Raw genomic sequence first — 72,089 nt, 5'->3', positions numbered from 1 at the left:
CCCTTTCTTTGAACCCAAACCTCTTTTCTCCAACCTTTTTCCTTCTCTTCGAAAATGGCAAGTAACCCATCAAGAGCTCATAAAAAGGAGAAGTCCTCCAAAAGGAAGCAAGGTGAATGCTCCCAAGCAATTATCAATCGCTTGGACACATGGTTCACGGACGAAGGAAAAAAGAGTGACTACAAAGTGATTTATGCTATAAGAAACGTGAGGGTTTCAAAGTATTTGGACTTGGAATTGTTTTCTCAGCAAGGGTTCAACTTTCCTAATCTGCTGGAAGTTCAAAGGCTGACAAAGTTAGTTAAGATGAAATGGACGTTTTATCCAAAATTGGTCAAGGTGTTTGTACACATGTGCTCGTGTTGACCTTGAAGGTAAGCTTTTCTCTACTGTTAATGGAGTAGATATGGTCATATATGTTGTTGTGTGGAAGGAAGTTGATGGTTTGGACATGGGTGGAGTTTGCAAGTTTGATGAAACTGCAGATGGCTACAACAAGATGCAGGCCTATAAGGGAATGCTTCTTGATCCTAGAAGGAGATTGAGACGTTGCCTTAGAGATGACGGATTAACTGTTGAGGACAATATGTTGATCTACCTTATCACCTACATTCTTACACCAAGGTTAAGCAATGATGCTTAGGTAACAAATGATGATCTGCAAATTGATTATGGCCTGAAATTAGGAATTCATATGAATTGGGTTCTACTGATTGAAGATATTATGTTGAAATGTCGTCGCCTTGTGGATTATGAGTTTACATATGTTGTGCTTGCCTCTAGATTCATTGACTATTTTAAGGTCGATGTCTCTAATGAGATTGTGGATTACACCAAAGCCTCTAGTGAGATAACTGAAAGCCATCTCAGGAAGTTTGGTATGAGGTATGTTGATCATGAATGGATAATGATTGCAGAGCCTGTTGCGGGAAACATTGAAAAGATGGAAAAAGATGATTAAGCACAAGGTCAACATGAGCCTGCAGCTCAATGGAGTCCTTTTGAGTCTCTCATGATTCAGAAGATGGATGTTATCCTTCACTTCTATCAAGAGCACTCAACCAAAGTTCATAGCTCTTTAGAGAATATCACTTCTAGGCTGGAAAATATATAAGCTAGGCTCAACCTCAGTGACCTCCCTAACCCAAATGAGGATGGGGCTTAGCTGTGTTTTAGTGCTTGTTTTCATTGTTTGGTTGTCATTTCTGTTTTAATTTTGTTTCTATTCCTCTAGTCAGTTGTTATGTTTTATTGTGATAGTTTTTTTTTAAATGATGATTGTAATGATTAAGGATATGAATGATATGTCAACTACTCTTTCCCTTGTCACTCCTTACATTTGTTTGTTCTTACTCTGTGTGTTTGTGACTTTTTGGCCTTGTTGTGCCAAAAGGGGGAGAAGTATTGCATTTATACATACAGTTTGACTCATTTATTTGACCACTCTATTATGATGATGATATGATTTAACACTTCTCTTCACCATAGTGTTTAGTCATTTTCAGGTCTATCATAAGATAAGTCTCTACTCTCAAGCCTCTCCAAATGCACTCAATGGAAATTAGAGTTTGGCATCTTCAAAGTTGAAAATGAGGAGATTGTTAGAGATAAGGGGAGCAACATGAAGATCAAGCTATGAAGAGTTTTGTCTTTTTACATGCCCAACTCCTTACTGAGTGACATTTGTATTGATTGTTGCCTTTTAGTCTTAATCTATCTATGTGTACATCATGCATCACCATATAGAAGTAGGAAGATAGTTTCTAAGTTAAGAAACATCTTCAGTGCATAACTCTTTGTTTTAATTGATTACCATCTATTCTTAATCGATTACACAAGTCTTTTGAGAAGCTTGCAATTCATTACCACATATCTATAATCGATTACATAGTTCTTTTGAGACCATGTCTGTTTTCTTGGATCTCTACTTTAATCGATTATAAGGTTATAGTAATTGATTACATCGTTCGTGAAAGTTTCCCCGGAAGTGGTCAAGAACATTTTAATCAATTAAATGAAGGATATAATCGATTACATTGTTCTTGAAAGCTTTACAGGTTTCGGGAAGAACACTTTAATAGATTAAAAAGAGAATCTAATCGATTACTTTGTCGAGATAATCGATTACATTGCCATTTTAATTGATTGCAAGTGGTTATAACTATTTTCTTTCTATATAGCCACCTTGTGTGCTTACTTTCAAGCATCCGAAGAATGATTTAGAATGAGCTTTTACGACTCAAACTCTAGTTTTTGTTTCTTAAAGATTTCAAAGGTTAAAGTGAGTTGTAAAAATCATTTGAGATCAAGAGAGATCCATTCAATCAAGCCTTTGGTGCTTGCATTTGAATGTAAAGGTTGTATCTCTCCTTGACTCTGTTTTCATATGTTTTTTTACATATTGTTGCTTCACGCGCATGAGTCTTTACAACATGCTAGAATAGGCATTTCTAGTTTGAAGCTAAGGGTAGGTTTCTCTTAGGCTTAGATTAACAAATTACCCTAGGGTTAGGTGCCTTAGTTTCATTTTCTAGGTAGAATTTGAAATTGATAGTGATTGTTTGTAAAACTCACATTGCATAGTAGAAATCTAATTTAGGTTGAATTAGATAACTGGGGTAGCTTCTCTAGAAATAGAGAGTGAACCAATATAAATCTTGTTGTCTATCTTCTCTTGAATTTTATCTCTCTTTATTGCATTCTTTATCAATTTACCAAGGTTTAAAGGTTTTTAAAATTGATGCTTTTTAACAAAAGGATATTGTGTACGGGTAATTGATTCAATATTTGTTTTAAACAAAAAGTGTATACAATCCTTGTGGAGAAAAAGTGTTTCAAAAAGTCTATTTTTATTTTCATTTGATTTTAAAACTAATTCACCCCCTCTTGGTTTGGTGAGTCCCATCATCTTTTTCGTGGAGGCGGACACTGGCCCATTTCACATTCAAGTTAACTATATGGAACCCATGCAAGTCATGATGATTGAGGCCTTAATTAGGACATCGAAAGTGAGCACACCTTTGTGTGAAGAGGAGGTGAACCATGCCTTAAGAGAATTTGAGAAAGAAGAAGAGCCTGTCTTTCCACAAGCAGGTAAATCATTGGTAGATTTTCTATCGATGAAATAGAAAACATAGAAGGAGGTTATGTTATGTCCGTATTGTAGCGTCGTGTTTGATAGATTAGTTGTAATGCCCTGAAATTTCAATAAGTGAAAAATTGATATTTGATGTATTTCTTGTGCTATTTGATTACTTGATTAATTTGGATAAATTGAGGTATTATGTTGAATCGATTGATTATTGAGAATAATTGTGGTCATTGTTATTGTTTTCTTGCTAATCATTGTAATTTGGTGTTTGTTGATTTTTTTTAATAATAAACTCACCCTTTTAATTTTTGTACCGTGTGGTTGGTGCATGTGATGATCTCGAACTTTCATTCATGAGAGCAGATGAGTAGCAGTAGGTGACTTGGACGGAAGTCCTTTTGTTGGAGCCGACAAGTCGACGTGGTAACGTTGGAATTTATTTTGGAAGAGAGTTGTGTTTTGTTATCAACTCTTTCTTAGTTGGTTCCTTGACTTTTTTTATTGGGCATGTAAGTCCCAGGTTTAGATATATGTAAAAACTAAATTATGTTCTGACAAGTTAATGATGTATAGTGCTTATATATATATATATATATATATATATATATATATATATATATATATATATATATATATATATATATATATATTTGTGTGTGTGTGTATGTATGTATGTGTCATACCCTAATTTCGCCCGACGACTATCGTTTGTTGATCTTTTGATCCTTGCTAGTTGACTTATGGTGTTGAACGCTAGTTATAGTGCGAAACAGATGATCATTCGATGTTTTGATCAAGAATGCAAAAAATACCCAAAGGGGAGGGTAAAATGGCCATTCTAAGCTTTTTTCTGAACCCTAGCTCGCCCAGGCTAGCCTCTGGCTCGCCTGGGCCCCCAAATAGCTTAGGGGTGAAGTAACCAGCTCGCCTGGGCAAGCAAGGTTACTTCAGGATGAAGCAACAGCTTGTCTGGGCAAGCTGCCATGACCCCTAATGCCATCTTTTGCTATAAATAGGCGCGAGGGAGGCTGAGTGATGTGTTCCAAGGTCCAACATTGAGAGAAATCAAAGAGGAAAAGAAGAAAGAAGAGAAAAACGAGGTCAAAGCGTTATCGAATTGTGACCATAATCGACTTCTACATCGTTCTTCGTTCATTATCCAGTTAGTTTTTGTTTTAAGGATTTGAATGTGATCTATGCACCCTTAGGGGTCCTCTTTCTTGTTTTGTCCATCTTCATCTCCTTCTTCTATCATCAGTAATCACTTTTCTTCTTGTAAAGTAAGTTTCAATCGATCGTTAATTCCGTAAATCATCTTTTTAAAGAGATTGAAAGTTAATGAATAAAACCAAGATGAAATCAACGTATAACTGATTTTCTCTTCATTGAAATCACTTGACATCGTTTCAAGGTCCAACGCATTAACGACTTTTGTTCACAATTAAAATCAATCTTCTAAAAAATTAAAAATCAATGCAACATACAAACTTTCAGACTTAAAGAACTACATAGGACTGAATTTCTCATCGCACCTGAGGATACGTAGGAGCAAGGGTAACACCCTTGTCGACCCCAAAAAATAAAAAATATAAAAAGGGAAAATACACAATTTTGAAGTTATGTTTTGCACACTCGATTAAAGGCTACCATCCCTTGTGATGGGTGCGTAGGGTGCTAATACCTTCCCTATGCGTAAACGACTCCTAAACCCTTATTTTCAAAATCTGCAGACCCTCTTTTTGGTTTTTCTAATGTTTTCCTCGAATAAACATTGGTGGCAACTCCACGCGTTTTCTTCATGAGAAGAGGCTCTGTTTTATCTTGCCTCGCCCTCCCGTCGAAGGGTAGGTTGCGACAGTTGGCGAATCCACTGGGGACTTGTTAGAGAGTTAGGCCATTCAGTCAGTGTGCAATTTTTTTCTTATCATGACTTCTTCTTTATTTATGTTCCCTTTTCCCTTTTATCTTTTGTTTGTCCATATTTGTATATAACCTTTGCTATGTAGTTGTGTTTGGTGTGTGTTTGTCTATCGATTACATTCATATTTAGAAATATTTTTTCAACGCACACATTGATGCAATCTACCCCCAAAGGCATTGGATAGAAGATTCCAAGAAGATTGGACCAGAGATGCAAGAGAAGGCCCTAGGGTTCTCATGAGCCTTAGGGTAGATTTTCGGCTCATGGGCTAAGTATGAGCCCACTTATCTTTGTATATATTAGATTAGGATTTCATTATTTTTGGGCCTTGTATTTAAGTCTCCATAATGTATGGGCTCCACAAAAGATAAGTGAAGAATCTAATCTAAAAGATTATATTTTAGGCCTATGGTTCATCCCACTAATCCAAGATCCATAGCTATGATTAGTGAAGAATCTTGGACTTGATCTTGGATTAGTGGGATGAACCATAGCTAGAATTCACTAATCATAATCAGTGAAATTTGGGCTCCACAAATTCAATTTCTAATTCAAGTGAAATTTGAATAGAAATTCAAATTTCCCTCCAATTTTGTGTGACACTTAGGCTATAAATAGAGGCCATGTGTGTGCATTTTTTCAACTTTGATCATTTGAGAATTATACTTCAAAGTTCAAACCTCTTTTGAATGACAAAATTCCGTGCTTCTTCTCTCCCTCGCTCTCCACTCATCTTCTCCTACCTTCAAGCTCTTATCTATGGCTTCCTATGGTGGTGAGCTTCTTCTCGACTCATCTTCTCCTTGAAGTCGTGCCTCCAATCATCTTTCTTACTTCTTCATTCCACTTCCATTAAAATTTAAGTAGCAAATGACTCCATTAATAAAGAAGATCCAAGGCCTACAAGCTCCACATGGAGCTACATCACACATGGCACCTACACCTTGCACACACATTGAGATATGAGGCCCTATACCCGGGTCTATGTGAGCCATAAGGAGTAGAGGTCGATCCGTGGTCATGCTGGGTCCTTAACTCACTTGATAATAGTGAAGCCTCATCCAGAGTTTTCCTCTTTTGGTGATGCGTTGTAGCTTATAGTCCTTATCGCCACAATATATTACCGAAGAGGATGATATCGGTAGAAGCTAGTAAAGTTACATGAAACCGCCCTTGGGAATTATCACTGAAGTGAACTTTTGGATCCTTTCCATTAGGTTCTAGAATTAGGGGGTGTCATACCCTAATTTCGTCCGGGGATTATTACTTGATGACATGCAACCTTTGGTTAGCTGCTTTGAGATACTTGGCGTCCTTTGTTGCGCAATGAATGAAGTCCCGAGACGTCTCGGAAATCAAAAGGAAGCAGGCTTGCGCGATCCGTGAAATTCCGTAATGTGGCGGAAGTCGAAAAGAGGTGTTTTTGCGCAATCCGTGAGTTTCCGTAACATCTTCGAAAGCTAAAAAAGAGTAAATACATAATCCGTAAGGATTCGTAACCTTGCGGAAGGAAAATAAGTATCATTACGAAATTCGTAAAGTTTCGTAATATTACGGAAAAAGAATTACCAAAAAAATAGAAGGGGGTGCACTTAGTAAAAAGGGAGGTGCAAATAGCAATCTAGAGGAAGCAACCTTGCTCGCCTGGGCGAGCTGGGTGGCAAGCTTCTCCCCCATTTTGCTATAAATAGGGGGAGAAGTGAAGAAGAAAAGGGTTCAGCCTCTTAGGCACTTCTCTCTCTCTCTCTCAATTGCTGAGGAAAATTATTTCCGTGAAGAAAATCCAAGCCGAGGCGCTTTCGTAACATTTCCGTGAGGAATTACGCGAAGATTCTCGACCGTACTTCAAGATTCATCGTTCGTTCTTCGTTTTCTTCAGTCTTCAACGGGTAAGTACCTCAAACCAAGCTTTTCAATTCATTCTATGTACCTGTGGTTGTCCACATTTTGTTTCATGTATTTTTATTCTCGTTTTCATTTGCTTTTTATACCCCCTTTTGACGTGCTTAAGCTATTTATTTAAGTCATTTCTCGCTTAATCTAAAAATAAAATAAATTTCCACCGATCGTTTAAATTGTATCATCCGTTAATTTTGGTTAAAATGAATTCCGACCGTTCGGTCGTGCCGTAACCACGTTGGAAATCAAAAAAGAGGTAAAATAATAATATAATAATCAAAAAATATCTTTTAGTAAAATAAAAGCGAAAGATCAATCGAACGTTTTCTCTTTGGAATTTCTCATTCTTAATTGAATTGATTAATAACTAACGTGAAACTAAGGCTAAAATCAACTCGCCTAGTCAAGCTCGTCCACAAAAATAGGATTTTGAAAGTTTATCATTTCTGTTTCTTACCAAGTAAAATGGATCATTTTTAAGGTCCAACGCCTTAAAATGATCACCTTTCAAGTAAAAAAGAACCACTTGATTCACGCATAAGAAAGAACTACGTAGGTCTGATTTCCTCTCCAAAGGAGGGTACGTAGGAGCAAAAGCCCCGCTTTTGTCGACCTCAAAAAATAAAAAGAAATAAAAGTTAAGATAACACAATTCCACAATTCTAAAAAATAGACTGTTGTCCTTCGAGACAAATGTGAGAGGTGTTAATACCTTCCTCAAGCGTAAATATAACTCCCGAACTTAGAATTTTCATTTTGACTGGTTTCCTTCGGTTTTTCCGACGTTTTCCACAAATAAACATTGGTGGCGACTCCACGCATCTTTCCTCCTTTGGAAAGCGCACCCGTGAGCCTCGCTCTCGCTCGCCCGCGAAGGGCACGTTGCGACAGTTGGCGACTCCACTGGGGAGTGATTTTGTGAGTTAGGCCTATTTTAGGAGTTGTGGAATTGTGAAACTTTGTGTGTGCTTTTATTGAACTGTGTAAAATGTAAATAACTGTTGTCTATTTCGCATTCTTTACACTGCATTCTAAGCACCCACGGGTTTGAGTAAAAAAAAGGGGCCCTACACCCGGGTTCATGGGAATTTAAGGAGTGGAGGTGAATCTATCATCATGCTAGGTCTCCGACTTGCTTGATAATAGTGAAACCCCGTCTAGAGCTTTCTCTCTTTATAATGTGTTGTCGCTGGTATTCCATACCGCCACAATATTATTATCTTGAGTGATGATACCTCTAGAGAACGGCCGTGTGAGTTGTAAATTGTTGGGAAGTTAGTTATGAGCAACCCCTAGATATTATCCCATAGGTTCCCAAATAGGGGCAAAGAGCAAACACGCTCCGTGCCATTTGTTCTCATGCATTTTTGGTAAATAGCACTAGTTTATAGTTTTGCTAGTGATGTTTGGTGTCTTTAGAGTAACACGTAACCTTTTTAATACTACGTTAAGGCGCCATCATGCCCAAAACGTAGCATTAAAATTGGATCTCTATGGTCCCGTATGTATAAATTACTCCTTTGTGTTGTTTTCCTCCTGTTTCATGCATACGCATTGCATCATTCATGTCGGAGTCTTGATCCACCCCCTTTTTTAGGTAAATGATGGGGACAAATCAAAACGGCAAAAGGTTTTATCAAGTCAAGGTTAAAAGTCTAGATGTCACTAGCCTCAAGGAATTAGGACGATTGATGGGACCTCTCCAAAGGCAAGCCTTCCACAAAGTGTACGGGAAGATTCTAGATTTGGCCGCAGCGGAGGTATTTACGGAAGCTGTCGTATCCCTCGCCCAATACTATGACCAGCCGTTGAGGTGTTTCACGTTTGGGGACTTCCAAATGGTACCAACTATTGAAGAGTTTGAGGAAATATTAGGATGCCCTCTTGGGGGGAGAAAACCGTATCTTTTCTCCGGCTTTCTTCCTTCCTTGAGCAAGATTGCAGTTGTGGTTGGTGATTCAGCAAAAGAGTTGGATCGCACGAAGCAAACTCGGAACGACGTAGTGGGCCTACCTCGGAAATACTTGGAAGGTAAGGCAAGGGATATGGCGAGCCAAGAGAAGTGGGGTCCGTTTGCAGATATTTTAGCTTTGCTGATTTTTGGGGTTGTTCTCTTCCCGAACTTCGACGGTTTGGTAGACTTAGCCGCCATTGATGCTTTCCTCGCATATCACCATAGCAAGGAAAGTCCAGGGGTGGCTATCTTGGCAGATTTGTTTGACACCTTTGACCGGAGGTGTGAGAAAAACAGTGCGTGGATTGTCTGTTATTTACCCGCTCTGTGTGTGTGGTTGATTTCACACCTATTCCATCAAGACACGAGACACCCGTGTCCGCTTCGAAGCTATCGCTCATGCGCCGAAAAAGGAAGAGTCGATTGGGACCAACATTTGGCTAGGATAGGGGGCAGCGCGATCAATTGGTTTCCTCATTGGAAGGAAGGCAAGGAAGGAGTTCTTTGCTCGTGTGGGGACTACCCTAATATTCCATTGATAGGGACTAGGGGGTGTATTAATTATAATCCCGCACTCGCCATAAGACAACTAGGGTACCCCATGAGGGGAGCGCCAACCGAAGAAAGTCTCTCGCCTTTCCTTGTGAGGAATCTAGGCGCACAAAGTCTCAAGGCGATACAAAGAGTCCACAAGGCGTGGAGAAGCCCATTGAGGAAAGACAAGGAGCTTAGGGGCATCCGTAATGGCGTCATCGGAGGTTATCATGGATGGCTAAGAATTCACACGCGGGGGTTAGATTGGCTCTCCAAGTTGAAAGTTATCGATGAGGAGGACTTTGAAGCTCCGGAGGAAGATGAAGAAGTCCGAGCTCTAAAATTAGAGTTAGGGAAGGCAAGACTCGCCAAGCAGAAGTTCAAGTCAGCTGCTACACACATCCGGAAAGAGTGCACCGAGTTACAAGAGGAAAACGCGGCCACTGCAAAAGCCCTTGAACAAGAAACCAAAAGGGCCCGAAAGGAGGAATATGGTCGAGAGAAATTCCGAGGAGCATTGTGGGGTAGTAACAATGAGCTCAAGCTCTGAAGAGAGGAGAGAGATCGGTCACGGGTGCATGGCATGATCTTAAAAGAAGAATTAGTTTCTTGCGCAAGGTCCAAAAGGAGTTTGGTTCAACACTTGGAAGCCACGGAGCAAAGCATGCTAGCTATCATAGGGCAATACAAGGAAGAATTGAACCAGTCTGTGGCCCATGAACAAAAGCTAGTGGAGGATTTTGCACGAGTGTATGCCAAAAAAGAAGCAAGAGGGAGGGTGATTGATGCGTTGCATCAAGAAGCGACTTTGTGGATGGATAGGTTCGCCTTGACCTTGAATGGAAGTCAAGACCTCCCGCGTCTGTTAGCCAAAGCAAAAGCCATGGCCGAAGTGTGTACTGCCCCTGAGGAGATTCATGGGCTAATCAATTACTGTCAGCACATGATAGATTTGATGGCCCATATAATTAGGAATCGTTAGGTTCTCTTGTAACACCTTTGTATAATCTTGGCTAGATGAAAGCTTTGTTCTTTTTATAAAATGAGAAGTTCTGGACTCATTACGTTATCTAAAAACCTTGGGGTGGATCCAAGTGCTCCGATCATCCATTTGCATACTCATGTTTTGGTGGCATACTCACCGTTGTTTATTTCTTTAGGAATTTCATCATAACTAAGAAAACACCAAGGCACCCCTATAACACTCGATCCAGAAAAATGGATAATGAAGAGGGCGTGCAGGAACAGATGAAGGCCGATCTATCGGCCTTAAAAGATCAAATGGCTTCCATCTCGGAGGTCATGTTAAAACTCCAGAAAACCATAGAGGATAAAGCCACGGCAACCGCCTCCAGTACAGTTAGGGAAGCGGAGCCGGGGCTGCAGCCCGCCTTGAATCCGGGCCTAGACAGAAACACGGCCGTGTTCGGTCGAAGGTATAGTCTACAAGCTTATCCTTATGGCCTGCCTCCGGACTTCACCCCCCGTGCCACCCCGGAAGATTTAAGCCAAGCCCCTACTTTCGAGGGGCAACTCCCACCTTATGAAGACTATCCCGGGCAAGACGAGGGGGAAGGAGATACCCATCTTAGCCCCCTGCTCCACGGCGTATTCTGCAGACGAAAAATTGTTGGTCCATTTCTTTCAAGACAGCTTGGCCGGGGCAGCTGTAGCATGGTATACCAATCTGGAAGCTTCCCAGATCCGATCATGGAAGGACTTGGCAACTGCCTTCATTCGGCAGTACCAGTACAATACGGACATGGCTCCCGATCGGAACCAGCTTCAGGGTATGACTAAACGAGAGCATGAGTCCATTAAGGAATATGCCCAAAGATGGAGAGATCTCGCAGCCCAAGTCGTACCGCCCATGACGGAGAGGGAGATGATCACAATTATGGTAGATACGTTACCCACATTCTACTATGAAAAGCTGATAGGCTACATGCCAGCTAACTTTGCGGATCTCATCTTCGCCGGAGAAAGGATTGAATCCGGGCTACGAAAAGGCAAGTTCGAATATGCTGCCAATATGGCCCCCAAAAGAGCCCCAGTAGTGGGCGCGAGGAAAGAGGAAGGAGATTCCCACGCGGTCACCACCGCCCCAACATGGATGAAAGCACCCCAAAATGTCCAAAGCTCATACCAGCCCAATCCCCCAAATTTTTTAATCCGAGCCGGGAACTCCCTCCCAACTCAAGTAAAAGGACCACCCGCAGCAGAAAGAGCATCGGCCCAACGCACAGCTCCAACCGCACCCCGGCTAGTTAATAATACAGCCCCCGGCGCGACCTATAAATATGCACAGCACCCGAAAGACAACTTCCCTCCTATTCCCATGGCATACTCTGAGCTATGGCCTTCATTATTGGAGAATCATTTGGTGGTGGCCATACCCGGGAAGGTTCTCCAGCCACCCTACCCCAAGTGGTATGACCCGGGTGCCAAGTGTGTGTACCATAGTGGAGTTCCCGGACACAATATTGACTCCTGCATCCCGTTCAAGTATAAGGTGCAGCACCTGATTAGTGCCGGCTGGCTATCGTTTCAGGAGGAAGGCCCAAATGTTAAAACCAACCCGCTAGCTAGTCATGGAGGGGCTAGCGTGAACGCCGTCGAAGAGGATGGCCCATCGCGGGCAAAGAGATTAGGAGAGGTGGCTACTTCTAGACGCTTTATCTATCAATCACTGCAAGCAGCGTGCATGGTCTCCCGTGGTGGAGACGAAAGGGATGAATGTTTGTTTCACCTCGGGGAGTCGCACGACATGGAAACCTGTCCCGCGGTAGAAGAATTGCTTCAGCGGCTCATGGACTGGGGGCAGCTTGAAGTGTCCATAGGAGAGAGGGAAGAACCACAAGTTTGCATGCAGTCGGAAGAGAAGAGGGTTCCTCTAACCCCCAAGGCCCTAGTGATATGTTTTACTAGGAAAGGGACCGGCTCTACACCCATATACCCCCGGGCGGCGCCCAAGCCAACGCCATTTGCATATCAAAGTAATAAGGCCGTTCCGTGGAAGTATACCCCTCCCGCGTCCAGTGAAAGAGTTGCAACCGAAGTTGAATCCCTATCAGCTAAGGTAACCAACATCACCGGCCTCAGTGGCGTAACCCGCAGTGGTCGGGTGTTCGCTTCCCCTCACCCGGCGGAATTGCCCTCCAAAGGGAAAGCGCCCATGGTCCAAGAGCCCACAGACATAGCCACCCCCTCGAAAGAAGTAGATCCTCCAGTGGTAAGAGGGGCCAAAAAGAAAGAAGGACTTCAAGGAAAAACAGTGACTTTGGAAGAGGCCCATGAGTTTCTCCGCCTCATCCAACAAAGCGAGTTTAAGGTAGTCGAGCAACTGAATAAAACTCCAGCAAGGATCTCTTTGCTTGAACTACTTATAAACTCCGAGCCTCATCGTGCGCTGTTGATGAAGGTTCTTAACGATGCCCATGTAGCACATGATATCTCGGTGGAGGGTTTCGAAGGCATCGTTAATCATATAACCACCAACAACTACATCGCGTTTGCGGAAGAAGAGATTCCCGTTGAGGGGAGAGGACACAACAAGGCTCTACATGTGTCGGTGAGATGTATGGACAACGTTGTCGCAAAAGTACTTATCGACAATGGATCGAGTTTAAATGTAATGCCGAAGACCACTTTGGAAAAGCTTCCTTTTAGTGCGTCACGTTTAAAACCGAGTTCGATGGTGGTGCGAGCCTTTGATGGTACTCGGCGGGAAGTAATGGGGGAAATCGACATTCCCATTCAGATAGGCCCCCACACTTGCAATGTGGTGTTTCAAGTAATGGATATAAATCCCGCCTATAGCTGCCTCTTGGGAAGACCATGGATTCATGCCCTGGGAGTGGTCCCTTCAACGCTTCACCAGAAATTGAAGTTCGCAGTGGGTGGACTTTTAGTGATAGTGTCGGGTGAAGAGGACATGTTAGTGAGCTGCCCCTTCTCCGCACCATACGTAGAAGCGGCGAAAGAATCATTGGAAACAGCTTTCCAATCCTTTGAAGTGGTGAGCTGCGCCTTCGTGGAACCAAGTTCGTCGCTACCTTCTCTCTCCAAAGCGGCCATAATGGTGGCGCCCATTATGCTCAGGAATGGATTTGAGCCCAGAATGGGTCTGGGCAAGGACTGCCTCGGGAATGCCAACGTGGTCGATATCAAGGGAAATCCATACAAGTATGGTTTAGGGTATGAACCCGGGATGCCGGGGAGGAGGAACGTGCCGTCAAGATTTCGGGCGGATAGGGTGTGGCCCGGCCGTATTAGCCAGTGTTTCACCAGCGCTGGAATGGTGTCCGGGGAGGAGGTGGCCACAATAAAAGAGGAGTTCCCTCAAGATCCACCAAGTTTTGTGCAACCATGCCACCCCGATTCCCAAGTGGGGAACTGGCGCGTGATAAGCCAGTCAGAAGTCTATACCGCTGATTCAATGTAATTAGAGCCTATAGATTTCTTTTCTCTTTTGTTTTGTGAAACCTACCTTATTAAATAAACAAAGAGATCTTGTTTCATCTGTTCTTGTTTGGTATAGATGTGAGGGTCGATTCTTTGAGGAACCTAACAACGAGGGTTTGACAATCGATTTCGATCGAGATATAAGCCAAGCGGTAAACGAGGAAGAGGAAGAGGACGTCCTGTCACTAGAGTTGGAGAGGTTGGTCGCTCAGGAAGAACGTGAAATGAAGCCTCACCAAGAAGAAACCGAATTGGTAAACTTGGGGACCCCGAAGGAAAAGAAAGAAGTGAAGGTAGGAACCGGTATGACCGCGCTTATCCGTCAAGGCTTGATAACCCTTCTTCAAGAGTATCAAGATGTCTTTGCATGGTCATATCAAGACATGTCCGGTCTGGATTCCGACATTGTGCAGCATAAGTTGCCTTTGAATCCTGGGTCTTCCCCGGTTAAGCAAAAGTTATGAAGAATGAAACCCGAGATGTCCTTAAAAATTAAAGAAGAAGTAACGAAGCAGTTTGATGCAGGATTCTTAGCTGTGGCACGGTACCCGGAGTGGGTGGCCAACATTGTCCCAGTCCCGAAAAAGGATGGCAAGGTTCGAATATGTGTAGACTACCGGGACTTGAACCGAGCCAGTCCTAAAGATAATTTTCCCCTGCCACACATTGATATATTGGTAGATAATACAGCCAAATTCGCCCTTTTCTCATTTATGGATGGTTTCTCGGGGTATAATCAAATAAAGATGGCACCCGAGGATGTAGAGAAGACCACTTTCGTCACCCTATGGGGGACATTCTGCTATAAAGTGATGGCCTTCGGCTGAAAAATGCTGGGGCAACCTATCAGCGTGCATGTATAAATACCATCGTGCTATAACTACGATACAATCAATTACAACAAAAGGAGAGAGAGAGAGAAATAATTTTTATATATTTTATGAGTGTAACAACCCGAAAAGGTAGACATAATTAATTGAACTCTATTATCAATTTTGTGTGTGATTATTCTGCATTTATTTTGTTTCTCACAAATCTAAATATAAGAAATTTATATAATTTCCCAACATCAACATGTTACCACTTTCAACATAGTATCACTCTGCAGAATTTTTAAATAGGATATACTATAATTTCAATCACAAAATAAGAATATTAGAGAGAATATCTTTCTACTAATATGAAATCGGTGTATCGGATTATAAAATTAATGGATTTAGAAAGGGCTAGGGCCACCCTTTGACTCAAATATCAAAGCTTACTCTACCACCATTGTTGAAAGTCCAATACCGTACCTCAAAATGCTTCTTTCTTCTCTTTGACAAAAGCTCCTTCTTTACTGTTCCTACCAGCTACATATTAAAGTCCCATCAAAAGAAGTAAAATAAGTGATCTATATCTATAAAACCAGAATTTCAGAATAAGGAAAGAGTGAACTTTACCGAATAACTTCTCAAAGAAGAACTATTGCTGGAGTTATAAAAGAGGAAGAAAGTTGTTTGTGAGTGAAAAGGGAGGATACAGTGATATTTATAGGCAAGTAACTGCTGGAGAGTTATAAAAAAAGAAAGAAAGTTGTTTGTGAGTGAAAAGGGAGTATCCAGTGATATTTATAGGAAAGTAAAAAATTTCTTTAAAAAAATTAACTAATAAGGCTAAAATTATAGTACTGAAGAAGCCTGATGTATGATGTGAAGGGGTTATCGCCGGAGAAGAGAAGTCATCAAACATGGCTATATACACTCTCTAGATTCTTATTTTGTCCTACATGAGTCTATATCTATATATTATTATTATTACTATTTTTATTAATCTCATTTCTATTCTGATAATAAAAATTTAAGGTGTTCCTATTATATATGCATTTTTTTGTTTTTAATCTTATATTCTAAAATTCTATATACACTTTAATTTTGTTATAATTCTCTACATTCCCAAACGTTAAATCATTTACGTAAAAAAAATTCTACTAATAAACTAATTTAATATGAGTTTTCTTTTATTAATTTAAATGTCTAATTATCTTATATAAATTAAATTACTATTTACTAACTTTATATATATATACATATATTTAAAGTAAAAAAAAAGTTACGGGAACGATGCGATGCGGTTTCCAAGGCCGATTTTGATGAAACCCCTGACAAAGACGAAGGTTGAAGCCGGAGAATGCGACGGCAAAGGTTAGGATTTTGATAAGAATAGAAACACCCAACCCTAATATGGCTAACACGACGAGCAGTAATGGTTTGGTTATAATACCGCAAGCTAGGGAGCACGAAGGCACATAGCAGCAGAACAATGGTTGGCACGACAAAGACTACAAGGGAGACTGAGTTAGAGAACAAAGCGATGAGGGCAGCGTTTGTTGTTGTGTGTTTTGGGGTTTTATTGAGGACAAAACTTGTTAAAATGATTTAACTTATAACTGTTCTTAAAAAGGAAGCTTTTTAGAATAGTTTTACCTCTAACTGTTCTAAAAGTTACTTTTTAAATCTATTCTCCTATAATAAAAAAATGTCATTGCGTTTTGTTTTTAAAATAGTACTTTTATTATTGTTCTAAAAAGCTTTTCGGAAATCTCTTTTTTCCACTAGTGTTAGAATGGACGAAATGTGCAAAATTATGTAAGATTATGGTCAAAATATTCAAGAAAAGAATATTGAACATAGTTTGCAAACTTTTGAAAGTGGGGCAAAATATGCAATCAAGTCCTTCTAAATTTAGGGACCAATTTGATCGATCATCATAATCCCAAAAACTAAATTGATTAGTAGTTTACCATTTTAGGAACTATTTTTTTCTTTTTATTTATTTCAAGGACCAATCCATTATAATTTCAGCAACTAAATTGATTAATTTCAAAGACTATTTTACCAACTTGCTAATTTTAGGAACAAAATTGACTGACAATTACAAATTTAGGTACTAAATTGATAATTTCCATTGCTGAATGATCACCCAAAGGACCTTTTTTTCAATGGAATCCGGTTATAAAAGTATCAAATAAATAATAAACTCTTTGCACAACAAGTGAATGATGTAATCAGTTAAAATTTTAGCATACATAGGATAATTTATTTAATCCAATTTTTAATATGCATGCGTGACATGTGATCGAGATTAACTCTTCGCATGCTTTTACAGTCTCACCCATCATACTCCTGATGGAAAATCAAACTCTTATCAATCTGTTGCAGCATGTCTTTTAAGCTTTAACTACGGTTTAACTTCCATTTAGCTTCGTTTGCCGTCCATTTAAAGCACAAAACTCCAAACCAATGAGGGTATGAAGGAACAAAAAACGGCATACAATCCATGTACAATTGGAAACCGCAAGTAAAATGTGTTTTTTCCTTTGATATTTATTTATTTGACTATATTCAATTCAAATAATGGAAAAAGCAGTGTAAGAACAAGTATGACAGTAACAATGACATAAGTGTTACACATGCTCTTAATCCCTTCCCAAAAAGAATGAAATAAAATACAATGTATAAAAGCAGCAAAACAAAAGATCTTGCCAACAAACTTGATTTTGGCTGCTTTGCAAAGCGGACTGAAGCATCCAGATCTGAGAAATCACCAGAAATGATTACCAGTGCTCCAATCCTTAATTAGTCTATGTTACATCAACCATGAAATAAAACAGATTGCCTGCACTATACACTTCTTGCTTTGACAGTAAAACCATATGTGGAGGCCCTCTTTCTTTCATGACAAATCCAAGTTAGATCACCTCATTCCTTGTATCCTCTATAAAATAGTGGATTTGGAAGACAACTGGAGTACCAACTATGGGACATCTCTTCAAGGAAATATGCCTGTTTAAAACAGGCGTAGAAAAGAAGTACAAGATTCCTGAAGGTACTAATTTGGCAACCCAGTTCTTGCTTCACACACTTCTTTCTTCTCCATGGTTGGGGCTTTCACAATCCCATGCATGTAGATATACATGTATATATACAAATTCCATGCTATTGGACTTTATCTCCACAGGACCACAGGAGAAGATAGAACAAGATTAAGTAACCTGAGTTTCTGAGAATCTAGTTAAAAAAATAGGCAGACCCCAAAACCTCCTGAAGATCAAAGTCTCCTCGTTCAGGTAAGGGAGGAAAGTTCAATGCGGGAAAAGTCTTTTGGAAGCTCTCCAACAACTGCATTCACAAGTAAACAAGGAACTATTAAATAACCAAGTAAAAAAAAAAAGTTAAACAATCAAATCATTTGGTATCCAATGACAAGTTTACTTGTACACAATATATGGAAAATAATAAAATTCAAAAGTAACATGAATGCAAAGATACCAAAAAATTATGAGGCTGCTACGTTGATTAATTTGGTCTGGTAGAAAGATAGGTTAGATGATACACGATAAACCATAAATACTTGACATAATTACAAAATACATTAAAAGCTTTCATAAGCATTCAGTCAGTTCAACATGAATACAATCCGCTACGAAATTAATTTCAATGCACAGGAATCCCATAAAAAAACAGAATGTTTGACCGGAATTAAAGACAACATAAAAGCATTGACCAAAAGTTTAGAGTATAAAAGGAAAAGGATAAAGCCAGGATGGATTGATTTGAAGAAAATGCTTCATTCTTGGCAATCTAGTCCTAAGGTATGTCCAAGTCACCAACTTACAAGGCACATTTAACCCAATCAAAAAGCCTGTATAAATTAAAGATACAAAATACTTTACATTTTCCAATATTGGAGCATCATAGAGTTCAACAAACTTTTCCCTGAGTATCCTGTTCATTTCATCAACATCACACGCATGTGTCCAATATGAATCATGAACCCCTGCATTTAAGCATCGACTTACAAATTTAAATTCCTAATCAAAAGTCAACATTGACATACATAAACAAGAACACAAACAAATTTCAGTCACATATGACTGTATATGTGTTATATTAAACCAATAAGCACCTGCAAAGTTCAACCCTGCTTTTTTACAAGCAACTGCAGTCATCATCATGTGAGAACCATCAAGAGAGTGAACAAAATTTGGGGGAAAAGCTGTTCTCTGCCGTTTAACCATGACCTGTAACAATAGTATGGATGTTCTATTTAGCTTAGCTTAAAATATTTCTCAATAATTAATCTAATACAAGCAAATAAAATAAAATAATGACCCATGTATAATGAAGACTGCTCTGCTTTACAATTTGTTTGGTATGCATGAAATAGGAAAGAAATGGCAGAGAGGGAAGAGAAATAGGGGTGAGGCAGCGAATTTCGATCATTTAGTAGGTGAGAAGTACAGAGGAAAGAATTAAAAATGGTGGGCCCCACACAAGTGTTTCTCCCCTTTCATATGAGAAGAAATAGCATGGATTATTGATGTTTTACTAAACTAACTCCCTCACTTTCTCATGCTACTCGTGTTCTACCAAATAGATCATACTGACACATAACAGATTATACTCCATCGACTATAGTGAAGTATAATCGATTATATTGCTCCATATAAATATAATTGATTATACTAAAGTAAAATTGATTATTGAGCCAAATAATTCATTATATCTATAATATAATTGAATATATGGCAACCCACTGGGGCTATGGGTGAAAAATGACGAAAAGTAACAATTACATATTTAAAGGGTAAAATGGTATTTTTAGTAATAATCTAATTTCTTTACTTTCCACTTTTTCAAACCAAACAATCTCAATTTTATTTTCATTCTATTTCTCTTCTATTAAACCAAACAACCCATACTTCCACTCTAATTTTTATCCATTTCTCTCCTACCTATTTCTACTCCCTCTATTCCCTTCCACTATACCAAAAAAGGCTCTACTTTATCCACAGACAAAGAAAATAAAATAAAATAAATGGTTCTTTCAAATGTATGGCTAGGGCAAAACACTTACTTCTATATTGCCCCAAGGGCAGTGCAGGTTTTGACAAAAAAAAAACATAGTGATGCAGCATTAAGTACGCAAATGAATTGGATAGTGCAACTAAGCCCATTGAAAACATGAACCACTCTAAGTTGATATGGTGATGCGTCATGCATCTTGTAAAATATGGGATCTTATTCAGACATGAAATTGAACAACAATTAGTTCCAAAGTCAAGACATACCTTGTTAGTCTCCCGTTGTAATGTCAATATCTGAAGGGAAGTCTTGATCTGTACATCATATCCAATTACCATATCAGTGACAAAGAAATTTGTCAACTACTTCTGGTTTATTTGATTAGTAGGGGGAGAGAGAGAGAGAGAGAGAGAGAAGAGAATGAAAAAAGATTAGGCCGACAGTTGAGAAAATTACAAGATGTCTTCCAAATTGTCGGTAGGGTTGTACTACTGGAAGACCAAGTGGAGTGATCCATCGGACTGCTTGGTTAGTGGCAGCTATCACCTATTCCATGTTCAAAATTTCAATCATTACAATGATTGAGATGTAAACAGGTCAAAGCATAATGAATATTAAAACATGAGAACATAGTGTTTGAATAACCACATACAATTTTTGTATCACATTCAATGCCTTTAGCATTTGTTGAGAGAAATAAAAAAAATGGCATGTGGTAAAATGTGTAGCTAAACTACATGGCAAAACTCAATTGTAGATGCGGAGAATAATAAGACAAGATAGAGCATATAAAACATATGCACCGTGCCTGTCACATGTAACTTACCCAATGACCTAGTTAATATATACGCTAGTTGCCATTTGAATTGAAATTTGGCAATATCCCCTAATTTGGCAAAAAGCTTGATACTTGGATTTATAGGTGTATCAACAAGCTTGCCATATAATAGGCCTGATTCCTCAAGGATGTCCATGGTATAATTTCTCTAGAAATTATGACACCATCGTGGATTGTGCCACCACCATTCTATGAAATACGAAGTTTTTCAAGATCTTTGCCAAAAAATCATTGAAAAGAAGTTTCAACTAAATGATGCCAACATGCCATGGTGATTGTTAGAAACTACACATCTATTCAAATAAGGATTCTAGAAGGAATGGTCAAGTTTCCCCCTCTCCTTTTTTAAACTTTACATAAGTCCTATTCAGCACTAATTGTCTCTTTAATTTATATTTTTCAGTCAATTAACTTGATCTCTAAAATGCTCAATAACATTAGATGTCAACTCCTTTGTCATATACAAGAACATGATACAAGTCAAATGATTACGTAGGAGATGAATCATGAAGTATCTACTATATAGAATCAACTTTTTGTGTCTTGTTGGTACTACTCCATCTCTAAAGCTTCTTCATGATCATCTAAGTCATCCAAATTTGTCAGTTAAAACAAATGGTCTCTAGTCTTGAGAAAATGCAAATGATAGATTGAGTCTTGTTAATTAGTCAAACATGTCCACTCTTCTTTTCCAAAACTTATTGAAAGTAGATTTAATTTTGTTTTCCTTCTATTCATTCAGATATATGGGGTCCAAGTCATGTATCTTCTTTGGCAAATATTCTATCACTTTATGAATTTTCTCAATGCACTTGGGTGTATTTGATGAAAGAACAATCTAGAATATTAATTTTTATTAACTTTTTAATGAAATCAAAATTTAAAAAAGAAAACAAAATTATTTGAAGTGAAAATGCCAAAGAATATTTTTTTTTTAACTTCTAAGCTTTCCTTTATTACTAATGTATCTTGCATGAATCTACTTGTCTCATCCCCTTACATTACACCACAACAAAATGGAATAGCAAAAAGAAAAAATAAGCACCTAGTTGAAACTGCTAGAATATTACTACAAGCAAATGTTCTTGTATATCATTAGGGTGTTGTAGTTTAACTACCAATTAATAAACCGAATGCCTTATTCATCTTTTAATAATAAAGTTCCTCGTTCTATTTTATATCCTAAAGAACCATTGTTTCATATTCCTCCTCATTGTTTTTGTTATACTTGCATTGATTGTGATGTCTCTCTAGGTTTAAACAAGCTTTCTGCTAGAGCTAGCAAATGTGTCTGCATGGGATATTCTAGACTTCAAAAAGGTATTGCTGTTACACCCCAGTCAACAAACAATACTATATGTTTGCAGATGTCACATTCTTTGAAGAAACTCCTTTCTTCCTCATACATTGCATGATTCCAACTTTGTTCACAAGGTATTACTCATTCCATACTTTGTTCCAACAAATGTCTATTGAAGATACAATTTGATCACTATAATTAAGTAATTATCATTAGCTGATAATTAGGGATTATTGTCATTAATAGTCTTTATTATGTTTCCCTAAATTGTACTGTTATTCAATAATAAATAAGAGTATACATGTGTGACACAACACACAATTACAATAAACCCCTTCTATGGGGTATCATAGAGCTAGGTTAAATTTTTTTCCTCCCTATTTTTCTTTCTCAACGTGTGTTCTCTCCTGTTTGTGTGAACAGTAACACAAATAGTTACAGGTCTCTATTCCACCGAGACCCCCTTACCCCGACACGACCACACCCCCAAAGTTGCCTCCCTCTGACGACCAAAACACCACCTAACCCACCGTTGTCCATCGCCACATGCCGTTTCTTCACCGGCGCGTGAGCCACCTTCTGGTATTCCCACTCATCAGCGACTATTTGGCACCTTCCCAACCCCCTATTTGTCACTTTTTCAGTGAATTTCTCATGACCTCTCAGTTCAGCTGCCCGTTACATTCACCATTGTTCCCCTAATCCCGTGCGAAAAATCAACTGGCATAGTGAACTATAGCACTTGGGCCGCTTCTGTTTAGTTGTGGTTCCAAGGCCAAGGTCGTGCAGATCACCTAACCAACAAACTGATGGATGTTCCAATCTAAAATCAAGCCGGATGGAAGTAAATTGACCCTCTTTATGCAGCGTGCTATGGTTCTCTCGTATTCCCAACCTTCAGGCACAGTACCAGGCTTTTACAACCTGCTATGATGTGTGGAGAAAGGCCAAGGAAGTTTCCTCCAACAATGTCCATCGTTTCTACAGTGTACTCACTAGCTTAATGAATATTAAGTTGGAAAACATAGACATGCAGACATATCTTGGTAAGCTTGATCATTTGATTGTGGATTATTCCACTTTTATGCCCTTTACTACAGATGCAGCAACTTAGGTAGTCCTCCTCCCTTAAGCTAACTTTTGAGATTAAGTTGGATTCAATCCATTCTTTACACTATTCATAGCTTTGTCGTTGTAACAAGAAGTGTGTGTGTGTAATGATTTAATGATTTCAATAATCATTTATCGCAAAGTATAAAATGCACCCATTATAGTATCTCTAAGGATGCTTATGTCAACCCAAACTGATAAAAATCAGGATGGTGTTTTTACTGAGTTGTGGAAGGTCAAGGCCCCTAGTAAAGCTGCATTTTTCGCATGGAGACTACTCAGGGACAGATTACCAACAAAAATGAACTTGCGCAGGCAAAATGTGAAAATAAATGATCCCACATGTCCTTTCTGCAAATATACAGATGAGGATGCAACACACCGATTCTTTTGTTGCAGCAAGGTAATGCCACTCTGGTGGGAATCAATATCGTGGACAAAATCCTCAGGACCACTTCCTCAGAGCCCAAGATTGCATTTCCTCCATCACGTGCTTTGGAATCAAAAAGGCTATAGCTCTCAGATTTGGAAATGCTGGTGGATCTCCTTGACCAGGAGTATTTGGCAGCATTGAAATAACATTGTTTTTGAAGGGGGACAACTTTAACGGTAGCAAGATACTGGACGATGCAGTTTTTCTTTGCTGGACTTGGCAAAAAAATCTGAATAAGGATTTTGACATATCATTTCAACACTGGTCCAGCAATATGAAAGAGGCATTTAGGTGATTAGGGGGGGAACCTATATGTATGTTGGGTAGTTATGGGCCAAGCAAACTGCCAGAATTATGGTTTCCTAATTCAATTTAGATATTCTATATTAGGGAACCATAGTCCTGCTATTTTGGCCCAATGTGTAATTTTATCAGTACAACTTGTACTGACTATCATATAATACAATACTACTTTTGCTGAGTAAAAAAAAAAAAAAATAGTATCTCTAAGGATGTTACCTTAAATGAAACACACTTTCCATACTCAGCCTTATAGCTGTTCAATCTAGTCTACCTTCCACTCAATTACCTTCATCTACCATACCCCTTTTCTGGTGAGATAGTCCTCCTAGTACCTCTTTATGAGATACCTTCTTTTTTTGTCTATTGAAGATAGTACCAAACACAACCCTGCTTTGTCAATTTCTTGCTGCTACCTCATTCTGAGTTGCATCAATCTCCAACTGGCATCACATTATCAGCTGATTCAATCTCCAACTGCTACCTCAAATTTAGTTACACCATCCTCCAAATGTTGTCACCCTTCAATAGAATTCCGCAAAGGCTTTATTGCTCCCTCTATTCTCACACACTGTGTAGTTACCAGTTGAGACCTCTTTCATCAGCAGTGCACTATGTTTGGTTTGAGACAATTTTCTATCCATTTAATTGTACTGCCTTTTCTAACAGAGACTTTAATAGAGTATACAATGGTTATTTTCTAGTCTAATTCCATCTGTGTTGCCTCTACAGCATGTTTAGTGTAGATCATATTATATTTCCATTTGTTCTTGAAAGGTTTATTTGTGACGTGGTTAATGCATTGTAAGCTTTAGCTGGAGGGGGAGTCTTAGAATAATCAAATGCAGTTTATGTGCAATTAGCTTTCACCGGAATTAGTGTCTAGGAAATAACACTCACTTATTCGTAGCCTAGTAAATTATATCACAATAAGTGTCATTTACTCAAGCAATTCCATTCTATCTCTCTCAATTCAACACATAGAAAAATGGTCCAAAAATAGTGTGTGCAAAACATGCCAAAAGTAATCATGGATGAAATGGCATGGCTTGGCAAGGTGCAAATCTCTAACAAAAGAAAATAACCTACATTGCATAAATTTCTCTAACTCTTGCACTATCTTCAAGGTCACTATTAGAATGTTCTTTGGCTGACATGTAGAAGGTAACTAAGCTCCTAATAAAAGAGGGAAGTGTAGAATCGTAAATTCAAACACCAACAAAAATAAACAAAAGTAGAGAGAGAAATGAGTAGAGAGAGAAACACTGGGTGGTAGAGAGATAGGTATAGAGGAAAGAGAGTGAGCCACGGGGAGGAAACCCCACGGGTCACTTGAAATTGAAGGAGGGAAAACAGTCTCCTTTCTCACATTGCTTTATTCATTTCAAAAGGTTACATATATATTGAGTACAAGAGAGAGAGAGAAGGGCAATGACAATGACAACTCACTGCTGCCCTTCTGAACAAGCTTACCAACTAGGTTACCAAATATAGATAAAAATACAAAAACATTCAACACTCCCCCTCAAGCTGGAGCATATACATCATATGCACCAAGCTTGGAACATATAGTCTGAATTTTGGGTCCTCTTAAGGACTTAGTCAAAATATTCGTTGGCTGATCATTAGAACCAATAAACTTAGTGACAATCTCCTTGGACAAAAGCTTCTCTCGAATGAAATGACAATCAATCTCTATGTGCTTAGTCCTTTCATGAAAAACTGGGTTTGAGACAATATGAAGAGCAGCCTGATTATCACAATACAACTTCATTTGCAACTCTTCACAAAACCTCAATTCCTGCAGAAATTGTTTAATCCACATGAGCTCACAAGTAACCATAGCCATAGACCAATATTCAGCTTGTGCACTGGATCGAGCAACAACTGTTTGTTTCTTGCTTTTCCAAGAAATAAGATTTCCTCCAATGAAGACACAATAGCCTGATGTAGACCTTCTATCCATGGGACAACCAGCCCAATCAGCATCACAATATCCCCATAGTTGTGTCTTACCCTTGTCTTCATACAACAACCCTTGACCAGGAGTTTTTTTAACATATCTCAGGATACGCATGACTGCATTCCAATGGTCCAAATGAGGATTCTGCATAAATTGGCTAACCACTCCCACAGCAAAGGAGATATCAGGTCTGGTAATGGTAAGGTAAATGAGTTTTCCCACAAGCCTCCTATATCTCTCGGGGTCAAGATAAACTTCACTTTGATCTACCATGAGCTTCAGATTTGGATCCATAGGACTTTCAACAGGTCTACAATTCTGCATACCTGTTTCTTCTAAAATATCAAGAGCATACTTCCTTTGAGAGATCACAACACCATCTCCTGATTGAGCCACTTCAATACCAAGGAAATACTTCAAAGAACCTAGATCTTTGGTCTGGAAATGACTGAATAGGTGTTCTTTTAGCTGGGTGATCGTAGTAGTATCATTCCCTGTAATCACTATATCATCAACATAGATCATTAGATAAACACATTTTCCAGGAGATGTATGACAATAAAATACAGAGTGATCAGCTTCACTTCGTTTCAGTCCAAGCATTTGAACAACATGACTAAATTTACCAAACCAAGCACGAGGAGATTGCATCAACCCATAGAGAGATCTATGAAGCTTACACACAAGACCATACTCCCCCTGAGCAACAAACCCAGGAGGTTGCTCCATATAAATATCCTCGTCAAGATCACCGTGGAGGAAGGCATTCTTAATATCAAGTTGATAAAGGGGCCAGTGACGAATAGCAGCCATAGCAAGAAACAGACGAACAATGTTGAGTTTGGCTACAGGAGAGAAAGTATCACAGTAATCAATGCCATATACCTGTGTGTAGCCCTTAGCCACCAAGCGAGCCTTAAGCCGATCAACCTGACCATTGGGCCCAACTTTAACAGTGTAGACCCATCTACAACCCACAGTGGTCTTACCAGGAGGAAGAGGAACAAGCTCCCAAGTACCATTATTTTCAAGAGCCTGCATCTCATCAATCATAGCCTATCTCCAGCCAGGATGATCAAGTGCCTCACGGACAGTAGAAGGAATAGTAATGGAGGACAATGAGAAAACAAAGGAACTATATGAAGAAGACAAACGGTGATAACTAAAGAAATTATAAAAAGGATGAGGATTACAAGTAAAGCGAGTACCTTCCCTGATGGCAATGGGCCAATGTGAGTCAGAATGAGAAGAAGTGGAAGGATCCATGAGTGGAGGACTGGTTGAAGAAGAGCGAGAATCACGAGGAGAAGTTTCAGGTACTGAAAATCCAATCTGCATTGTCCTGGGTTGATCTGTAATCAAAGGTGAAGATACATCTTCAGGTGAATTTGGTGAGGAAGATGGAACAACACTGACATTTTGGTCTGAGTCATCTAAAGGACAAGGAGAAGGAACAGGAAGAACTTCCTGGAGAGACGAAGAATGATCTGCGGAGGGTGAGAAGAAGGGTGTGTCTTCAAAGAAGGTTACATCTGCAGACATGTAGTATCGTCTCATGGTTGGAGAATAACATTTGTAACCCTCTTTTAAGACGAGAATAACCCAAGAAGACACATTTGACTGACCCAGCAAAGAGTTTGTCTAAACCAGGAGACAAATCATGGACAAAACAAGTACAACCAAACACTTTAGGAGAGACATGAAATAGTGGATCATGAGGAAAGACAATTGAGTGAGGGATTTGATTTTCAAGAGAAGAAGAGGGCATCCTATTGATTAGGAAAAAAGCAGTAGGCACTGCATCTCCCTAATGATGTGTAGGAGCATTTGAATTTAGCATTAGGGAACGTGCAGTTTCAAGAAGATGACGATTCTTCCTTTCTGCTATGCCATTTTGTTGTAGTGTGTGAGGACATGTGGACTGATATAGAATACCTTTGGAAGACAAAAAAGAAGAAAGGTCATGAGAGAAATATTTTTTTGCATTATCACTCCTGAAAATTTTAATTGTTTTTCCAAATTGATTCTCAATCTCATTGTAGAAAGACACGAATATAGGCAAAAGTTCAGATCTGTCTTTCATTAAATAAACCCAAGTACATCTGGAGAATTCATCAATGAAGGTTACAAAATATCGAAAACCAAAAGATGTAACACGACTTGGTCCCCAAATATCATAATGAATGGTAGAGAGAGTTACATCTTTGTACAGTTTGAGGAAATCACGACCTGACATGTTTTCCTAGTTGACAAGACTCACAATCTAAGACTCGAAGATTCTTGAGACTAGGAACCATCATCTTCAATTTTGGTAAACTTGGGTGACCTAGACGATCATGCAAAAGTTTGGGCTTTGAGATTGCAAAACAAGCCCAGGTGGACTCAATTCCAAGTAGTAAAGTCCTCGTGATTCATGTTCTTCTCCAATCAGTCGCCCCGTTCCACGTTCCTGAATAACAAACGAATTAGCAGTAAAGGTTACTGAACAATTTAACGAACGAGTTAACTGACTTAATGAAATTAGATTATAAGGACACTGAGAAATGAATAACACAGAGTTCAATTTCATAGAAGGAGATAATGAAACTTGACCACTTCCTTGAGACGCAACTTTGGAACCGTTGGCTACAGTAACAAGGTGAAGAATTTTTGGAAAAGAGAAGGATGAAAAGGAGGACTTATTACCAGAAATATGATCAGAGGCACCTGAGTCGAGTTTCCAAGGACTAGAACCTTCAATGGATTCAGAGATACAAGCTGTTGAAAAACATGGTACAGATGAGGATTGAGCTTGGTTACTGGGTTTCTCGGATTTAAGCTTCAAATACTCTTGATACTCCTCATCAGAAAATCTAGACTCTACCTTCTTTGATTTAGAGACTTGTGCGACCTTGTCAGGAAACCCATGCAACGAATAACAATTCTCTTGAGTGTGACCCATCCTCTTGCAATAAGTGCAATGAGGACGTCCACCCCTTTCACTCCAACCTCCTCTGTTGTTGCGGCTGCCTCCTTTTCCTCGAGACGCAACCATGGCTGACGTCTCCACACCATCGGTAGGATTCTCATCCTTCAATAAATGAGGCACGCGGAGAAATCTAGTGATGAGGGAATCCATAGATGGAACTTGATCCCCAGCAAGTACTTGATCATGAACATGATCAAAGTCTGAATGTAAGCTCCTCAGAATAAGGACCATATAGAACTTGTCAAGTTTCCTGTTCACTTCTTCCAATGAATCAGCTACAAAGAACTTTCTTAGCTCTTCTATGGCAGCTCGAGCCTTACCCACATGAGCGATCATGTCATGACTAGTTTGCTTGAGGGCTGTAACTTTCATGGTTGCGTCAAACAGACTTTGGATATCGTTAGCAAAGATTTCTTGAGCCTTCTTCCAAAAAGAACAACACGTTTTAAAGGATCTAAGTATTTCCAAAATATCCGGCTCAACTGATTGCCATAATACAGCGCAGAGCTGATAGTCAAGCTTCTCCCATTCAGGTCTCTTGTCATTTGGAACGGAATCGAAAGGTTTCTCCAAGTGGTCATGATGTCCTTGGCCAAGAAACCAAAGCTCCACGGAAGCAGACCATGAGGGATAATTTTTCCAGTTCAGCTTAGCAATAGTGATTGTCGGAGTCCCAAAGAAGGAGAAAACGGGTCCAGAAGCAGCCATTTTGACCCACAAGATGAAACCCAAAAGGAGTAAAAAGGAGAGAAGAGTGGGGTGATACGTTCCAAGCGACAAAACTGGAAACTAAGGGCTGGAACGGACTCAGAAGAGGCCGACGAGCAGACTGGTGGCGGCGCGGCGCAATTCCGGTGACCGCACGGCGGCGCGTGGGCTTCACGCGCGTGAGAAAGGCGACGCGTGATGGCGCGTGGAGGCTCCTCTGGCGGCACGACTTCCAGGGGTAGGTCGTGCTTTCCAAGGTGATTTCAACCCTGGTATTGCCGAAGAAAACTGGCCGGAGATGGCGACGGCCGGCGGCGGCGGACGGCGCAACGACGGATGGCGGACGAACCCGCTCTGATGCCAACTTGAAATTGAAGGAGGGAAAACAGCCTCCTTTCTCACATTGCTTTATTCATTTCAAAAGGTTACATATATATTGAGTACAAGAGAGAGAGAGAAGGGCAATGACAGTGACAATTCACTGCTGCCCTTCTGAACAAGCTTACCAACTAGGTTACCAAATATAGATAAAAATACAAAAACATTCAACAGGGTCTACACCGGTAACAGAGGAAAAGCCCAGCAACACTATGCTGTGACAAATTGGAGAGATAACAAGGATATCACATCCTTCTACTTTACTCGTTTTGGAGATGACATTACAGAAAAGGATTTATGGTACCACTTTAAGAAATGGGGGGACGTCAGGGAGATCTTCATACCAAATCAAAGAAATTACAACGGCAGAAGGTATGGTTTTGTCAGATTCAAAGAAATACGAGACACACAATACACGGCACGGCAGCTGGACAAGGTTGTAATAGGTGAATTGAAGCTATATGTCAATATCCCTAAGTACGGAAGGGAGAAGCCAAGGAAGGAAGATGTAGGCAGTAAATCGCTGAATCAAAAAGTAAAGCCTCAAACAGAGGGTATTCGCGCCAGACAAGACCAGACAACACCAGTATCCTACCTGCACGCGTTAACACATACCAACTGGGTACCGAGGCATCGAACAGTCCCCAACAGTCTACCACATAGTCGTGGACCCTCAACTTCCTCGATTCACATCGACATCGGGCCAGAAGACACAAATTGGTTGGAAGATGCGTGGATAGGGAGATTAAAAAACCCAGCCATTTTCGAGACACTGGAGGATGAGGTATGGTGGTGGATAGGGATGGACTTAAAGCCCAAATACATAGGAGACGACCAAGTGTTACTCTTCGGCCTTACTGACGAGGTCGCCAAACAAATCATGAAGGACGGAACGAACGGAGACACACCGTTATTCTATTCCATGGAGAGATGGAGCCCGAATGTAAAAGTTGGGAGTAGGCTGACCTGGGTTCATGTGTGGGGAATTCCATTACAAGTCTGGAGTGTGAAACATATTCAGAAGATGCTGGCGGTAATGGGGGATATGGTTGACTTGGACGACGATGTGGAGGATAAACGGCGATTGAACAGAGCAAGGGTGCTCATCAAGATCCCATGGCGGCCGATGATACAACACACCATTGACGTAGTCATTCGTGGCGAAACTTTCAAGGTACATGTAGCTGAAGAGCGCAGGGGCGTTTGCCGTGACCATAACGGGCGCGATCGAAGCATAGGAGGATCGTCGGAGGAGATCAACTCCGACGACATCCACCTGGACTGCAACACACTCGCCTCGCCGGAAAAGGGGTGTTTCGAGGAGCTTCAACACCGTCAGAAGGGGGACTGGTCGGGGACAAAGGCATTCGAAAACCAGTGGACAACTGGTTTATCCACGGGACGAAGCAATTGCACATACCCACTGGGTATGGACGAAAACTGGAGGACATTAGGCGGAAACCAGCAACAATCTGAGGTGGGTCAGCAGGATACCCAAAGGGGGAAAGCAACGGTCACTGACAATGGTGACTCCGCAGCCAAACACTGGCAACCACAACGCGTGGATGACTCTAAAGCTGTGACAGGGATTCAGAATTCTCACCGAAAAGGAAATGTGGAGAAGGGGGGAACTATCGGGACAGCCATGTGACAAATTTAAAAACAAAGAAAGATAGGTAGACAGAAGTGTACAAATATTCACGAAGCAGGATAATAAGGGAATTAGTGGGCTAGCTAAAGGGATGGGCCTCAGTCCAGAACAACAGTTTTTGCTATTTCACACCCCCAACGGAAAAGAACACAACATGGGTCTCAATTCTGAAAACAGCAAGGCTGAAGGGGAAAATGGATGGCAGGTTTACTCAAGAAGGAGGGGCCAAAAGAAATCCCATTTGGGCCTTTACGATCCAACATCAGATACTGATATGCTAGGTGATATTCCACAGAATCAGTCCACACAATACAAGGCACAACAAAGGTTACATCATTGTGACGGCCAGGTTCACAGCAAAGAAACAGCTGATTGCGATGGTGGCATAGCTACAAACTCAGAATCCGAAAGTCAACACAATCAAGAGGCAGCTTATATATGGAGTAAGGCTAAACAATTGGGGGTTTTAGGAGGGGAGGACCACAAAATAATCCTTGAAAAAATTAATCAAATGGAAGAAAGAGATAAGACAGAAGCAGAAAGGAGGGGAGACAATGTAAGGAGTTAATGAATATAGTCTCATACAATGTCAGGGGCTTGGGGAGGGGTGTAAAATGGGCAGCCATTAGAAGGTTGAGAAAGATGTAGGCTGTAGACATGATGTGTCTTCAAGAAACAAAAAAAGAAGTCATCGACAATGCTTTGTGCCAGGCGCTTTGGGGGGATGCAAAAGTGTCATGGGAGATGCAGCCTGCTACAAACACAGCAGGTGATATACTATGCATGTGGTGTGAGAAATCCTTCAGGCTTCAGAGAAAAGTTACTAGAAATGGCTTTATACTACTGGTGGGGGAGTGGACCAGAGAAGAGCAGCAAGTCAATATAGTCACCATCTATTCACCTTGCGATATCCATAATAAAAGAATTCTATGGGATTCTGTGAGGCAGCTAAAAGAAGCAGCACCTGGGGGGGCTGTGGTGTATCTTGGGAGATTTCAACTCAATCAGGGACACGAATGAGAGATTCGGGTGTGGCCAAAGACCATCCACAGATAGCAGCATGACTGAATTCAACGAGGCATCTGACAAACAACAATCTAGAATTCTGAATGGTTTCGGGCCACAATCTATAGATGAGAACCTAAGCATGACTGGACAGTGGTCCGAAAAATTACTAGGAAGAGTGATTTGGGTAGTTGCTGGCCATCTGTCAAGCCATTTCAGAGACATCAAGAATCTGTCAAGCTTGCTCTGAGATGCCCCATTTGGTCTAAACCAAGTGAACCTGCGACCCACCCATGGTGCTTCCACAACCTCCAATTCATCTATCCAATCATTGAATTCTTTGATGCTATTAAACCCTGACTCTCTTTGGCATGTACCAAATCTTTCCGCTGGATCCCTGATGTTATTAAAGTCACCTAAGATGCACCATATATCTCCATTCTGTGTTATTTTCAGCTGTTTGATCTGCTCCCACAGCGCCCTTTTATTTTGGATATCGCAAGGTGAATATATTGTGACTATGTTGATTGGCAATGCTTCTTTGATCCATTCCCCACTTAGCAAAATGAAACCATGGCTGATGATCTTATTCTGTAGCTTAAAGGTTCTTTCACACCATAAACAAAGAATACCTCCAGCTGTATTAGTAGCTTGTTGCATCTCCCAACTGACCTCACCATCTCCCCACAATGATTGGCACATAGTTTTATCAATCAATTCCTTCTTTGTCTCCTGTAAACAGAGCATATCGACATTCTCCATCTTGATCATTCTTCGAATACCTGCCCATTTCACCCCCCTCCCTAGTCCCCTAACATTATACGATATAATATTCATGGGCAATTATCACTGGTTCCCCTCCTTTCTGCTTCTTTCTTGTCTCTAACCTCCATTTCTTTTAATTTGTTGATGATTGATTGCTGACTATCCCCACCAGCAAACAGGTTGGGGTGGCTTTGTTCTCAAACAAAAAATTAAGAGACTCAAACAAGGGCTGAAGACTTGGAATAGGGAGAAGTTTGGAGACACTCTGAAGAAGGTTAAGAAGATAGAAGAGGAATTAAATAAACTAGAGGAGGACACAATTCATAGACAGCTAACTATCCAAGAAGTGACTCAAAGGAGAGATTTGTAGGAAGCTCTATGGGTAGCTGCCCAAGCTCATGAATCGGTGTTGAGACAAAAGGCAAGAATAAGGTGGATCAAGCAAGGTGATTGTAATTCCCGGTATTTTCACTTGATGATGAACGCTAATCGCAGAAACAACTTACTTAAGGGAGTCATGACGGGTGAAACATGGATTGCTGATCCAATTAAGGTGAAGGAGGAAGTGAGATCCTTTTTTGCACAGAAATTTCAGGAACCAGATGCCCACCGAATTAGGCTTGACGGAATCTGTTTTCAGTCTCTATCTCAGCACCACAATGGCATGTTGGTTGGCCGCTTCCTAGAAGAGGAGGTAAAACAAGCTGTTTGGGATTGTGGAAGCGACAAGAGTCCAGGACCCGATGGAGTGAATTTCAAGTTTATAAAACAGTTTTGGCAACTTCTGAAACCTGATATCCTTCGCTTCATAAACGAATTCCATGTTAATGGTGTCTTCCCTAGAGGCTGCAACGCATCCTTCATAACTCTCATTCCCAAGGTGGCTGATCCACTATTTTTGTGTGATTACAAACCTATTTCCTTAGTAGGCTGTATGTACAAAATAGTATCAAAGCTGTTGGCTAATAGAATGAAGAAGGTGATGCCCTTCATCATTGATGAGACTCAATCTGCTTTCATTGAGGGAAGATACCTTTTACACAGCGTGCTCATTGCGAATGAAGTTATCGAAGAGGCAAAAAGGGACAGCAAATCGTGCCTTGTATTCAAAGTCGATTTCGAGAAGGCATACGACTCGATGTCTTGGGATTTTTTACTATACATGCTGCAAAGAACAGGTTTCTGCTCTAAATGGGTAAAATGGATAGAAGGGTGTTTGAAATCAGCCTCCATTTCAATTCTGGTGAATGGCAATCCATCAGCTGAGTTCATTCCTAGTAGGGGTATTAGACAAGGGGATCCTTTGGCCCCTTTCTTGTTCAATGTGGTGGCGGAAGGTCTGAATGGCTTGTTAAAGAAAGCTAAGCAAGAAAATCTGTACAAGGGCTTCCAAGTAGGCAGACACAATGTGAACATTACCATCCTTCAGTACGCCAATGACACAATTTTCTTTGGGGAGGCTAGTATGGAGAATGCTATTGCAATCAAGACTATCCTAAGGGTGTTTGAGCTAGCTTCTGGTTTAAAGATCAACTTTGCAAAAAGTTGTTTCGGAGTTTTTGGCCAGTCGCAACAATGGGAACATCAGGCAGCGAATTACTTGAACTGCAGATTGTTGGCCCTTCCTTTACTTTATCTGGGTATACCAATAGGGGCAAACCCGAGGCGATGATAGCTGTGGGACCCTATCATTCATAAATGTGAGGGGAAGTTAACAAAGTGGAAGCAGAAACATATATCCTTGGGGGGAGAGTGACATTAATAAAATCAGTGCTAACGTCGATCCCGATTTATTTCTTTTCTTTTTTCAGGGTTCCTAAAGTAGTGGTGGAGAAATTGGTGCGGGTGCAGCGTAGGTTCCTGTGGGGAGGTGGTTTGGACCACAATAAGATTGCATAGGTGACATGGAAGTCAATTTGTTTACCAAAAGAAAAGGGCGGGTTGGGCATTAAGGATATTAATCAGTTTAATCTAGCATTGCTTGGAAAATGGATGTGGAATCTCATGCAGCATAAAGGAGAATTATGGGCTAGAGTCCTTGAATCCAAATATGGAGGATGGAGGGGTTTATTCGAAGTAAAAAGAGCGGGGGCTGAATCAGTTTGGTGGGGAGATCTAAAAAGGGCTTTAATTCACTCTCAACAGGGGCAGATTCTTCAGAAAGGTATGAAGTGGAAGGTTGGCAGCGGTGATAAATTTAAATTCTGGGAGGATAGGTGGATTTGTGGAGAGGAATCACTAGCAGAAAAATTTCCCAGACTATACTCAATTTCCCTTCAGCAGCAACAGCTCATACAACAAATGGGAAGTCACAAGGACAGTGGCTGGGAATGGAACTTTACATGGAGAAGACCGCTGTTTGATAGTGAAATTGATAGGGCAGTCAGCTTCCTAACTGAGGTCCAACACAAGGTTATTCAGCAACAAGGTTTTGATGGATGGGAATGGCTTGGAGATCCAACTGGTCAATATTCAGCTCATACTGCTTATAGTATGCTTGGGGAAGGACTAGAATCTGGAATACTGGATGATTGTTATTCAAAATTATGGACCTTAAAGGTCCCAAGCAAAGTAACTGTCTTTGTATGGAGGCTACTCAGGGATAGATTACCTACAAGGCTAAATTTACAGCGGAGACAAGTGCAGCTCACAGACATATTATGCCCTTTTTGCAGAAATAAAGAGGAGGATGCAACTCACCTATTCCTACACTGTAGCAAAATCCAGCCTCTTTGGTGGGAAACTATGTCTTGGCTGAATTTAAAAGGTGCTACCCCCCTCACCCCCAAACAACATTTCCAGCAATATATAGATATTCAAGTGGATGGTGTTCGGATCAAGAGATGGCAATGCTGGTGGATGGCACTAATGTGGTCTATTTGGAAGCTAAGGAATTCCATAGTCTTTTCTAATGCAGCCTTCAATGCTAATAAATTGTTTGAAGATGCAACATTCATCCTCCGGACCTGGCTTAGAATCTTTGAGAAGGATTTCTCTATTCATTTTAACCAATGGTCTAGTAGCTTTAGACAGGGTTTTTATTTCAGTAGGGGATAGATCATTGTGGGATATTAAATGTCATTTTCATTTTGCACGCATAAAAAGGTTCTCCCTCAGAATATATAGGTCTGATCGTGGAACCTTTTGTATGGTGTCTTCTATTTTGTATTTAGTACCTCTGGTACTCCAAGTTAAATATATATAATATTATCTTTGCTGAGCAAAAAAAAAAAAAAAAAAGAATTCAACGAATGGATAAATGATATGGAGGTTTTAGAGATTTCGTGCGTGGGCAGAAAGTTTACTTGGTACAGATCTAATGGTGCTTCAAGGAGTAGATTGGACAGGTTTCTAGTATCCTCGGAATGGCTTGGAAGATGGCCTGCAAGCTTCCAAACTACTCTTGCTAGGAATTTCTCAGATCATTATCCGATTCTCCTGCGATCCAAGGTTGTTGACTGGGGTCCTAAACCTTTTAGGGTTTTGGATTGTTGGTTATCAGACAATTCCTTTAAGGAACTTGTTCATCAATGTTGGACATCTCATCAACAACCTGGCTAGGGCGGATGTGCTCAAAGAAAAATTCAAGAGATTAAAACAGAGGATGAAGACTTGGAACAAGGAGAAGTATGGTGACACTTTTACAAAGTTCAAGAAAATAGAGTTGGAATTAAATAAATTGGAGGAAGATACAATCCACACACAATTATCTTCACAAGAAGAGACAAAGAGGAAACAATTACAGGAAGTCCTATGACAAGCGGCCCAAGCTCATGAATCTTTGTTGCGGCAGAAAGCGAGATCGAGATGGATCAAGGAGGGTGATTGCAATTCACGCTATTTCCACCTTTTGATGAGTGCTAACCGCAGGAATAATTATATCAAAAGGGTCATGCTTGATGGAACATGGATAGACGAACCACAAAAGGTAAAGGAGGAGGTCCGGGATTTCTTTTCACAAAGATTCCAGGAACCTGATCACAGTAGACCCAGGCTGGATGGTATTAATTTCCAGACCATCAGCCAACATCAGAACAATATCCTGGGGCTGTCTTTTCAGGAGGAGGAAGTGAGGCAAGCTATTTGGGACTATGGGAGTGAGCGGTGCCCGGGTCCTGATGGTTTCAATTTTAAGTTCATAAAGAAGTTCTGGCACTTGTTCAAACCCGATATCCTTTGCTTTTTGGATGAATTTCATGCCAACGGTGTCTTCCCTAGGGATTGTAATGCATCTTTCTTAGCATTAATCCCCAAGGTGCTTTATCCTCACACCTTGAATGATTACCGGCCTATCTCCCTTATAGGTTGCATGTACAAGATTGTGGCAAAATTGTTGGCTAAAAGATTGAAGGAGGTAATGCCATTTATTATAAATGAGACCCAATCTGCTTTCATTGAAGGGAGACATCTACTTCATAGTGCACTCATAGCAAATGAGGTGATAGATGAGGCCAAGAGGAGCAACAAATCATGCCTCGTTTTCAAAGTGGATTATGAAAAGGCATACGATTCGGTTTCATGGAATTTTCTGATGTATATGATGAGGAGAATGGATTTCAGTCTGAAATGGATAAAGTGGATTGAAGGGTGTGTCAAATCTACATCTATTTCTGTTTTAGTGAATGGTAGCCCAACAGCTGAGTTCATACCGCAAAGGGGTCTTAGGCAAGGAGACCCATTGGCACCTTTTTCATTCAATATTGCGGCTGAAGGTTTGAATGGTTTGATGAGGAGAGCAGTGGAAGAAAATCTGTACAAGCCCTTTCTAGTTGGTGCAAATGGAGTGCCCATCAGCATCTTACAGTATGTTGATGACACGATCTTTTTTGGGGAAGCAGCCAACGAGAATGTAGAAGCTATTAAGGTGATCCGTAGGTCATTTGAGTTGGTTTCTGGTTTAAGGATCAACTTCGCTAAGAGTTGTTTTGGTGCTTTTGGAGTGACAGATCAATGGAAGCAAGAGGCGGCCAATTATTTGCATTGTAGTTTGTTGGCTTTTCCATTTGTATATCTGGGTATACCCATAGGGACCAACCTGAGGCGATTTCACATGTGGGACTCAATTATCCGTAAATGTGAGAGAAAGTTATCGAAATGGAAGCAAAGGCACATTTCATTTGGGGGGAGAGTGACATTAATAAAGTCAGTACTAACATCAATACCTATTTATTTCTTTTCTTTTTTCAGGGTTCCTCAATCAGTGGTGGATAAGCTAGTGAAAATACAGCGTACATTCCTATGGGGAGGAGGGTCTGACCAAAAAAAGATTTTGTGGATTAGATGGGAGAAGGTGTGCCTACCGAAAGAAAGGGGAGGGCTTGGTATCAAGGACATCAACACTTTCAACATGGCTCTACTAGGCAAATGGAAGTGGCATCTCTTACAAAATCAAGGAGAGCTTTGGGCTAAAGTATTGGAATCAAGATATGGCGGGTGGAGGGGTTTGGAGGATGAAGCAAGGGCAGCCAATGAATCAACTTGGTGGAGGGATTTAAAAAAGACTACACAACAATCATATCAAGGGAGGGCTATTCAAGCTGGATTTAGATGGAAGGTAGGAGCTGGAGACAGAATTAAATTTTGGAAGGATAGATGGCTATGTCAGGAGACATCTCTAGCAGAAAAATACCCTCGACTTTACAGCATTTCATTACAGCAACAGCAGACCATCCGGCAAATGGGATCTCACATGGACAATAGGTGGGAGTGGCACTTTATCTAGAGAAGACCTTTGTTTGAATGCGAAATTGAGGCGGCTGTCAACTTCCTGGGAGAGGTTCAAGACAGGAATATTCAGCAGCAGGGACAGGATGCATGGGAGTGGATATGTCATCAATCAGGCACATATTCTACCCATAGTGCCTATCAGCTATTATGGGAGGGGAAAGCAGTTGGTAGTAAGGAGGAGGGCTATGTGGAGTTATGGAAGCTGAAGATCCCTAGTAGGATTGCTGTATTTGCCTGGAGATTATTTTCAGATAGACTACCTACAAAGAAAAATTTGCAGAGGAGACAAGTGCAGATCATGGACTCATCATGCCCTTTTTGTGGCTGTTCGGAGGAAGAGGCATCCCATTTATTTTTTCATTGCTTGAAAATACAACCCATATGGTGGGAAACTATGGCTTGGGTGAACATTAAAAGTGTGTTCCCGGCAAATCCGATACATCATTTCCTCCAACACTCATATGTACAGGTGGATGGTATAAGGATTAAGAGGTGGCGAAGCTGGTGGATGGCTGTAGTTTGGTCAATTTGGCAGATGCAAAATAGTATTATATTCTCCAATGCATCCTTCAATGTCAACAAACTGTTAGAGGATGCTATGTTCTTAATCTGGTCGTGGCTAAGAAACTTGGAGAAAGATTTTAATATTCATTTTTATCAATAGTCGAGTCAAATCCGGCAAGGTTTTTTGTATCAGTAGTGGGTGGTTTCGATTGCATTTCTAGCAGATGTATTACTTATGTAGCCATAATATGGTTCCTAAACAAACTATATTAGTTTCTCTATGGAACCATGTGTATGGTAACCTACCTATGTACTTAGTACCTCTGGTACTTCTTTCTCATTAATATATATACTATTATCTTTGCTGATAAAAAAAAATAAACAAAATCTTCAATTGTGAAAAAAAAAAAATAAGGGCAGAGTGAGTGTTGTTAGCCACAAACTTCTAAAAGACCTGATAGTCTATCAAAATTTTCTAACAAATTGTATCTGAAAAATGAACATAAATATTTGAGAATAAGATTACACATACATAATTTAAATAAACTTGATAAACAAACAATTCAAATAATGATAAGACAAATATAATAGATATAACAAATTATACACAAGTCATCTGTTCACATTAGCTATATTTTGCAGCGATGAACAGTTAAATCAGTCACTAATTTTTTTAGCAATGATAATCCCACAAAATTAGGCATACCTTTGCACAATCACCTAGCCAACCCATAATACTCCTTGCAGCCTCAAACATCTCTTCTAAAGCGGTGAGAGTGGTCTATAAAATAATGACTAATAAGTAAAAGTAAACTAAATAATAGAATAGATTTAGAAATGTTAACATACAACTCTATTGAATCAAATTTTCTTACTTTTGCTGCATAGCAGGAAGCAGCAAACAGCTCTACATCATCCTCAATGGCACAACGCTCCTTTAGCCTCCTCTTTATCTGGTCCCTGGCCCCAATGTAAGTCACTCCATAGACTGATGTCATCACTGTTTGCTTCACCAACTTTCGGTCCACCTAATGTTAAATATGATAGTGTTTAGTTGATATAAGAGGCTGGCACATATGTATGTCATTCCATATTACAAAGAAAAAAAAATAAAAGCCACTTTTAGAACTCATGTCAGATAAGTCAACAATGTTGTCCATAATAGGTCTAAGAGCTCCTATCATTCCATCTTCAAATATTCCAGAGTGAAACATTCAAAAAAGAAAATAACATTTTGAAACTTGAAATAAAGAAAAACCTGGCTGATTAAACGCCTAGCATGCAATGCATTCGGATTAGTACGGGGATCTTTCTCTGCGTCCCTTTTCATGATTTCAAGTACTCTGCACCATATTACCAGGGTCAAAGAAATCAAAACAAGTAAATTTATTTCCAACGAGCAACAGAAAATAAAGTTAATACAGATTATTCATAGATAAAGGAATAAACAGAGAGTATAACTAGTGTTTAATAGGGTCACATGGGTCACTATTGGGGCAAAGATTACTGTTAGAGTTGTCTTAGATGCACTGGCCCATCCTTGTCCCAGATCCAATGGTTCGGTCTTTGTCTCAATCATGGACTTCGTTACTGTCCTTGGGGTTCAATAAGAATTGTTTTTTTAGTTAAGACATTGTATTGTTACCTGAGTTTGAGGATCTTTGTTTTGGTCTCACTGTCTGAGGAAGTATCAGAAGAAGTTCATCATGGCTCAGATGAAGTATTGGACTGGTCAGCATCATGGCTCAGGAGAAGAATTTTCAGTATTTGGTGTTGTATTTTGTACACTGGAACTCTCTACCTTGAATTTGTTTTCATCCTCTGATGTTTCAGTTCATATGTTCCAAGCTTGGAGCATACAATCTATATGCTCCCGTTTGAGGGGGAGCATTAGAGTATGTTACATTTTCTTGTTAGATTATATTATCTGATGTATTAGTGACAGCAATAAAGCTGTTATAGTTGTATATACTCACTTAGGCTTCTTGATGAGAATCCTGAAACTGGCCAAATACAGGCTAAAGGCCCAAGTGGAGAAGGACGAAGGTCCAAGAGGAGAAGGACAAAGCCCCCGAGTGAAGAAGGATGAAGACTCAGAGGCAAAGACACTATCAAGATTATTAATTGTTGTTGAAGGCCCATAATAAATATGTTCTAATTTTTTTTATAAATTTTTTTTACCGAATCTATTTTGAAGGCCCATGTCTATTTTTATCTTTTTGTTTAGATACGCTATAAGTATTGGTTTTTGTTTTCAATAAAAGGAACTTTTGGCATTTTCATAAAATTTGGTGAGTTTCTCTCTGGGTTCCTTGTTGAACCAATCTCAGACTTATCAAGGTAATCCTTGTGGCGTCTACCCTGACTTATCTTCCCTCTTTGGAAGTGGCGTCATCCAAATCTCCGTAGCCTGTATCAAGCGATCCGCCCCTAGCCAGGATCACATCATCTGGTATCAGAGCTTCGGCTCTTGATACAGGTTCTATCCTATCCTATTTTTTTCTTTGTAATTTGTCCAGGTTCGTGTTTTGTCCTTGTTCTGTTATTTGCATTCTTGTTTCGTTCTTGTTTGGGTCTTGTTGCGTTCTGGTTTTTTGTCCTTGTTCTGTTATTTGTTTTCTTGTTTGCGTTTTGTTGCGTTCTTGTTTGTGTCTTTGTTTCGTTCTTGTTCTTGTCACGTTTTTGTTCTTGTTCCTTGTTTCTTTCAGACTTTGTCAAAAAAAAAAAAAATCTGTTTGAGTTCTGTTTCAAGTTAAAAAAAAAAGTTGCAGAAATTTTGAAAAAAAAAAAGAGAAGTAAAGAAAAAAAAAGTGGGTGTTTGATCTTTGAACACGAAATTGAGGCAGTTAAAGGCGTTTTTTTTTGTTTGGCAAGTCTATTATTCAAATCTTTTTTATTCTATCTGTTATCTTATCTATTATCTTATTTGTTATCTTCCTTATTTATTCTATTTGTTATCCAAATCTGATCTGTTATCCAAATTAAATCAAATCAAAATTTGTTATCCAAATCAGATTTGTTATCTAAATCAAATTTGTTATCCAAATCAAATCCAATCTATTATCCAAATTAAGTCTAATCTGTTATCCAAATCAAATCTAAATCTAAATCCAAATCAAATTTAATCTGTTAACCAAAATCAAATCTGATTTGTTATCCAAATTAAATCTGCTACACAGTCTGTGATAATTAAACTGTCTTTCCTGTTATATACCTTGTGTGTCTAAATTTATTCATCCAGGAACTTAAGAGGGAGTGAGTGGTAAAAGCCAAGAGTGAAAACATCACACAAAAGCCGATATTGACAACATCAAACACGAGTGAACTACCATCAAAGAGAGAAACACGAGTAGAGTGTGGTGAGGTCCTAAATCTTTTTTTTAAATTACTGCAAAATTCTTTGTTCCTTAATCATGGCAGGAGCTGGTGACAATGGTGGTGTATATCATCAACTGGACGGATCTCAGCGCTTATTACTGGAAGCGATGACTACACAAATGCAACGTTTGTTGAACCGTAACAATGAAGAGCTCTACAGGCGAATAGAAAGATTAGAGCACCAAATGAATTCAAATGCTAGGAGACCTTATGGTGGCAACAAAAGGGTCAATGATGAATCAAACCGAATAGAGGGGCAAGACAGAATTGAGGGAGTAAAACTCAATGTATCCTCTTTTAAAAGCAGGAGTGACCCAGACGCCTACCTTGACTGGGAGATGAAGATTCAGCATGCATTCTTCTACAATGATTATTCTGAAGAGCACAAGGTGAAGTTAGCAACAACTACATTCTCATACTATACCCTTGTTTGGTGGAAGAAAAATCAAAGAGAAATGAAGAGAGAAGAAGGGCGGGAGATAGATACATGGACTGAGATGAGAAGGGTTATGCAAAAGAGGTATGTTCCAACTAGCTACAGTAGAACCATGCGACAGAAGCTCCAGAGATTATCCCAAAAAAGTTTGATTGTTGAGGACAAGGAGATGGAGATGGCACTAGTGAGGGCCAACATTGAAGAGGACACCAAAGCAGTGCATGATGGCTTCACCAACAAAATTTCTTTCCAGCACCATGACCAGAAAATTATTCTTAAACCTCTATCCCTTAGAGAAGTGTGTGATGACCAAATCATAAGGAGAGAACAAGAGAGAGACAATAGTTAGGCACCACAGAGGAATAGAAAAAGGAAGAGTGATACACTTGAGAGATGGAGTCATACACAAAAGAGAGAGTGATAATTCTGTTCAGTTAACTATTTATGTTTCTCCTAGTGTTCAACCCTTATTGTAGGAATTTAAAGATATTTTTCCCAAGAAGATTCCTATGGACTGTCACCTTCAAGAAGCATAGAGCATCAAGTTGATCTCTTTCCAGAAGCTTCTTTACCTAACAGGCCAACTTACAACAACAAGCCCCAAGAGACTCGGCATAAGGATGCACAGGCCAAAGTTGAGTATGTGAAAAGATTGTATTACCAAGTGAAGGTGCAAATTGCAAAGAAAAATGAAAGTTATGACAAGCAAGCCAACAAGAAAAGGAAGGAAGTGGTACTTGAACCCGATGATGATCCTGGACATTTGAGGGCAAATGTTTTCCAAGAAGGAGGGAATGATGAGAATCCTGAAACTGACCAAATACAGGCTAAAGGTCCAAGTGGAAAAGGACGAAGGTCCAAGTGGAGAAGGACAAAGCCCCCGAGTGGAGAATGATGAAGGCCCAAGTGGAGAAGGATGAAGGCCCAGAGGCAGAGACACTATCAAGACTATTAATTGTTGCTGAAAGCCCATAATAAATATGTTCTAATTTTTTATTTATAAATTTTTTTGGCCCAAACTGTTTTGCAGGGTCATGTCTATTTTTATCTTTTTGTTCAGATACGCTATAAGTAATGGTTTTTGTTTTCAATAAAAGGAACTTTTGGCATTTTCATAAAATTTGGTGAGAGTTTCTTTCTGGGTTCCTTGTTGAACCAATCTCAGACTTATCAAGATAATCCTTGTGGCGTCTACCCTGACTTATCTTTCCTCTTTGGAAGTGGCGTCATCCAAACAGTGTTGTTAAAAAGCGGCCACGGCGGCGCCATGACGGAAAGGCGTGGCGGTTTTTTGAAAAAACGCCACCAAATAGCGGTGGCGTGGCGGGTTTCGAATGGCGGCATGGCGGAAAATAGCGTTTTCTTTTTGTTTTTTCCGGGAGTTGGGCTGACAGCAAGGACCCCATGGCGGCGACGAGCACTGGCACGAAGGGCGGCGACAAGCACCGGCACGAACGGCGGTGACAATGCGCACGAAGACAGTTTCGCACTTCCGCGACCGATTGGCCTTGTGCGAGGTCACCCTTTCTAAGGTGCAAATTCTCTCGAATCAGATCTTCCTTTTGAAGATCTAGAGCGGAAGGCGCCGACAATGAGTCTACAAAAGGTTCGGAATGAGCTTTTGAGAAGAAAGGAAGATCTAACCTCCCACTGCGATATTTTCCTGTGTATATTCATACCTTTTTTTGTTTTTGCTGTTTGACACCCCTTTTTTGTGTCTGCAGCTTTTTTTCCTTTTGCTAATTGACACCCACTTTTTACTTTTGACAGTCCCATTTTTTATTTTTTTTCCTATTTGACACCACAATTTATTTTTTCTGTCCAGTCCTCTTTTGTTATTTTCAATTTCAATGAGTTTATATATATGTATATTTTTTTTTTTGGTCCGCCATGACATCCGCCATTTTCCGCTACGCCATCCACCATATTTTTATGGCAGATTTTTGGCTTTTCGCCATGAACCGCCATCCGCCATTAACAACATTGCATCCAAATCTCCGTAGCCTGTATCAAGCGATCCACCCCTAGCCAGGATCACATCACTTCTCCCCTATGTAATCTTGCTTTTCTCTCTCTGTAATCAGACCTCTTTCATCTCTTGTACTCAATGACCTTGTGTCTATATATATAAAAGCCTTGTGGCTGAGTGTTGTAACTCAACTCACTCAGACCTTGTCCAGCAACTAAGACTCTTAACAATGTAGCCCATTAATTTCATAATTACAATGCAGCTGGCTCCCTTTTATAGGGCCTTAAACTCTCAAACTATAATAGCTAGCTTTTGTGGTGTGATTCTCCCAAAGTTCTTTTCAAATGGTGCCATAACTTTTTCATCATGCCTTTCAACTGCAAGAGTGACATGGCTGGTGATTCCAGGATTGCAGTATTCACTCAAGATTAGATTAGTCAAAGGGCTAGTGCATAGACAATCCGCATGAGCACCAGAGATACAAAGCGTGGTGGGATGGGATGATCCAATTGGTATAGGACTTGAGGTCCCACATGGAAAGTATGGGATTCGGGGTGAGGTTTCTAAGGCCTTGGGTTTCCAACTAAAACAACTAGCTTTTATGGTGTAGTTCTAGTTAAGTAACACGTAAAAGGAGACAATAAAAACTCTGAATAATAGGATATTAAATTGATTAGCATTATAACGTGATGAAAACGTAATGCACAAGAACCTACTTACACCAAGTATTAGAGTATACTTCACTCATGTTTTTTTCTCTCTTTTCAGTTAGGTGGCAGCTGTCACACTGTAACAAACTTACTTACACTTAGTTAGGTTTCTTGTCTTAGTATAGCTATAAATAGCTGATCTTAACTCTTGGTAATTCAACTACTTAAAATTTCATTTCCAATAATACAATTTGCTTTTCTATTCGTCAATTGTAATTCCAAGAATTAGATCAAGTAGTAATGTGGCACTATTAGGACAAGCCCATGGCCACAAGCACAATAGGACACCAAACCCTAATTAAGGAAAGAAATTAGGAAATATAATGAAACCAAAATCAAGAAAGACCACTCTTGATATTGCTTCCTAGATTAGATGACACTAATTGTGTTAGAAAAGCACATTATACGTCACTACAAATTAGGCATTTAGATTGATTCTTTTGAATTTATGATTGATCTTATGGTACCCTAATATGTCATTATAAATAAAGAGAATGTGTGGGCATACAACAAACATTCAATATATCTTTTCTATAAGGTATTAGGAGTTCAGGTTCCCTTTTTCCGCCTATGCTCTACCACAAGACAAATAGTACCTGCAACCAGTGTTTGCCTTGTTTCCCCTGCCATCGTGAATCCTTTCATTGGTGTGCCTAGTCAATCTGCATTGTTGTCCTCTGACGACCATCACAATGCTAATTTGCCACTAATCTTAGGCAAGTGCGTTTCACTGGAAACAACTAAATTGATGCAAGAAGCCTCTTCCAACGACACCCACCACATCCCCCCCCCCCCCAAAAAAAAATCTCTCTAGCGACCCTCTATAACTATTTATTAGTTGATTCCTCATGGCTTTGAAGGGTGGTCCATCATAGATTCTAGTGCTTCTGTGATAGAGACCTAAGAAGGCTTGCTAAGGAAGGCCTTGAGGATAAACTTGTAGATGCATTGCAAGACCTTGGAGAGCCTCATCCAAGGTCTTGAACCAAGAGATACAAAGGAATTGGAAGGGAAACTCACCCATAATGCATTTAATGTCCGTGGAGGATGTGGAACCACGATTCCTCAATTTGAGCAAAATTGAGGAAGAAGTTGACCCAAGTTGGGTTGAGCCCCTAATGAGTTAGGTTGAGTGCCAGGAAGTAGGGCTGAGTGTCATACCTACACAAAGCATCTAGCGCAAGACTGTCAAATGGTGCTAAGCGTAGATCAATGGCATCGAGAGTAGGAAGATGGCACTAAGTGCCATACCACCATTGAGCACAACATGTGCAAGACATTGCATCCAAAATTTAGTGTTTTGAACCATTATTCCTATGACTTGATGATTGTATTAACTCATTTGTTGTGGTTGGAAAGTTGAACTATCTTAGTCACTTGTCCAAATATTGCCTTTGCATAAGTGTGGTAAGCCAATTCCTGAACTTTCCCAGCCAGGATCATCAGGATGCAATTATCCAAATCCTGAAATTAAGAATGCTCCAAGCAAAGGCCTCATTTATGAAGATATGGGACATGCTCAGGTAGTTGGCTACTCAAATGCCTATTGGTCTGACTCACCTAGTGATAGACGATCCATATCTGGGTATTGTGTGCTGATTGGTAGAAACTTAGTATCTTGGGAAAGCAAGATCAAGTGTTGAAGCAGAATACAGGACCATGGCATTAGTAACTCGTGAACTCATGGCTGAAACAGCTTTGTAGAGAGGTCAATGAAACTACGCAATGACATATGTGACAATCAAGAAACTCTACATATCGCCTCCAATCCAATCTTCCATGAGAGGACCAAACATATTGAGGTTGATTGTCATTTCATTAGAGAGAAGATCGAGCCAAAGGACATTACCACAAGTTTTGTCAACTCTAGTGATCATTTGGCAAATATCTTCACAAAGTCTCAAAGGGGACCAATAAGTGGTTATATTTGAAACAAGCTGGGCACATATGACTTATATGCTCCAGCATGAGGGGGAGTGTTGAGAATCAAAATATAATATTATGAATTCATTGCAATAAATGTAGTTTATAGGCATATAATTTCTTATATAGAGGAAACTGAATATCCTCTATTTATGTATAATAAATACAATAAGCCTATATAAACTCTCATATGTGGTGTATTCATACACACGGTTTCAGCACAATATGCCTCTGATTTGCTTTTTATTTAACAATTTACATGTGTGTGTGTAATTATCATCCTTTCAATCACAGCTCAACCAATAAACAATGAACCACCAATGCCTATATCTCAATGATCAGACTAGCTTTAGAAACGTTAGTGATAATTACCTGGCAGCAATTCCTGAGTAAACATCAGCAGGCTGGTCTCCACCAACAAGATTGACTGCAGCAGCTCCCAACTTCAAAAAAATAAGAGCAGCAAATTGATGGTGAGGCAGAATTAAAAAAAAAAGGAAAAGAGGGAACTGAACTAAGACAATTTTGCCATGCCCAAACTACAAAAAGAAAAATTAGTCTACATGTCTACTATATGATAGAGTGGATATAATTTTGAATTTAAAGTGATTAATTTAAGAGGAATCAATAAAATGAAAGGTGCTGTCATTAATATTTATAAAGAGAGTGATTATTCTTAAGTGTGCATGGTCCCAATTTTCGAAGCATCCGAATATCTATTAGAATGAATGTATAAAAATAACTGTTAAAAACAGTTATTGCAGGACAGTTAGACAACTAACTACTTTTCTTTCACTAACAGAATTCTGTTAGTTAGTTGTTTGTTACTTAACAGAATTCTGTTAGTTAGTTTGTGATTAGCTTCAAGGTCTAGAGTTTTATAAATACCTCCTTTGTAACTGCATTAAAGATTAACTTTTTCAGAATTAATAATATCATTTTTTCCTTTTTCTGTTCTCAATGTTTTCTTTTCTCTTATTTTCTCTGTTCTCTAAATCTGATATCAAACAATAGCAAAAACATACTATCCTCAGTACAACGAAAACTAAGTAAAAAATCCAAACCGTTTCATTCTCTAGTTAGATTATACATATACAACAACACATGATAAATGAACAGGAAATTAAACTAGTGTAAATTGAAATTAGTTGGTTTGCTCACAAAGTGGACCCAGACCCAACGGTTACCCGCAAAAATATCCGCAAGAGGGGAGAGTAATTACCCGCTTATTGGGGCTAGGGATGGGAGCGGGTATTTACCCACAATTTTTTGCAGGGATGGGTGCAGGTACTATAACCCACCTCACCCCGCACAGGTCATATATATTATATATTAATGTAATTAAAATATCTGGTAAGGCAGTAAGTCTTACAGTTCAGTAGCCAGAAGTTTTAAATTCTAGCTCTTACTGTTATCATCTACCTTAGAATTTATATGGGATGGAGGTGAAGAGATAAAACCAAAATACATTGGTGGAGACATGGTGTTTCTTATGGGACTCTCTGACTCGAGCAGAACAGATGTGTAGAAAAGGAATCGAAAGTGGCCTATCGATGTTCCACACGCTGGAGAAATGGAGTCCCTCTCTGAGGGCTGGTTTCAAACTGGTTTGGGTGATGTGCTGGGGGATTCCTCTTCATGCTTGGGATCCGGAAACCATCACAAAGATCGTGCAGGGGATTGGGGAAGTGATGGATGTTGATGAAGATGTAGGAGAGCTCCACAGATTGGATAGGGCAGTGTCCTAATAAAAACACCATAGCTCCCTATGATAAATCACAATTACAGCATTCATCAATGGGGTTGCGCACACGGTTAAGATTGTAGAGGAGATAAGTTGTGGGTCTCACAGCTGCAACTGTAACAGAGGGGATTACAAAGAATCATCTGAAGAAATATCATCAGAGTGGAGCGACTTAGGATTCAACATCCAGTCGGAGGAAGATCAGGAGGACGGCAAGACTCCAGCATCAAACAATGTCTCGGATGCTGAGGGAGACGCAAGGGCTATGGACTGTGGAATGCAATTATTGTCTGCTGGGTATTACCCACACTCTGCAACAACGGTCAACAATGTAGACAGCAGAGACTATTCACCAACTCGTGGACCCACCCACTGCGATTTAGGTGAGACTATATGTGTACAAAGAAGGTTGACACTACAGAACAGCAGGAGGGGGACAAGGAGAATAGCAGAAAGCAAAATATGGCAGCAGAAAGTAACCATATAGGGGAAGCAGGTGCAGCGTTTTAGGGTGAGGAGGGACAAAAGTTCAATAAAAAGAGCAAGAAAGGGGACGAACGGGTCCCACATAGCCAGAAAGATTTTGGATTAAAAGGGCTGCATAGGGAGAAGTGGGAACCAATACAGCATAGCAAAAAAGACAAAGCAGGCTCGGGCAACACCGAAAAAAAATTTGTTGGGGATAAAAAAGGAGTTCAAGGATTTGGGCCTCCAGCTGAATGGGCCCAATAAAAAATGGAAGGTGTACACAAGAGGCTTGGGTATAACTCTTTAAAATACACCCACTCAGCATCCCCTAAACAGAAAACAGGTATCGGGCTGAAGGAAGTTGTCATGTGGGAAGGAAACTCCAAGGATAAAAAGGCCACAACATCAACAATTTCAGCTTCAACATCAAGAAGCTGTGAATTACTAAAAAAGACAGTAAATACCTTGGAAATGGCAAAAAACATAGGAGTCAATTTCAGCAAACATTAGGGAACGATTCTAGGAACACTGATCAACATGGAGGAAAGGGACCAGAGCATAAATCAGAGGAAGGGAAGCAACGTAGGTGATTCATGAAGATTGTAACCTACAACGTAAGAGGTTTGGGGAGGAGTTTAAAATGGGCATCTATAAGAAAACTGGTGCGAAAAAGAGTAAGTAGATATGTTATGCCTACAGGAGATTAAGAAGGAAGCCATAGACAAAACTTTATGTCAAGCTTTGTAGGGAGATGTTGAAGGTGGAAATTACAGCCAGCAATTAATAATGCAGGGGGATTATTGTGTATCTGGAGTGATGCAACTTTCAAAATGGAAAAGAAGGTGACGGGCAATGGTTACATATATTTGGAAGGTACTTGGGCTGGGGATGGTGGAAAAGTGACTATAATCAATATCTACTCCCCGTGTGACATAGCTTCCAAAAGAATTCTATGGGATGAAGTCAAACTACTTAGAGCTGCCAACAATGGGGGTTTATGGTGAATTTTAAGGAACTTCAATTGCATTAGAAGGCAATCTGAAAGAGTAGGAGTGTGTGAAAGGAGTCAGAATGGGGGCAGCATGAAGGAATTCAATGATTGGATTATTGACTTGGATGTTGACGATGTACCTAGTGTTGGGAGAAAATTCACTTGGTACAGACAAAATGAGAGCAAAAAGCAAAATTAATAGGGTCCTTGTCTCGGCTGATGGGTTCTGCAAATGGTAAGACAGAATTCAAATTATATTGGATCATAATTTCTCCGATCATTGTCCAATCCTGTTGCGATCCTCTTCTGCTGACTGGGGACCCAAGCCTTTTAGGTTTCTTGACTGCTGGATGCAAGATAAATCTTTCAGGAAGATAGTTCAAGACTGCTGGATGGACAGTTCTGTATTTGGCTGGGGGCATCTGTCCTAAAAGAAAAGTTTAAGAAGCTAAAGCAGAGAGTATAAGATTCGAATACAAATCACTTTGGAGATGCTCAACAGAAATTAAAAAAAGTGGAAGTTGAGCTCAATAATCTGGAAAAAGGAGATGGAAGGTAGCTGAATGAGGAAGATCAAAAATTACAAAGGCAACTACAAGAGGAGTTATGGTGGGCAGCAAGATCAGTTTTATCCAAGATCAAGATGGATCATAGTTGTCAATAGCGGCCGTAGCGGCCGCTATAGCAGCGGGGCAGAGCGGAGCGGCACCCATTCGCGACGGACACGTGTGTAGCGACACGGTTTCGGGTCGTGGCTGGAGCGGCCGCTATCGCGGCGGAGCATGGCGGAGCGGTGCGGGTTGCGGAAATAGCGGCCGCTATAGCGGCGGGGCGGAGCGGAGCGGCACCCATTCGCGACGGACACGTGTGTAGCGACACAGTTTCGGGTCGCGGCCGCTATCGCGGCGGAGCATGGCGGAGCGGTGCGGGTTTGCGGAGCTGTTTTTCACGCCGCTACTTCGAAGCACTAGAGGTTTTGTTCTGTGTTGCTTCGTCTGCTTTGTTCTTCCAGAGAGAAAGAGGGAAGAGAGAGAGGGAGGGAGGGAGGGAGGGCGAGAGAGAGAGGGCTCTGTGCGGCGCAGTTTTAATATACCATTAGGGGATTCAAGAAAAAAACATATATACCACTAAGGTTGGCTTACGTAAAGGCAAACAATATTAATATATAATAATAATGTTAATAATTAAATAATATAGAAATAATATTAAATAAATATAATAATATCATAATTTTATAATATTAAAAACTTATATATATATATATATATATATATATTTGTTTTAAAGTTTAACATATCTAGTTAAATTGTAGCCAAACAATATTAATATATAATAATAACGTTAATAATTAAATAATATAGAAATAATAATAAATAAATATAATAATATCATAATTTTATAATATTAAAATCTTATGTATATATATATATTTATATTTTTGTTTTCGAACATATATATATATATATATATATATATATATATATATATATATATTATTAATTATTTGTATATTTATATTTTTGTTTTAAAGTTTAACATATCTAGTTAAATGGTAGCCAAACAATATTAATATATAATAATAATGTTAATAATTAAATAATATAGAAATAATATTAAATAAATATAATAATATTAATTTTATAATATTAAAAACTTATATATATATTTTTGTTTTCGAACATATATATATTATTAATTATTTATATATTTATATTTTTGTTTTAAAGTTTAACATATCTAATTAAATGGTAGCCAAACAATATTAATATATAATAATAATGTTAATAATTAAATAATATAGAAATAATATTAAATAAATATAATAATATCATAATTTTATAATATTAAAAACTTTTATATATATATATATATATATATATATATATATATATATATTTATATTTTTGTTTTCGAACATATATATATTATTAATTATTTAACAAATATAAAAAAAAAACATTAGAATAGCGGTCATCCCGCTTTTGGGATCGGCCGCTCCGCTCTGCTACGCCGGTATTGACAACTATGAGATGGATTAAGGAAGGGGATTGCAACTCTAGATATTTTCACTCGACTGTAAATTGGAAGTGGCGTTATAACATGCTTACAGGGGTGAATGTTGAAGGGTGCTGGATTCATGAACCAGGTCGAGTTAAAGAGGAGACTAGGCTATTTTTCAAAAGGAGATTTCAGGAACCTGAGAGGGAGAGACTGAGGCTGGATGGGGTTAGATTCAAGTCCATTGATCAGCAGCATAATGCTTTGTTGGTGGCTCGTTTCAAAGAGGATGAAGTTAGGGCAGCAATCCGGAATTGTGATAGTACGAAAAGGCCTGGACCAGATGGACTGAACTTTAATTTTATCAAACAATTTTGTGATCTCTTAAAACCAAATGTGCTTAGATTCCTAAATGAATTTCATGCCAATGGAGTTTTTCCAAAAGGAAGCTATGTGTCTTTTTTAGCGTTGATCCCTAAAGTAAATGACCCACAAGGCCTCAATGATTACAGACCTATCTCCTTGATAGGTTGTATCAACAAAATTGTCGCAAAAGTGCTGTCTAACAGGCTTAAGAAGGTGCTTCCTTGCATCATCGATGAACATCAATCTACTTTTATGGAGGGTAGGCAGCTACTACATAGTGTGGTTGTAGCTAGCAAAGCTGTAGAAGAAGCAAAGAGACGCAATAAGAGTTGCTTGGTCTTTAAAGTAGACTATGAAAAGGCCTATGACTCTGTGAGCTGGGATTTTCTTTATTACATGATGAATTGAATGGGCTTTTGCGCCAAATGAATTAAGTGGATTGAAGGATGCTTGAAGTCAACCTCAATATCAATCCTGGTAAATGGTAGTCCTAAGATGAATTTACTCTTGAGAGAGGTCTAAGGCAAGGAGACCCACTGACTCCTTTCTTGTTCAACATTGTAGCCGAGGGGCTTCCTAGCTTGATGAGAGAAGCCCAGGAACAGAAGCCCTATGAAGGGATTAAGATAGGAAAGGATGAGGCGGACATTAGCTTACTTCAGTATGTTGATGACACAATTTTCTTTGGGAAAGCATCATTGTAGAATGTAAAAGCAATCAAGGTCTTGATGAGAAGCTTTGAATTAGTGTCTGGGTTGAGGATAAATTTTGCTAAAAGTAAATTCAGGGCAATTAGCAAGTCACATCAGCGGATTCAAAATGCGGCAAATTACCTTAGTTGCAGAGTATTGGCCATTCCCTTCTTGTATTTGGGTATCCCTATTGAGGCAAACCCAAAGCGTAGTGTGATATGAGACCCTATAGTTGAGAGATTTGAGAGAAAACTATCAAAGTGGAACCAAAGACATCTATCTTTTGGGGGAAGGATCACTCTTATAAAGTCAGCTTTAAATTCAATCCCTGTTTTTTCTTTCTTTCTTTTTTCAGGGTCCCAAAGAACGTGGCCATCAAATTGGTGAGGCTGCAACGATGGTTCTTATGGGATGAAAATTCAGACCAAAGGAAGATTGCTTAGGGAGATAATTTGTCTTCCAAAGGAGAAAGGTGGGTTGGGGGTTCGGGATATAACAAAGTTCAATTGCGCTCTACTTGGGAAATGGCATTGAAACCTTTTCCATCATAAGGGAGAATTATGGGCGAGGGTTTGGATTCCAAATATGGGAGATGGAGAAGTCAGGATGAATCAAGATCAAATACCTCTGATTCAATCTAGTGGCGGGATTTAAGACATGTTTGTAATGCTTCTGGGGAGGGGGTTGGTTCAAGGGCGGCATAGAATGGAAAATTGGAAGTGGAACAAAGGTTAAATTGTGGGAAGATGCTTGGCTGACTGATGGGAAGTCGCTGGCAGAAAAATACTCTCGTATATACAGTATATCTCAGCAGCAACAGAATTCAATTCAGCAGATGGGGATTGCAACAGCAGGAGGATGGGAATGGTGCCTATAGTGGAGAAGGGTTTTTAGGAAAGTGGAAGTGGATACATTTGCAAAATTCATGGAGGATATTTAGGCTGTGACAGTGCAAGTTAATCCGTAGGATAGTTGGGGGTGGAGGCTAGACCCTTGTGGGGTTACACAGTGGGAAGTGCTTACAAAGAGTTAGCATCCCAATTGTCAGAAGACAATTTTGATGAGGTATTTAAGCAAGTTTGGAAGCTCAAAATTCCAAGTAACGTGTCTCATTTCATTTGGAGATTGATCCGAGAGAGACTACCAACAAAGGTTAATCTGAGAAGGAAGAATGTGGACCTGAATGATATCCTGTGCCCTTTCTGCAGATCGAATGAGGAGGAGATCCCACTTATTCTTTAATTGTGACAGAATATTGCCTCTTTGGTGGGAATCATTGACTTGGCTGAATATAGAGGCTGTTTTCCCAAAATCACCTAGAGACCATTTCCTTCAACATTGCCATGGATATCTCAAGGGTATTATCTCTCAGTAATGGCAAATATGGTGGACTGCTTTAACTTGGTGGATTTGGTTTCATCGAAACAGAATTGTATTTGCAAATGAAAGGTTTAATGGTCAAAACCTGATGGAGGATGCAATTTTCTTCTGCTGGAGTTGGCTCAAACATTTGGAAAAAGGATTTGATATTCCATTTCACTCATGGGCAAGCAACATAAGGGTTGGGTTTTGTAATCAGGGGGGATTGTCCGATAGGTATTTGATGGAAGGATGTCTTTACTAATTCACACCTATGGAGTGTTAATTCTTGCAATATAGCTTGAATTAGGTTTCCATAGGTCTTCAAATAGTAGGGACACAAAGTACATATATCAGTACCACTTGTACTAATCCCTTTATAATATTATAAATTAGTTTTGCTTATAAAAAAATGTAATTAAAATATGTTACTTATGTAAATAATTTATATTATATATATACTCTTTTGCAAAAAAAAGTAATTATGTTTTTCTAATTTGATAACTAACAATAACAATTTAACAGAGTAGAGAATCTCAATTCAACATACCTATATTAAATTTGTTTCGCATTTTATTTAAGAATATTGAATTATTATTTACTTTTATGTATAAATTTAGGATTTTATTGACAAGTTCTTTTGAGATGGACTTTCAATTGTGAACTGATATTTGTGTTATTTGGTGCTTCAAATTAGTAGTGGAGATTTATACCTATTTAATGACTTATCTTTGTAATGTTGGTTATTTATGACTTAAGTTTGGATCAATCAATGTTATGTTTGTTTGTTTGTATATTATGTGTTAATGCTTTTAATGATATGTTTGGATTATTTAGGAGTGAAATTTTAATTTACTTGTAGTAATTTTTTATTTAATATATTTTTATTGATTTATTAACTTTATACATAAGTGCAGGTCACCGAGTGGATACGGGGGTAGGGATTAAAATTATTACCCGTGCAGGTATGGGGCTGAGTATGGGTATTTAAAAAAAAAAAAACACGGGTATGGGGGTGGGTACTATAGGACCCTACCCAGACCTTACTCATTGCCATCCCTAGGCCTCCCTTGCTTTCTTCCTCCCTCTCAAATACTTATATTTGCCCCCGATCTTCTAGAAAACCCTCTAGCAGTAGCATGCTGAACTGAGCCAGCAATAGCGACATAAATGATTTCAGTGTCCCAACTTCAACAGATTTCAAGTACTACCTCAAAATCCATATTATTGAATTTGATATATCACTTCCAAACTAAGTGAAGGAAAATATCTGAGTTTGACTGGTGACAAATTCTACTTTAGGTCAATTTTATTTTGGCAATCACTATAAAATGTAAATTCATATAAAATACACAAAGAACTATGTTAATTGTAAAATGAACTAGCTCAATGCATTTCATTGGTTTCAGTCTCTAGCATGAATCTGAAATTTTCAAGAAGTTGAGACAAAATAATAAAGAAACGTAAAACTAATAATATTTTAATACTCTCAATCAACTTATACTGAATACCAATCAAATGCAACAAATGAAGTCTTACTCTCACAGATCACACAAAGGAGCTTTAAAAAAACCATTTTCGCATGAAGGGTTCACTTTTCTTGAATTTGAGTTGGGACTAACTCAACCTCAAAATTTAGCTCATAAGGTGAACATTGTCCAACCTTTATAAGCTCTACACTTTGGCCATAGTTATAGTCATTGTGGGATCACGAGATTTGTGGCATAAAGAACATTGCAACTAAACATTTATCAAACTCCTATATAATTCCCACCCTATCTGATATACACTAAATGCAAACCAAAACTTGGAAAAATAAAATATGAAACAGAAAGTTAGATGTTCATTTTACCTTGTCCCTCCCAAGTGCTGCATAGTGTTGCAAGCCATTGCATGAACCATCCTAGCAAGTATGGAGAAAAGTTAAAATGAGGAGACTGTAGAGAAATATTAAAGCGTCAATTAGTGGCCTTCAAGTCTCAACTTCATCAGCATGCATGCTCATGGTGAGTGACTCGTAAATGTCATAGCAATACTGTTTTGGGATGCAGTTTAAGTATACCAACTTTGTTGAATTCTGAAATTAATAAGGTATTGGATACCTGAAAACCTTGCATTATGATCGAGCATTACCTCATCCAGGCTTGCTATAAAACAAGCCAAGCCCAAACCAGCCAGGGTTTTCAATTACATATTCCAAGGTAGGACTGAATGAAAGCTCAAGTTCTTATTCATTGAATGAACACAATGTTGATGGAGACAAGTATGCAAGAAGAAAATACGGCTATAATATAATTTTACATGTAATATTGATATTGATTAGATATTTGTCACAACTCAATTTTGAAATGTGCCATGGGCAAACATCCAAGTAAACAGAGTTTAATAAAAACAAGTAAAACAAATAAGAATCTGCCTTGTGATGTGATTATTATAATTGACACATTCTTAACTACCATGTGAGTAATGCAGTATTATATTACATGTTTCCCCCAATAGGGAAATGAAAAAAACTTCTATATAAATATATGCCATTCAGATAGAACTCCAATTTAAAGGCCTTCAGCCTCCCGCTAATGCCTGTTTCAGAAAGAAATTATCATACTGTTCCAGTTTAGATGAAAAAATGTCAATCTAAAATAGTAGCTTGGTTTTCCTTTTAATTATAAAATGCAAAATCAGTCAATATATTTGTTCCCAAATAGCAATTTCTGACATCTCACACAAGGTACCTGGTGTACTGGCATATGAGAAATGGTAGTCTCAGGAGTTGGGCTTCTCAATGCTTCCGAAAGATTGATGCATGCCGCCAAGCACTGAAAAGGATCCTCTGCTTGCAACCACCAGTGTTTTCCTTCAAGAGGCCTGTCTGCAGAATCAAATATATCATCCAGGTGGTTCTCAGTAAATGATATTCGGCCATCATAAGATAACTTGTCGACACCACCAGCATACAAATTTGCAAGATGTATTTTTAACCAGCGCAAGCCTGACTTCCCTAGTGAACGTCCCTCTGCAAACTCAAGTATGCCTCGGCATAAATCAGAACCAAGATGATTCAAATATGGGTGCATGGGATAAGCTCGCCCTCGAAAATCAAGATTGTGAGGATAATAGAAGGCTTCTTCATCCTTCATCTTTCGAGCAACCTACAGCGAAAAAAGCCAGTGCAACAATGAAGAATGCAACATCACCTGGAAAGCATTTGATATATAACTCAATCTCTTCAGGGGAAGGAGATTTCTTACAGCAAGTTTAAGTTCTATGTCACATCGCTGTGAATGTCTCTCGCTATTCTCCTTTTTCACAGCTTTGACTTTCCACTTCCATTTTCGGATTTCTGCTTCATCTATTGTATCTGGTTCCTTAGGGCTAGGAACCTTTAAGATAAAACGATAACTCAATCAAAAAGCCATGGAAAATGAAGAGGCACCACTGAAATGGAAAATTGCACTTAAAGAAAAATAATTTCGGAGGCACATACAAAATAACCAAGACACAAGCATTCAACATTTTCTGAAATTTAGGATATAAGATTGTGAATATTCACTTCATTAAAATATTTAAGGATTGTTTCATCCATGTTAGGATTAATAATTTAACATATAATTTTAAGTTTGAAAAATGCCTTTTTGTGTGTAAAGATCTAGGGGAAATAGGGAAACAGTGAGAATTTGGGGGAAGGTTTCAGGTCTCTTTCAAGACCTGTTCAATCTTTTCTTTTTTCTTTTGTGGAATAATAAAGGATCTTAGAATTTGGGCTAATAACTCAACCTCAGAATACCAGCTTGTAAGGTGAGAACCACCTAGGCCTTATTATAAGCACTACTTAGGTCATATATCTGGGTGATGTGGTGAATACACCCCATCACATTGAAGATGCTGGAAGCCTTAGACAGCTATTAAAGCATCTTTCCAACAAAGGAAGATTCTGGAATTTTTACGTGGGGTGGGGTGGGGGGTGCTGCAACAAAAACATTAGAGAAATCTGTTGGAAATAGGAGTATTTAATGTTTATTGCCCTTCCAAGTAGCTTAGTTAGTGTTTAGCTGAGTTTAATGTATCTTAGGAAGTTATGATATTTTAATTGTTCTCTTGAAAATTCCTTTTCTTAGGAAGTTGAGTGGAAAACACTCAAGCACATTCAGAAAATTCCCTTATTTTCTCATATGGAATCAGAGTTCCCGATCTAAAGTGGGCTCTGCTTTCACAAAAGAAGTCTCTGAAGAAGGTCTGACTGGGCTCTTGAAGCTGTCGGATATCCAAAAACCTATGAACCACAGACACTTTCCATGTCTGAAGTGTCACTGTGTCAGACACGTTTTGAACACCAACACTTGTTCAACACTTGCCCAACACTTCTTATTAGGTTTTCAATTTAAAAATGATTTTTTGTTGGCTTAGACAATTAAGCAGACACCTTTACACAACTCAAACACTTGAAGATCATTTCTTCCAGTATAATGGGTTATGTTTTGAGAGAATCTAGGAGTCAAACAGATAGATTTAGCAAGAAAGTTTGTTTAGTACTCACATTTTCACGATCCACCAAATCAGCCAGGCGTCCTCCATTAGCCCATATTTGATCTATCACACAGAGCACCCTTTTGTTTACCCTCCATTTGGTATTGCCAAGGGTATTAAGGGCCTAGTTACACAATAATACCAGAATTAATTTCAACAACTATTAACTGCAGACCACAAACAGACTTACAAATGCACATACATTTTAGAAAAGAATATCCCAACCTCAAAAACAGGATCAAGTTGACTCTTGGGAGCCCTCTTAACTGCTTCACGTTGCTGCTTTGCTCCATGTACTCTCATAACATACGATGGCAAAAACAAGTATGCTCCTTTGTCATACCTACAAAAATATTGCAATAAACATAACAGAACTTAGTCATAACTCACAATTCCAAGCTTCATGTCAATATGTTCTCATCATAAAAATAAATTTAGTAAAGCATACAACAAAGTAATGAGATGTTTGAACTTGTTCATATGATTCAAATTATACTATCAAAATTGTAGGCATTATACAAGGCAAGTGCACTAAGATGAAATAGAAAGAAAAAATTTAAATCTTTACAATAAAAAAAATGAATTGTATAAACATTTGCAGTACCCTGTCCAGTTTATAGGTGGCACCAACATTGGCATATAGGGGATGACCATGTGCCTTGCCTGTCAGTATAAACACATTATGATGTTAGCATCAATCTCATGACCTTGAGCATGAGAAAACAAATGTATAGCTGAAAGTACAAGACCATAATAATTCTGCCTAATAACCCTCTTAATGAAATGTGGACATGAATTCAAGTACAAACATTCTCTAGAGTTACTTACAGACTTTTCAAGGCCATTTTGCACCAGAGGATCACATTCAATAACACCATATCTCCTAGTTTCCCTCCTAGTCAAGTAGAAAGCATCCATTATTTAAGAAAGAAAAACAAATTGTTCAAATTTATAGACATTGATTGTGAAAATGTGCTATCAATCTCACTGTGACTCATTTGAAAGTGTTCTAAGGGTATGTCTAAATGCAGGGTGGATATCTGGTGGACCATCTCCAATCTGATTGGTAGGCGGTTGAATGTAGGCTGTTTCTATTAACAGTTGCATCAATCGAGAACCAACCTGGTATTTACAATAAATACATAAATACATTGTAATACAAACAGAAGAAACTTTCCCTGTTCATTGGTACAAATACAATCATTACAAACCTTTACTTGAGCTTCTTGTCCCCAAGTTTTCCAATCATCTTGTCTCCCGATTATTCCCATCGCTTGTAGCTTCTTCTGTTTTTTCATCAAACCAGCAACTCTTTTCCGAAGTCTGCTCTGCTTTTGTTCCATTTCCCCGTTCTCTTCGGTCAGTTTTCCACTTTGTTCTACCGGTGCAAGATGAGATGATTTGTTCTCCTTCTCCCTCTTCATAAATTGGTATATCCTAGCCTGATCCACATACATACAAGGTTAGAATTTAAGTTAATAAACCCTTGGATATTGTGAATTCGCGATAGCAACGTCCAAGTAGAACAATAAAAACTGGAATCAAACACTTTTTACTGAAGATAATGATATACCTCGTTCTCAACAGCTTCACCTATTTGACAAGCGGCTTGAATGACCCGAGCGGTGCCAACCCCATTAGCATTGGTCATCAACAAGGCCATCAACTTGTGCATGGTGACCACAGCCATCATGTCAGCGGGCAAGTCATTGAAATAAGGAGCATGGCTCATCCTGCACTTGCTATCCTTGCAAAGGTCTTGATCAGCGAGAATTGCATTTCTTAGGGGCTCAAACCAACCCAGAAAGAGTGACTTCATGTACGGCAAATTGGGAGCAAGCTTCTTGTCACGCATGTCCTCCAACAGTTCCCCGTACTCTCTTGCTGCTTCTGCCCACGCCTCCGTCTCCGATTCTATCTGCCTCCTCTTCAGCAACTTGTACTTGTAGCTGCTGCTGTCCACTTTGTGTTCTGCCTTCGCCATTTCCTCCAACAATTTCTGAACCTCATCGTAGTCATCTTCGGTGTCCGTCGACTCAATAGCCTCCGCAACGCTAGCATGACCTCTGCCCAGCACCATCCAAGACCACGACCAAGAAGAAGAACAAGAAAAACCCTCGTGAAACACAAACTTGGACTGACTCACCCCGACTTCAGGGAAACCCTGAAATGTTTTACATGTTTGGGGCTTACAAAATCTCGGAGATAAAGAAGAAACACGGAAGTTATTCCTTAGGGTTGAGGAAGCTCGCTTGGCCAAGTTCGTCCACATTATGGACCTTAGAGACAGAGGCAAATGTTATGTTTATGGTAAAGATCTGAGACAAACATCCAGCCCAGCCAGCCGCCTCTAAACCCTCCATAAAACCTATTATGTCTTGCCCCTCCTACTATGCATTTCAAACCGGTTTCGGGTCTCGGTTTCCTCCCATTTCCTTTTTGGATACTTTTTTTAATTTTTAAAAATGTACATTACTAAGAAAAATTCAACACGTAATAAATTTTTTTTTTAATTTTTAAAAGCATTTAATTTAATTTAACTATCTAATTTTTTGTTTATTTCAGATATATACATATATTACACACATAAAAGTATTTTAGCTTGTAAATTGTACAGAATAAATATTTATTTTATATAACTAAATTTTATAATAAATAGATACTTCTAAATATATGAATTTTATTCTAATTAAAATTCATAATAAATAAATATTTTTATAAGTATAAATTATATTTTATATTTATGAAAATAATTTATATTGTGATATTGGTTATATTTGATAAGATAATTTAATTAATTTTTAATTTTTTTTACTAGATGAAAAAGTAATTTAATTATTTAGTAAATAAATATTTTTATAATAATTTTAAATTTTTTTTGGAGCGTTATTTTGGTTATATTTCACAAAATATTTCAGTTAATTTTTAATTTTTTTTACTAGTCAAAATTATTTTTGTCTGTTTGATTAACAAATTTTTTTTAGTAGTGTTAGTTGAAGTAGAGTTTTTTTAAAATATTATTTTTAATTTTTAATATTTATTTTTCTTTTTTTCTTTAACATTTATTAGATTTTATTTTTAATATTTTCTATATAAGGGATGATTTTTTTTTCTTCTTCAACTCATATAGGTAGGATTTTATATTTTTTATCTTTCTTTTACATAAGATAAGGTTTTCTCATTTTCACATTTTTATTATATAAGATATTGATAATGATATATAACAAGTTATTTTATTTTGTTTTATTATTATTATTTGTGGGTTATTTTTATATTACCTTTTTTTATTTTAACCATTGTACTATTTATTATATTTATTTTATTTTATTTTATTTTAATTATATAATAATTGAAAGTAAAAAAAAATATATAATTAAAGTAATTGATCTATAAAAAAAATATCATTTTTTGTGTTTATTTTCAAAAAATAACACTTTTTTGAAATGTTAGTTATATCTTTGTATATTTATTCTTTCTTTCCTTAAATATTTATTATATTTTTCCTTTTTAATCTTTTTCATAGAAGGTAAGACTCTATCATACTTTTCTCTTATTCCACTAGGATTTTATTATTTTTATATTATTTTAGACTAAGATAGGATTTTCTCAATTTTTTATTTTTATTATATAAGATAAGATATAAGATATTGATAATGATAGATAATACATTCATATTTATTATTATTATTATTATTATTTGAATTTTTTATATTACACTATTTATTTTAACCATTATACTATTTATTTTATTTTATTATCCCAAACTTATAGTTCAAGATATTGATATTGTTTTTTTTACTATTTTTTCAGTAAATATGTTAATCTTAATTATTTATTTTAATTATTACTCTATTCACTTTATTTTTTTGTTATTTTTAATGTTATACTTCAAGATATTTTAACCATTACACCAATTAACTTTATGAAAGTGTGATATTTTATTATTGTTTAACCATTACACACTTACATCAATTAACTTTATTTTTTAATTACTTCAATTGATTTTTTTACCTAACACTTATGAATCAATAAGTTAATTTAACATCTTTTAGCTACTAGTTACAAGTTCTTAGCTACCCATTAGCTTTCCAACTTCCCATTAGCTTTTAAGTTAGTTTTGTCCAACATAGATTTTTTTAATTATTAATAAATTCTTTTAAAAAATATTGAAATTCAAGTTAGAATTAAAGATATTGAAAATGATAGATATAAAGACAGAATAAATTAGGCTAAACTATTCACTTGATATTAAAGTGTAATGATTAGTCAACTAGCACAAAACGAGCTTGGTGTAGTCATCTCATCACCTCATTTAGTAATGAAGTTCCTAAGTTCAAGGAAAGATAGTTATAATGAAAGTTGACCAAGAAACTACTCACGAAGTCTATTTAGAAAATCTAAAGATAACTAGTGGTAAAAAGGTGATCAAGCTACCTTTTTTACAATAAATCATGGTGTCGCAACCTACCCTTTGGTGGGAGGGCGACGCGAGGCTCACGGGTGCGTCTTCCAAAGAAGAAAAGCGTTAGAAAAACCAAAAAGTGGTCTACGAATTTAAAGGATAAAAGGTTCGGGAGTTGTTTACGGGCGGGGAAGGTATTAGCACCCCACGCGTCTACCTTAAGGAACAGTAGCCTTTAATCAAATGTGCAAAATCTCATGACTTTGATATTTGTTTATTTTCCCTTTGTTTATTTTCCCTTTTTTATGTTTTTATCTTTTTGGGGTCGACAAGAGCAAGACTCTTGCTCCTACGTATCCTTAATTGTGATGAGGAACTCAGACCTACGTAGTTCTTTGAAAGCAAGAAATTTACACGTAGGGTTGATTTTAAACTTTTAAAAGGTTCATTTTAACTGATAAAAGTAAAAGAGACCGTTTAAGGCGTTGGACCTTTGAACTGATTCAAGTGATTTTTGTGTATAAAAGCTTGTTTATGTGTTGATTTTAGCTTTGGTTTAACTTGGTTATTTTCAAACTCATTAAAAGAGGACTTGCAAAGTAAATGACCGGTTGAAACTTTATTTTTCAATGGCTAATCGAGGTTATAGCACAAACGATCGGTTGAATTCTTATTTTACATTGATTAAGTGAGATGACGACACAATTAATCGGTGGAAACTCGCTTTACAATGATAAAAAGGAGATTACGACATAATTAATCGATCGAAACTTGCTTTACAATGAAATAAAATTACTGATGGCAGAAGAATGAAGATGAAGATGCGAAAAGCAAGAGTGGACCCCTAAGGGTGCATAGAATGAATTCACAACTTCAAAAATTAAAACTAATTGGTCGATGAATGAAGAACGATCACGGAATTGATCATGGAAACGTTATGAAAACGTTACGGAAGCACCTCGACTTTGTTTTTTCTTCTTCTTTCTCCTTCTTCTCACTAATTTCAGTGAAAATCTCTCAATATATGATGTTGGACCCTTCTCCTCAAACCCCTCACGCCTATTTATAGGAAATGAGGGGAGGAGGTTGCAAAGCAGCTCGCCCAGGCGAGCTGCTTGATTCCTCCAGAAGTAACCTTGCTCGCTCAGGCGAGCTGGTTACTTCAGCCCTAAGCTTCCTAGTGAGCCCAGGGGCTGAAAAATGCCCCAAAAGTGACCATTTTGCCCTCCTTTTGAATATTTTGCACATTTCCTTCCGAAATGTCACAAAACCTTATGGATTACGCGACAATTAGTGTTAAGCAGCTCAATTCGGCTAGTGAAAATCCAAATGTTGGCAAACGATCATCCCTGGACAAAATTAAGGTATGACAGTTGCCCCTCTTTACTTATCTTTTATTGGAGATAAAAGGGAAGTAAAGATAAAGACACTAATTTTGTTCAGCGATCTTACCATCCGACCGGCCACTAGTGGAAGCCCAAGCAGTGAAACCTATCAAAAGAAAGAGCATAAGAGGCATCAGGTATATCAATAAAAGACCTCGAGGTCTTGCAAAGAAAAGGAGACATTGTCTTTGAAACAAAAGACTCTGATGGTCTTTGAAAAGATAAAGAGCGGAAGACATTGGTAGTCTCCGCAAGACAACAGACTTTGATAGTCTTTGAAAGGTAAAGAAAGGCGGATAACCATGATTGTCTCCGCAAAACAACAGACTATGATAGTCTTGAAAAAGTAAAGAAAAGCGGATGACCATGATTGTCTCCGCATGACGATAGACTTTGTTAGTCTTGAAAATGTAAAGAAGACCGTGATAGTCTTGATAAAAGACATTGAAGTCTTTGAAATGTAAAGAGCAGATGACCATGATTGTCTCTGCTTGACGACAAACTTCGATAGTCTTGGAAAAATAAAGAAAAGCGGATGACCATGATTGTCTCCACAAGCCAATGGACTTGGTAGTCTCTGAGCCAAAGAAGACTGTAATAGTCTTGGTTGAAAGACATTGAAGTCTTCGAAAAAAGGTAGATGACCTTGATTGTCTCTACATGCCAACAGACTTGATAGTCTCGAAGGCAAAGAAAACTGTAACAGTCTTGGTAAAGTAGAGGTGCAGATGACCATGATTGTCTCTGCAAAACTACAGACTATGATAGTCTTGAAAAAGTAGAGGTGCAGATGACCATGATTGTCTCTGCAAAACTACAGACTATGATAGTCTTGGAAAAGTAGAGGTGCAGATGACCATGATTGTCTCTGTAAAACTACACACTATGATAGTCTTGGTAAAGTAGAGGTGTAGATGACCATGATTGTCTCTGCAAAACTACAGACCATGATAGTCTTGGAAAAGTAGAGGTGTAGATGACCATGATTGTCTCTGCAAAACTATAGACCATGATAGTCTTTGAAAATCTTACACTAAAATGTGAACATGCTTAGCAAAGAAACAAACCTCCAAACCGGTCATAACAACATATATTTTTGAAGAAAAACGAATGTGACTACTTGGGAATGAAAGCATGCAGATAGAATTTCTCATAACCAAAATAAGATTTAAGATATTAGCATTTTATTTCTAAAAGAGCATTAGAAGAAACACTGGGCAGAACCAAATAGGGGAAAACTGCTCAAGGTGTATAAAATCTCACACAGGCAAGTGTTTCATCCTGATTCCAGACCACAGACATGTCATAAATTGACTTTGCAAGTCATTTCCCATCAAATCATAATATGCACAATCATCATGGATCAATAGGGCTTTATGAGGTGGGATTTTGGTGGGGAATTTGGCTTTGGATATTCTGGCCTTTCCCTTTTCGATTTCCTTTTCTCTTTGGTTCGACGTGGAACAGGAGAGGACACGAAGATTCGGTTTGTAATTGAGATAGGTGGTTACTTTACACCCATTGGGTCTAACCAAGTTATCATTGCTTTTCTTTTATATTTCCTTCTTTTTTTTATAATTCTGCACATTATTCAGCCATAATCTGGTTCAAAGAACCCCCTTTTCTTCTTTTCTATTTTCCTTTCTTCAATCTTGATTGATTGATTTTTTTTCTTTCTGTCTTTTTTTCTTTTTTCTTTTTGTTTTTGCACATCTCTAACCCAAGGTAAGAGAAGTTTCTATTGGAAAATCTTCCAATCTTTTTTTCCTAGGGTAAGGTTGGAAATTTCCATCCTAGGTCAAGGTCATGGCTAGAAATCGACACTTGGCTCAAAAGGCCTACAAATGGTGGGACATGATATATGTTGGGTATCTGTTTGGCAAATGGCTCAGGAACAAGGGAATGCCCCAATTATTTCCATGAAATGCATATTATGACAATTAGAAATTTATGCAAAGTAAATCATTGCATACATCCATGTGGACACTCAAACGTAATGCTTTTGTGGCCATGTAAACACTAAGGTTTAGGGTTTGCTTCCCCATTCAAATCGAACCAGTGTTTTCAAAAATTGCTCTTTCATCAAGTTGCGCATACATCCGAGTCCATTTAGGCATTTTGGGAAAATTTTCAGTGTGTTCACCCCTTAGGTGCACATTCATTCTTTTCAAAAACCTTTTTGTGTTTTGATCCGTGAATTTTCCAAAGAAAACTTGCAGTCATTCTTTTTCAAAAGCGTGTTGGTTTTTTTAGTTTTCTTTCTTATTCTTTTCTTTTTATAGAAAGAGTTTGTAATCTGAGGAACAAAAGGCGTGTAAATGAAAACAAATACACGAGGCCCTATTTCTTTTCTACTTAGTTTTTTTTTTATTCAGACAAAGCCAAAGCAACACAACAGTATGACAATACGCTAGAAACAATAAAGTTTATCACAATGAGATAACAAAAAACTGAAAGCGATAACATAGAGTACAATTTTATCGAAATGAGATAACAGATAAAAACTGAAAGCAATAACATAATAACGACGAAATCACAATTTTTTTTTGGCGATCTCAGCCATGCAACGTTGCCTCGTCAAGTGAAGAAATCCAGCACATTAGCCATGTCGTCATCCTCTAGAGCTCCATCGTCGTCCCCAGTGGCCCCTATGGGTCTTGCCCCTATCTCAAAATCGGGCTCATCTCCAGGCCACGCAGTCGTAGCCCCGAACTGCTTGGGGGTAGACCACGGGAAAGGACTGGGGTCCTTGCTCTGCTGATGCTGGGTGTATTGGTAGAAGCTCTCATTCAGCTGCTCCTGACCACCATGATTAGCCGCTTGTTGGCTAGCCACATGCTACATGTACGTATGCATTTGGAGCTCCATCCTTCTCAGGTGAGCGTGTTAGTGTTTAGCTCTACTGAGCTTTAAAAGATTGGCTAAGATTTTGTTAAAACATAAGCACTTAGACAATGAAGGAAAGCTGGAGTTGCTGCACATGATGCCCAACGTTATATCAAGGAATGAGATCGGGCTGCATAATGCACAAGGCAAGATAAAATGTCAAATGAAGAATTGAAGTTGCAGGATCCACGATGTCGGATACAATGTCCTGACATCCTGCCCGAGAATACTGGAGTTGCTGTACAATGCAAGATAAAAGTCAAGTGCAGAAGTGAAGTTGCAGGATCCACGATGTCGGATACAATGTCCTGACATCCTGCCCGAGAATACTGGAGTTGCTATACAATGCAAGATAAAAGTCAAGTGCAGAAGTGAAGCTGCAGGATCCACGATGTCGGACACGATGTCCTGACATCCGGCCCGATAATACTGGACATATAAATCTGTTATATCTTTAACAGATTATTGTGCAGTTAGCAAGAGATTAGAAGATCTATCTTTAGGAACGAATTAAAAGATCATTAAAGTTCGAATTTCAAAGTAGAAGAGTTCGTTCAGGGATTAAAGATTAAAGATTAAAGATTCAAACTAAAAGATCAAAAGTTATCTTTTAGTTCTTTAACTGCAGATTTTTCAGAAGAAGATAGATCTCCTCCAGCATCAAGGAGTTGCAGCCCAGAATCGTACACGGCTATATAATCATGGAGGCTGCACGAGTTCTGTACCAAGTCCGGGATTGAAGAGTTATTTTGTGAGTTTTGGGACTTGAGTCTTTTGTGAGCCACCTTGATGGTACCCTAACATCAAGTGTTGGACCTATGTGTGTAGAGTTGATCTCTTGTGTCTAGAGTTGATCTCTAGTGTGTAGAGTTGATCTCTTTTGTTCAGAGTTGATCTCTGGTGTGTCTTTGACTTAATTGTAAACACGGGAGTGTGAGTGAGAGGGAGTGAGCGGAGGTTCTCATATCTAAGAGTGGCTCTTAGGTAGAGATCGCACGGGTAGTGGTTAGGTGAGAAGGTTGTAAACAGGGGCTGTTAGACCTTGAACTAACACTATTGAGAGTGGATTTCCTCCCTGGCTTGGTAGCCCCCAGATGTAGGTGAGGTTGCACCGAACTGGGTAAACAATTCTCTTGTGTTATTTACTTGTTTAATCTGTTCATACGGACACATATAATCTGCATGTTCTGAAGCGTGATGTCGTGACATCCGGTACGACATCTGTCCCCTGGTATCAGAATTTCAATTGGTATCAGAGCCAACACTCGAAATCACAGAGTGAGATCTAGGGAGATAAATTCTGATGAACATGGAGAAGAAGGAGGGCCAGTGAACAGACCACCAATTCTTGATGGAACCAACTATGAATACTGGAAAGCAAGAATGGTGGCCTTCCTCAAATCACTGGATAGCAGAACCTGGAAAGCTGTAATCAAAGGCTGGGAACATCCCAAGATGCTGGACACAGAAGGAAAGCCCACTGAAGAATTGAAGCCAGAAGAAGACTGGACTAAAGAAGAAGACGAATTGGCACTTGGAAACTCCAAAGCTTTGAATGCTCTATTCAATGGAGTTGACAAGAATATCTTCAGACTGATCAACACTTGCACAGTGGCCAAGGATGCGTGGGAGATCCTGAAAACCACTCATGAAGGAACCTCCAAGGTAAAGATGTCCAGACTGCAACTATTGGCTACAAAATTCGAAAATCTGAAGATGAAGGAGGAAGAGTGTATTCATGACTTCCACATGAACATTCTTGAAATTGCCAATGCTTGCACTGCCTTGGGAGAGAAGATGACAGATGAAAAGCTGGTGAGAAAGATCCTCAGATCCTTGCCTAAGAGATTTGACATGAAAGTCACTGCAATAGAGGAGGCCCAAGACATTTGCAACATGAGAGTGGATGAACTCATTGGTTCCCTTCAAACCTTTGAGCTAGGACTCTCGGATAGGGCTGAAAAGAAGAGCAAGAACTTGGCGTTCGTGTCCAATGATGAAGGAGAAGAAGATGAGCATGACCTGGATACTGATGAAGGTCTGACTAATGCAGTTGTGCTCCTTGGAAAGCAGTTCAACAAAGTGCAGAACAGAATGGACAGAAGGCAGAAGCCACATGTCCAGAACATCCCTTTCGACATCAGGAAAGGCAGTAAAAACCAGAAAAGATCAGATGTAAAGCCCAGTCACAGCAAAGGAATTCAATGTCATGGGTGTGAAGGCTATGGACACATCATAGCTGAATGTCCCACTCATCTCAAGAAGCAGAGGAAAGGACTTTCTGTAGGTCATTCTGATACAGAGAGTGAGCAAGAAAGTGACTCTGACAGAGATGTGAATGCACTCACTGGGAGATTTGAATCTGCTGAAGATTCAAGTGATACAGACAGTGAAATCACTTTTGATGAGCTTGCTACATCCTATAGAGAACTATGCATCAAAAGTGAGAAGATTCTTCAGCAAGAAGCACAACTGAAGAAGGTCATTGCAGATCTGGAGGCTGATAAGGAGGCACATAAAGAGGAGATCTCTGAGCTTAAAGGAGAAGTCGGTTTTCTGAACTCTAAATTGGAAAACATGACCAAATCAATAAAGATGCTGAATAAAGGCTCAGATACGCTTGATGAGGTGCTGCTGCTTGGAAAGAATGCTGGAAACCAGAGAGGACTTGGATTTAATCCTAAGTCTGCTGGCAGAACGACCATGACAGAATTTGTTCCTGCCAAAAACAGGACTGGAGCCACGATGTCACAACATCGGTCTCGACATCATGGAACGCAGCAGAAAAAGAGCAAAAGAAAGAAGTGGAGGTGTCACTACTGTGGCAAGTATGGTCACATAAAGCCCTTTTGCTATCATCTACATGGCCATCCACATCATGGAACTCAAAGCAGCAACAGCAGAAAGAAGATGATGTGGGTTCCAAAACACAAGGCTGTCAGTCTTGTTGTTCATACTTCACTTAGAGCATCAGCTAAGGAAGATTGGTACCTAGATAGCGGCTGTTCCCGACACATGACAGGAGTCAAAGAATTCCTGCTGAACATTGAGCCCTGCTCCACTAGTTATGTGACATTTGGAGATGGCTCTAAAGGAAAGATCATTGGAATGGGAAAGCTAGTTCATGATGGACTTCCTAGTCTGAACAAAGTACTGCTGGTGAAGGGACTGACTGCAAACTTGATCAGCATCAGTCAGCTGTGTGATGAAGGATTCAATGTAAACTTCACAAAGTCAGAATGCTTGGTGACAAATGAGAAGAGTGAAGTTCTAATGAAGGGCAGCAGATCAAAGGACAATTGTTACCTATGGACACCCCAAGAAACCAGCTACTCCTCCACATGTCTATTCTCCAAAGAAGATGAAGTCAGAATATGGCATCAAAGGTTTGGACATCTGCACTTAAGAGGCATGAAGAAAATCCTTGACAAAAGTGCTGTTAGAGGCATTCCCAATCTGAAAATAGAAGAAGGCAGAATTTGTGATGAATGTCAGATTG

At 38.9% G+C, this 72,089-nt stretch overlaps 1 protein-coding gene across 2 annotated transcripts; it reads right to left on the bottom strand.

Moving 5' to 3' along the window:
• Positions 1 to 17,212: 17,212 nt before the first annotated feature.
• Positions 17,213 to 62,304, bottom strand: LOC100800701 (DNA-directed RNA polymerase 1B, mitochondrial). 2 transcript variants are annotated; one of them, XM_006599112.4, is made up of 19 exons: positions 61,491 to 62,304; positions 61,129 to 61,359; positions 60,906 to 61,039; positions 60,746 to 60,812; positions 60,522 to 60,580; positions 60,143 to 60,260; positions 59,928 to 60,041; positions 58,642 to 58,773; positions 58,126 to 58,542; positions 57,246 to 57,296; positions 48,148 to 48,218; positions 40,618 to 40,702; positions 40,235 to 40,387; positions 40,066 to 40,140; positions 20,166 to 20,255; positions 19,976 to 20,023; positions 18,811 to 18,925; positions 18,578 to 18,681; positions 17,213 to 18,023 (listed from the first exon to the last, which is right to left on the bottom strand). In XM_006599112.4, the coding sequence occupies exons 1-19, from the start codon at positions 62,187 to 62,189 to the stop codon at positions 17,913 to 17,915; spliced, it is 2,874 nt and encodes a 957-aa protein (XP_006599175.1). In that variant the 5' UTR covers positions 62,190 to 62,304; the 3' UTR covers positions 17,213 to 17,912. The 2 variants fall into 2 exon arrangements, with proteins under 2 accessions (XP_006599175.1, XP_040866271.1); XM_041010337.1 differs by lacking the exon at positions 18,578 to 18,681.
• Positions 62,305 to 72,089: the final 9,785 nt, after the last annotated feature.

Source organism: Glycine max, chromosome 16, assembly GCF_000004515.6.
Source record: "Glycine max cultivar Williams 82 chromosome 16, Glycine_max_v4.0, whole genome shotgun sequence".
NCBI lineage: Eukaryota > Viridiplantae > Streptophyta > Magnoliopsida > Fabales > Fabaceae > Glycine > Glycine max.
Note: the sequence above shows the minus strand (reverse complement) of the source record. Positions and strands in the feature narration are given on the sequence as shown.

Excerpts from the sequence above, each read along its gene's own strand:
- LOC100800701 (XM_006599112.4), bottom strand. The coding sequence starts at position 62,189 with ATGTGGACGAACTTGGCCAAGCGAGCTTCCTCAACCCTAAGGAATAAC. Across the intron at positions 58,774-59,927 it reads ATTTGGTGGATCGTGAAAAT|GTTCCTAGCCCTAAGGAACC; the intron begins GTGAGTACTAAA and ends TTTATCTTAAAG. Across the intron at positions 18,682-18,810 it reads AGCAGGGTTGAACTTTGCAG|GGGTTCATGATTCATATTGG; the intron begins GTGCTTATTGGT and ends GCTTAAATGCAG.